The sequence below is a fragment of the Nannobrachium achirus genome (genome assembly GCF_963921795.1).
Source record: "Nannobrachium achirus genome assembly, chromosome: 4".
NCBI lineage: Eukaryota > Metazoa > Chordata > Actinopteri > Myctophiformes > Myctophidae > Nannobrachium > Nannobrachium achirus.
This window is the reverse complement of record NC_137813.1, coordinates 4,107,397-4,170,540: the sequence shown is the minus strand read 5'-3', so window position 1 is coordinate 4,170,540 and position 63,144 is coordinate 4,107,397. Positions and strand designations below refer to the sequence as shown.

General features: G+C 43.0%; 1 protein-coding gene across 1 annotated transcript; it reads right to left on the bottom strand.

Moving 5' to 3' along the window:
• Positions 1-3,222: 3,222 nt before the first annotated feature.
• Positions 3,223-40,581, bottom strand: abat (4-aminobutyrate aminotransferase). The gene is made up of 15 exons (XM_080724933.1): positions 40,315-40,581; positions 35,473-35,576; positions 35,179-35,208; positions 25,896-26,013; positions 17,243-17,292; positions 16,849-16,929; positions 14,758-14,850; positions 14,275-14,337; positions 13,689-13,752; positions 12,315-12,463; positions 11,426-11,563; positions 9,289-9,456; positions 8,354-8,500; positions 5,067-5,178; positions 3,223-3,397 (listed from the first exon to the last, which is right to left on the bottom strand). The coding sequence occupies exons 1-15, from the start codon at positions 40,382-40,384 to the stop codon at positions 3,276-3,278; spliced, it is 1,509 nt and encodes a 502-aa protein (XP_080581059.1). The 5' UTR covers positions 40,385-40,581; the 3' UTR covers positions 3,223-3,275.
• Between the last annotated feature and the right edge of the window lie 22,563 nt (positions 40,582-63,144).

Below are 63,144 nucleotides of genomic sequence, written 5' to 3'. Positions count from 1 at the left end.
ATGTTCAAAATACACCTTGTGCTGTAGGTCATTATTACATCAACCATATGGGAACTTTCTCAGAACAATAAACGCACGAGGACGCTCAACATCGTGGGCCAGTTATTGCAAACATGCACCGAAGCCTCGACATTAACCGCGTATAAGCCATCGTACGACAAACAGCGAAACTAGACAATCTACAAGCGCGCAATGCCATCGCAACGTGGCAAATCATGAGTTTGAAGATTGGCTATTTTCGACCAATACATTTTTATCTTTTCACTGCGTTGACGCGGTTGAACGCGGTTAAAGTGGAGGCCTGGGTTTTTAAATCATGTGTGAGAAATTGGCCCACGTGTGTCGCTGCTACACGACTCAACAAATACTGTACTTTTTACATTAAGATTCAACGGGAGTCGATTTATTCGACATGGATGCAAACAAAAGTTTACTGGTTGTTTGTTTGTACGCAACTTATGTTAGCAAGAAGAATTAGATTAGGTTGATGACGATGCTAACCTAACTGGGTGATACTTCATATGATAATTGAAGGTTTAGAATGTGTTCCTAAAGCCTGAACAACAAGGTTTCTAAGGCGTGATATCCACCACTGTCACCACAGTTTTAACATCACAGTCGTGTGAAATTCTGTGAACTAAGATTTCACGAGTCCTGGCAATTTATTGAGTAAAAAAGAAAAGTAAACGCCTTGGGCAAATGCACGGGTTGACAGTAGTTCCATGGCTACTATATATCAATACAGGCTTCAAATGACATGTACAGCAGTCAGACTAAATCAGTTCATCAACAAGCTCATACGTGTACATGTATGTATGGCCGATTTCAAACTGTTGTTGTTCAGACATCGTTGAACGTGTTAAAAACCCCAGAAGTCACGTTAAAGAGTGGCTAGAAATGGCGGTGGTCATCACTGGAGCAATGAGACAAGAGAACCTAAATAAAAAGGGTGCATTTTTTTTAAGAAACATGCAGGCACTAGTTAATCATCTAGAACATTTTCATGGTCCTTTTACAAAATAATCACATTGTTTCAGGGCATAAAACATTTCAGGCTGAAAAGTCAAGTTCTTAAAAAAAGAGAGAGAGCAAGAAAGAAAGAAAGAAAGAATAGGGAGCAAAGAACATGAAAACACAGAAGCATAACAAGTATAATTGTTAATAGTTGGGACTTTGAGGACGCATACGTACATACTAGGCTGTGAAATCAGCCTACACATATACAGATTTGGATTTCTATAGATAATAACCCTGTTTCTAACGTCGGGTCTCGTCTCCCCCAAGAGACAAAACGAGCTTGATCAACGATTTAAACGATGTTATCAGAGCTAACTGTAATGCTCTGGTCCAGAGTATCTTTAGACTCTAGAAAGCAATATGTCAAGGCTGACAAACACGACCCCACAAGTATTTTTCTTGCTTTTATCAATGCAGTCACAATACTGCCAACATGTCCTCTGACTTGGAGCGATGCTATTCTATATCCACAGAACAGTCTGGTCAGTACCAGCTCCTGACCACTAGTCCTACCATCCACTTCCTGTGAGCCAGACAGCATGGCTGTGGACAGGTAACAGTTGTGCGTAAAAAGGTGTTTAACGCTGGGGAACCCCACCCACTCCCACCCACCCCCCCCAAAAGATAAAGAAAAGTCACTCAGTGCTTTATTGTGCGCGTAGGTTTGCACACGCGACTATTATCGCCAAACCTGGCCATAGCGGGACCTCAGGTCGATGCATTTCAATAAGAATGCGCACAGCCTGAGCAAGGGAAAAAAAACATCTCCATGTGCGCGCCTGGAGCAACCGTGCGCGGCTGCCTTCATTCACATGCAGCGGATGAGAATCAGCGACGTTCGGGGTTTCAAGCGGAACGGTGTGTGTGCTCTGTTCACACTATGAGCGATATGTTGTGTGAGTCCAGGGTGGGACGATTAATTCTTCTCTCCACGCCGGAGGCAAAAAAACGTTGCTTTTTGTTTTGACCACCTAAACGCTAAAATACTTGGTGGACCCCAAAGCCTCTACAGACACCACAAGGTCCTGTTTTCCTCTACACTAAAACATCTTTACCGGAAATATCCGCGCGAGAAGCTCGCGGATCGTCAAGGAAAAGGACGGTTAGGGTTCGCGTGGTTAATATTCACACTTATGCCTCGCTGTGCGACTTCAGCGTCTACTTTTTACTGCAGCGTCATCTCGCCTAAACATCAGTCGAAAATGAGTTATTTTCTGTGACACGTATAAAAATAAGGTTTAACCTGGCGGTACGGCGTAAGTAAGAGACATACGGACGGACGGACGGACGGACGGAGGGAGAGGCTGATCTACTGGTATGTGTTATTGCTAAGTCCTCTACTATAAGTCTACCAGCTCAGTGTGAGTGAGTACATTATGCTGCTATGGCCTCCCACATGCTAGTGAGCGTTAGTGAACGTCAGACACGGCCGAGCACAATTCCTCATATGTGAGTAATGGTCGATATCAGTGGAATAAAAGAGCTACGATATTTCACAGCGACATTATCGGTTCTGCAAACAGCAACGACAACAACAGCAAAAAAATAAAATAAAAAAAACATTCAAACTAAAAAATAATAAATCTAATAATTGTGGCGAGATTCCTAGTGAGGTCTGGGGATTATTGTTATGGTCACGTTTTCCAAAACATTTGCTGCCTTGATTTATCGGAGGAGATAAAGATCATTTTATGGCATCGTCACATGTACAGTATGAGAGGACGGAACGCAAGGTTAACGAGGTTCATTAATCTCTGTGTGTTGATCATGTTGTCATTATTCTGGCTATAGTGGAGAGAGAGAGAGAGAGAGAGAGAGAGAGAGAGAGAGAGAGAGATAGAGACAGAGAGAGAGAGAGAGAGAGAGAGAGAGAGAGAGAGAGCAGTGCATCTTTTCCTGATAAAAGGTGTTTGTGGTTCTTAATATTTATACAAATACTGCTATATATACTGTGTGTGTGTGTGTGTGTGTGTGTGTGTGTGTGTGTGTGTGTGCGTGTGCGTGCGTGCGTGCGTGCGTGCGTGCGTGCGTGTGTGCTTGTGCGTGTGCGTGTGCGTGTGTGTGTGTGTGTGTGTGTAGTGTGTTATTGTGCAGATTGTGCTCATTGGTTGTGTACTAGACTGGTGGTTCTGGAGCAGGCGTAGGTTGGTTTCCGCGGGGGTTGCGGTTCGGGGGTTCGGGGGTTCGGGGGGTTCGGGGGGTCAGGGGGTCCGGGGGGTTCGGGGGGTCAAGGACCAGGGGTCAGAGGTCAGACAGAACTACTTCATGCGGGCCAGCACGTCGCTGAAGATGTTGAGGAACATGTGGACGTGATGCTCCTTGAAGACCAGCGAGGGGCGGAAGCGGATGGACGTGTCTCCACAGCCTCCCAGCAGAGCTCCTGTATGAAGAGACAACAACGTTGTTCTGTTATCGCCTGAAACTGTGCCTGTGTCTGTTAGCTTCATCATCAGGGACGTGCAGAGAATGTTAGAGAGGCAGGGGCTGACATTTCTAAAAGGGCCATTTGGTGAAAGTATCAAAAATAGCAGACCTTCAAGCTCACAACGTGTCGCTACGTGTTGTGAGCTTCCCAGCAAGTCATGATGACGTTATGATGACGTCCTCCAGTGACTCCGGTGACGTTCAGAACTAGACCAGATCACAGCCCATATGGGGATGATCTGGACGTCATTACCAGGACGTCATATGGACATGTGAATTATTGTTATTGTTTGTAATGTTAGTTGAAATATGAGCATGTAAGGTTATATTCTGGGACCTGGGATCTGACTAGTTATGATATTTATCTGGTCTTGATCGGACCCTCTGATTAATCCAGGACGTCCGTTTTCGTGAGCAGGATTTATGTTGGTTGAGATCAGGTGATATTCTAGGCCAGATCTGACTAGTCATGGTTTGACTTGATCTGGCCCCAATCGAGACGTCACTGATTGGTCCAGGTCCTGACCGTGCTTGCTGGGTTGGAGGTCGGCTATTTTTGGTGCTTGATACCACACTGAACTAAGCATAATGAAGCCAATACCGGAGTATAACGGCATGGATTTCTACACAGAGAGGGCAATTCTTTCAACATAAGATGCTGCATTAAAGTTCAGGAGAGTTTGGACAAGGCAATTCTCTTGAATGCTGCCTTCAGTTATGGCATGGAAAGAGGGGGCATTTGCATTTCTTTCACCATAGTAAAAAAAAACTGCATTTGTGGTCTGGAGAGGGCACTTTTTTAACAGACGGATAAAAGGGCAGGGGCTCAAGCCCCCTTTGATGTCTATGTCTGTCCATCATGTTAATAAACTGTGTCTCTTAGCTCTAAGGCGGAAACCTCCAAACTCCATATACGGTGTGCATGTATTGTGTAAATAAACTGGGTTAACACATTTTAGTGTAGTACAGTACATGTACAGTACAGTATGTAACAACATATTTGTTTTTGTAATTTTTGAATAATATTTGACTTTTTTCAGACAGGTCAGGCCTAAATGGGTTAAAGTTGTATTGCTTGTATGTCTTGTACCAAAATAAAACAACATTAAATAGAGCAGTGAAGTGTGACGTAATTTACACATCCTACTTGGTTCGCGGTTTTCTTCCCCCATTCTGAATTCCCATAGACCTTTTTCATATTGCGTCATATAAGAACTGTGTTCCAATTATAAACAATTATCTGAGTGGTTTGACTCATATGGATATGAAGAATCAACTGATGGTGAAAAAAACGCTAATGTTACTGTCGCCCAATTAGTTACATTTTCGCTAGAAACAGGCTTTATCACTTATGAGTGACTGACTATCATAAACCATACAGAGCCAACTCGCCGAAAATATCACAAAGGCCGTTTGTTTATTTTTGGACCACAATGCTTGTATGAGACGATTTAAGATGACCCAATGTTATTCTCCATAGAGAATTATTTCTGTGGAACTGGGGGATGAGCGAGTCACTTGACTTCACTGTTCTATAAAATCATTAACTGTAGTTTGTGGGGCCAAACAACACACCACCACACCTACAGTACAGTATGTGAATGGTGCAGAATGAAGAGACTCACCCTTGTTCCTACACATCTGGATCAGTTTGTTCCTGGTGCCTTCGTTACACACCGTGATGGCACAGAACGTCCCCTGTCCCCTGGCTCTGCTCAGGATCATGGGGTACTGGTTCTGGAGGATAGAAAAAACACCCAGAGCTCTCACTCAGACTGTGTATAACAGGGGTCCTCTAGGGGGTCCTCAGAGTTACTACTGGGGGGCCGCCAAATCTTTGTGTGATAGGATGATTCTTTTAGATTAACAACTTGAACCCTTGCATCCCTATTCTCAGGAGACCTTTGGCCTAAAATAGCAGATCTACAAGCGCTCAACGCCTCGCAGCGCGAGGCGTTGAGCGCTTGTAGATCGGATATTTTCTGCAAATAGGTTTGGTGTGGAGGTAAAAAAAAAGAGCAGACCAAGTACCGAGAGATAGGTCAAGTTTACAAAGTATCGACAATTTAATGATTAAATGTCTGATAAAACACATTAACACAAATCTAACATACACATCAAACAAGTCTATGAATCTATCTATGAAATCGATGAACACAATTTTAGACATGTAGTGGGGGTCCCTCCCTGCTTCATCTCTCTCTCAGCTAAGGGGTCCTTGGCCTGAAAACGTTGAAGACCCCTGGTATATAATGAACTGGCTCTGAAGGACACAACAAACCCAGAGCTCTCACTCAGACTGTATACAATGCAGTTTGCCGGGTGCACAACACATGCTCACGAGGTTTCGGCAACAAGCTGGCTTGGCGTCGAAATGCATCCGTGTACGCTGTGACTGTGCGTCTATGAATCAAAAGTAGCAGAAGCACTTGGGAGAGCTGGCTATTGCTTCATTACTGTTTCTGTAGACCCACGTTGCACACAGGCGGACTGATGAGCACATTTCTATTCATCCTCACTCACACATTGACACAGACACACTCCCGGGGCACCAACCTGCAGCTCAGTCAGTCCGTTCAGTAAGGATAATAAAGGTATGTATCTACCAACCTGTTCAGTAAGGATAATAAAGGTATCTATCTACCAACCTGTTCAGTAAGGATAATAAAGGTATCTATCTACCAACCTGTTCAGTAAGGATAATAAAGGTATCTATCTACCAACCTGTTCAGTAAGGATAATAAAGGTATCTATCTACCAACCTGTTCAGTAAGGATAATAAAGGTATCTATCTACCAACCTGTTCAGTAAGGATAATAAAGGTATCTATCTACCAACCTGTTCAGTAAGGATAATAAAGGTATCTATCTACCAACCTGTTCAGTAAGGATAATAAAGGTATCTATCTACCAACCTGTTCAGTAAGGATAATAAAGGTATCTATCTACCAACCTGTTCAGTAAGGATAATAAAGGTATCACTATCTACCTACCAACCTGTTCAGTAAGGATAATAAAGGTATCTATCTACCAACCTGTTCAGTAAGGATAATAAAGGTATCACTATCTACCTACCAACCTGTTCAGTAAGGATAATAAAGGTATCACTATCTACCTACCAACCTGTTCAGTAAGGATAATAAAGGTATCACTATCTACCTACCAACCTGTTCAGTAAGGATAATAAAGGTATCTATCAACCAACCTGTTCAGTAAGGATAATAAAGGTATCTACCTACCAACCTGTTCAGTAATGATAATAAAGGTATCTATCTACCAACCTGTTCAGTAAGGATAATAAAGGTATCTATCTACCAACCTGTTCAGTAAGGATAATAAAGGTATCTATCTACCTACCAACCTGTTCAGTAAGGATAATAAAGGTATCTATCTATCTACCAACCTGTTCAGTAAGGATAATAAAGGTATCTATCTACCTACCAACCTGTTCAGTAAGGATAATAAAGGTATCTATCTACCAACCTGTTCAGTAAGGATAATAAAGGTATCTATCTATCTACCAACCTGTTCAGTAATGATAATAAAGGTATCTATCTACCTACCAACCTGTTCAGTAAGGATAATAAAGGTATCTATCTACCAACCTGTTCAGTAAGGATAATAAAGGTATCACTATCTACCTACCAACCTGTTCAGTAAGGATAATAAAGGTATCTATCTACCAACCTGTTCAGTAAGGATAATAAAGGTATCTATCTACCAACCTGTTCAGTAAGGATAATAAAGGTATCTATCTACCAGTCTGTTCAGTAAGGATAATAAAGGTATCTATCTACCAACCTGTTCAGTAAGGATAATAAAGGTATATATCTACCAGTCTGTTCAGTAAGGATAATAAAGGTATCTATCTACCAACCTGTTCAGTAAGGATAATAAAGGTATCTATCTACCAGTCTGTTCAGTAAGGATAATAAAGGTATCTATCTACCAACCTGTTCAGTAAGGATAATAAAGGTATCTATCTACCAACCTGTTCAGTAAGGATAATAAAGGTATCTATCTACCAGTCTGTTCAGTAAGGATAATAAAGGTATCTATCTACCAACCTGTTCAGTAAGGATAATAAAGGTATCTATCTACCAACCTGTTCAGTAAGGATAATAAAGGTATCTATCTACCAACCTGTTCTGTAAGGATAATAAAGGTATCTATCTACCAACCTGTTCAGTAAGGATAATAAAGGTATCTATCTACCAACCTGTTCTGTAAGGATAATAAAGGTATCTATCTACCAACCTGTTCAGTAAGGATAATAAAGGTATCTATCTACCAACCTGTTCAGTAAGGATAATAAAGGTATCACTATCTACCTACCAACCTGTTCAGTAAGGATAATAAAGGAATCTATCTACCAACCTGTTCAGTAAGGATAATAAAGGTATCTATCTACCAACCTTCAGTAAGGATAATAAAGGTATCTATCTACCAACCTGTTCAGTAAGGATAATAAAGGTATCTATCTACCAACCTGTTCAGTAAGATAATAAAGGTATCTATCTACCAGTCTGTTCAGTAAGGATAATAAAGGTATCTATCTACCAACCTGTTCAGTAAGGATAATAAAGGTATCTATCTACCAACCTGTTCAGTAAGGATAATAAAGGTATCTATCTACCAACCTGTTCAGTAAGGATAATAAAGGTATCTATCTACCAACCTGTTCAGTAAGGATAATAAAGGTATCTATCTACCAACCTGTTCAGTAAGGATAATAAAGGTATCTATCTACCAACCTGTTCAGTAAGGATAATAAAGGTATCTATCTACCAACCTGTTCAGTAAGGATAATAAAGGTATCTATCTACCAACCTGTTCAGTAAGGATAATAAAGGTATCTATCTACCAACCTGCAGCTCAGTTAGTAAGGATAATAAAGGTATCTATCTACCAACCTGCAGCTCGGTCAGTCCGGTCAGTAAGGCGTGTCCAGAGCGCGTCACCTCGTCCAGGAGGTTCTCTCTACGGATGACGTTCAGGACCTCACACAGGTACAGGTTCTTGGACGGGTCGCCCATCCACGTGTTGAAGATACGATAGGCCTGCACGGGAACAGCATCACACACAGTGTCAGGTCAGTAGGAGAAGACTAGCTTCACTAGGTTATTAGAGGGGAAGACTAGCTTCACTAGGATATTATAGAGGGAACAGCATCACACACAGCTTCAGGCTAGAGGGGGAAGACTAGCTTCACTAGGATATTAGAGGGGGAAGACTAGCTTCACTAGGATATTAGAGGGAACACACACAGCTTCAGGTCGGTGGGAAGACTAGCTTTACTAGGATATTAGAGGGGGAGACTAGCTTCACTAGGATATTAGAGGGAACAGCATCACACACAGCTTCACACACAGTGTTAGGTCAGTGGGAAGACTAGCTTCACTAGGATATTAGAGAGAACAGCATCACACACAGCGTCAGGTCAGTGGGAAGACTAGCTTCACTAGGATATTAAAGTGATCATTGGTCACATGAGTGTGACACATGGCCAAAAGTCAATCAATTAAACAAATAAACTGTGTGTGGTGGAATAGTTTTGCAGTATGAACCTTCTCTAACTGCACTTCAATCTTCATGTAGAACTATATAATACAGGGGTGTCCAAAGTGTGACCTGGGGGCCAAATGCGGCACACACACACACACACACACACACACACACACACACACACACACACACACACACACACAGCGTTGCCAAAAAGCAACGCTGGGCCTTGCAGGGTTAAAGAATCGGCCTCATGGTGGCGCTAGAAGAGGGCCATGTGAGAAATGAGGGGTGGAGGTTGTGGTTTGGCAGCCAAGGAGTGTAACGTATTAAATATATGAACCTTCTCTGACTGCAGCTCGTTCTTCATGTAGAATCCTCCGGTCAGCAGCTTCTTACTGAAGGACACGATGTCAGCGGGGTCGTCCAATCCCCAGTGCTCGTGAGCCCAGAACTTCCCTGTGGCTCCGCCTCCCGTCTGGACCTCGTCCACGAGGAACGCACAGCCGTGCTGAGAAGAGACGGAGAGATAACGTTATGCTGGGATGAAGAGACAGAGAGAGAACGTTATGCTGTGATGAAGAGACAGAGAGAACGTTATGCTGTGATGAACATAGAGGTAGGACCATAGACTGTAAAAACATATGGACGGCGTTAAGCCATTGGTTTCTATGCTGCGAAAATTATGCTTTTTTTGTCCCTTGTACGGATGCCGCCATCGTTGTAGAAATCAACGTTCATTGGTAGAAATGGTACCATCTCGAATGCTATTGGCTGCCAAAGGTCACGTGCAACCGCAGGGATTCTTGGGAGAATGTGGTGTTGAGCTTCCCAAATAAAGCACACAAAGAAGAACCATCACAAGCCTATGATCACAAAGCCCCTCCTACAGCATACCCTGCTTTAACATCAAATATAACATGAATTGGACCATAGTTTCACAAAACGCATATCATGGTGATTGAAACGAGGCTTTAAACTAGCGACAGGAACCATGAAGTACTTATGAAAATGTTTATTAAGGTAAGAAAATCAAATGTAAAAGTTCAGGGGAATAGATCCTTCTGTTGCTTCTGGTACCAGAACAGCGCAACTAGCGGCCAATCATAGGAACTTTTAGTTCTGTGTTGCTTGATGATAAATCCTGACGCCTGCCCCACTGGGCAGAACGCTAGCTTTTTATATCTGTGTTTGTAAGCTCCTCTAACGCGAGGGTTCTCAATGCGGGGTCCGTGGACCTGCAGAGGTTCTTGAGGGGGTCCCGGGGGTTCCCCAGAAAAAATAAGGAGCAGTTTAACTACTTTAACCCTTTGGCTATTCAAAAAATAGCAGATCTACGTGCTCACAACGCGAGGCGCTGTGAGCACGTAGATCTGCTATGTTCACAATAGAACCATGTTATGGTGAGGGTTACTTTTGTTTCTACATCCATGTTTCTCAATCTTTTTTGGCTTGAGTACCCCCTTTCCCAGATGTTTTAATCCAAGTACCCTCTTTACCTGACAACGTTTTCCTAACTAGTGTTACCATGATAACCCCCCATTTCAAGAATATAATGTCGCAAATAAGAAAGGGAGTGAGAATTTCAAACAATGCCTCCTGAACACTGTGGCCATAACATTTCAGTCCAGTTTTCTGGTCAATAACTTACATTCAAACATCATTCAAACACATCCCAGTTTCCTGGTACCATGTAATTTGGGTTAGCAACAGGTCAGGCTCACAACATGTTTCTCCAAGTGTCATCATTAAACATAACATAATGTATAGGCCTACTTCTATTTTTTTTCTTTTTTGGGGGCATTTTCGGAGTACCCCCTGCAGTACCACCGTGCACCCCTACCCACGTACCCTCATTTGAGAAACACTGTTCTACTAGCCCGGCAGCTTAAGTCAATTCTTTTGGAAGAATCGTTCACTTTGTGATACAAGCACCACATTTTTTTTCCTCTGGACCTACTTTTTCCGAAAAGCAAGTTCAAGCCACTCAAATGCAATATGGGCATGTTGGGCATTTACTATACAGGAAAAATATACAAAAAATAAATCTGCTTTAAGTAGCATGTGAGGGGTCAAAATAGGATTTTTTTATGATTCTGAATCCAATGCAAGCATTTGTTTTGCACAAAAAAACATTCCTTGGGCTAGAAAGGCCCCCACAAAGCTATGGTTTAGTGATGAGTCATCACTTTTCATGGTGGTTTTCACGGTTTTGTGGGGGCCTTTCTAGCCCAAAGAATGTGTTTCATGCTAAACAAAATGCTTGCATTGGATTCAAAATCATATATTTTTTTCCTGTATAGTAAATTCAATTGGACCCCAACCTTTTTTTTTTTGACTTGACTTTTTTAACTTGCTTTTTGGAAAAAGTAGGTCCAGAGGAAACATTATGCAAAATGTGGTGCTTGTATCACAAAGTGAACGATTGTCTTACTAAGGTGCCGGGCTATACATGGCTGTGGTCATATGGTTGTTGTTACCTTGGCAGCGATGTCTCGGAGGCCGCTGAAGAAGTTGGGGCTGGCGTGGTTGTCTCCGCCCTCCGCCTGGATGGGTTCGATGATGATGCCCGCCACGGGCTTCCCCTTCTGCCTCCACTTCACGATCAGGTCCTCTGTCTGGCTCACACACGCACACACACCCAAAAGTATTTAATTTCATTACATAACATTTATATAGCTCTTTTTTCATCCACAAACAGGGGTGGCAGTGGCTCAGGGGTAGAGAAACCGTCATTAGAACATGGAGGGTTCCCAGTTCAATCCCAGGCTCTCCCAGAGTTAGTGTCTGGGGGAGCACGCACACACTGACAGTGGAAGCAACCACGCACGGTACTAACATACTTATCGGAACCAGTTAGGGGTTCCGTGTCTTGCTCAAGGACACTTAGTGCTTCCACACAAAGCCAGGAGGACGAGCCTGGACTCGTACCGGGGACCTTACGGTTCCCAGATGACCATCACTCGTCACCTGAGCTACTGCTTTCAGACCGAATCCGTGGACACGCAGCCTAAACGTATAGAACGCAATTCTGTTCGCCACGGCTCCAACACGTAAGTGTTGTATTTCCCTGTCATTTCCCACAGCCACACCTATACGCAGAGCAGCACTGCTTTTATTGGTTTCACAGAGCTCACGGACGGATAAGATTTGCATGAAGATGGTTGAGATGGACTTTATTCAAATTAGATCTGTCCTTGTCAGTCCGTCACATACGGGACATCAGCGAGAATCGCACATTGCCGTATCGCACATTGGAAATGAATGGGATGCGTGCGTTCACACGGATTTCACTGAGTTTATGTGAAAGAAGCTTCACCTCATCACACGCACACACACACACACACACACACACACACACACACTCACCTCCTCCAGGCAGCGCGCCTCCTCCTGTGCGTTCTCACGTGCGTTCTCCTCCAGAGGGTATTTGAGCTGGGGGAAGGGCGCCATGGGCCAGTCGAAGGATGGGATGTCCACCTTATGGATGGCTTTGGAGTGGGTGGTGGCCAGACAACCTGTGGATGGGCCAATCAGAATGAGCCATGTTACTGTGTTAATAGCTCTACATTCTGGTGGCCAGACAACCTGCATGTGGATGGACCAGTAGACTATGAACCATGTTACTGTGTTAAAAGAAGTGCTGAATAGCTCTACATTCTGACAACCTGCATGTGGATGGACCAGTAGACTATGAACCATGTTACTGTGTTAATAGCTCTACATTCTGACAACCTGCATGTGGATGGACCAGTAGACTATGAACCATGTTACTGTGTTAATAGCTCTACATTCTGACAACCTGCATGTGGATGGACCAGTAGACTATGAACCATGTTACTGTGTTAATAGCTCTACATTCTGACAACCTGCATGTGGATGGACCAGTAGACTATGAACCATGTTACTGTGTTAATAGCTCTACATTCTGACAACCTGCATGTGGATGGACCAGTAGACTATGAACCATGTTACTGTGTTAATAGCTCTACATTCTGGTGGCCAGACAACCTGCATGTGGACCAATCACTGGCTTAGAGGTAGAGTATGAGCCCAGTGGCGTCAGTTCAGCAAAAGCTAGGGTATGGCAAAGATGGGAGTCCTCATGGAAAATATGCAATACATTTTGGATAACACGGTTCTATTGTGAAAATAGCAGATCTACATGCTCACAACACCTCGCGCTGCCAGGCGTTGTGAACAATGAGCATGTAGATTGGCTATTTTCACAATGACTGAAAAAAATATATACTTTTTTCAGTTTTTTACACAGGTTTCTACGGTTTCTTGGGCTGGATATGGCAGCCTGGAACGTTTTTTTCAAGTGCAGCTAAACTTGGCATGTTAGTAAATGTGCCACAATTAACAATAATGCATTGCACCTGTGCAGCTGACCTGCGGAACCTGGTAATATACCATTTTGTCAAGATGGGGAGAATACAAGTGTGGAGAATATCATTATGATACCTTGTTAAAGTGACCATTATGTTAAATTTTGCATTTGTAGTTATTTTACTGTAATTTAACAACATAATAACCAGCGCAGATAGACAAAGAGACATTCATGGATTTATATTTAAAAGTAACTTATATTTTCCCCCCTGGACCCAGGGTATGGCAGCTGCATACAGTGGTTGTTTGGCACTCGGCTTCGCCTCGTGCCACAACCCTGAAACAGCGGTAAATCAGCCAACAACCCACTGGCTTACTTTTACCAGACAGGACCCAGTGAACAGAACTCACCCAGTGTTCTGCCATGGAAGCCCCCACTGAAGGACATAATACTGAGGTCAGGACAACCTGGAAGCTGGAGTAGAAAGACAAGACAATGATATACAGTAGATATACAGTAGATATACAGTAGATATACAGTAGATATACAGTAGATCAGGGGTTCCCAAACTTATTTATCTCAGGGCACCCCATACATTTTTTTTTTAATCTGAGGCACACCTACATTATCATTTTCACTCCCAGCACCTTATATTTATAGCATATTGTCGTTGTCGGGTGGAAACCTTTTATGTCCAAAACCGTTAGTTTTGTATTTAACATCTATAAAATGTACTGAACGAGTGAAAACAGCAGATCTACAAGCACACAACATCGCGAGGCGTTGTGTGCTTGTAGATTGGCTGTTTTCACTAGTCTTGTGCGACAGTCTTGTATGATGAAGCAGGGCTTTGCTTTACCAAAACACATTTGAAACTTGGAGATACGAGGTTTCTGCCCGACAGTGACGATATTTAAGTGATTATGCTGCGAGGAAAACGTTGAGATAACAGCCATAGAACTGACTGTTGATCTGTCAGTGCAGCATGGAACTCACCTGGTTGATCATGCAGGAGTCCAGTTCTAACTCACTGGGTTCACCGTGCCCTCGCTCCTTGTTCTATAACACACACACACACACACACGCACGCATGCACATTGCACACACAAAGGTAAACATTCAGCTTTAATGTACTTACGTCATGACATTTAATTGAATTAAACAGATGTTTTGTGAGTAAGCTTGCCAGCCAGGTTAGCAACTCAGGAAATGAATACAATGTAAGTGACACATTGCTGTTTACATGTAAATACAGTTACTGTATCGTTAAACATCTACCCCAGATATATGAAATATGGCACTCACTCTATACCAGATGAATATGACTGTGTATTCTATCAACACTCACTCTATACCAGATGAGTATGACTGTATTCTATCATCATACTCACTCTATACCAGATGAATATGACTGTATTCTGTCAACATACTCACTCTATACCAGATGAATATGACTGTGTATTCTATCATCATACTCACTCTATACCAGATGAATATGGCTTTGAAGGCGTTCTCGTTAGAACAGGAACCACAGGCCATGGTCTGGACCCGACTCATCCCTCTGGGAGCAACCTGGGAGAGGAGGAGGACAGAGATGAGAGGAGAGAAGGAGGGAGGGAGACCATAGTGACTTAAAACCGCCAGAGCTTAAAGTCCCTGTTTTGTGTCTGTGAGAGAAAGATTATGTTTGCCTTAAAACCCATCATGCAGTGAGTATGCAGTGAACACTCTACCAGTAAACAGCTATGATAACAAGTCTCTTTAATGACTCCTATATAAATAATAACCATACTGCATATAAAGGATTACATGATACAGTACATACAATTGTAGTGGTTCTCAAAGAGACGTTACTCTGGATTACTCGAGAGAGTTCCAAATGGACCTTTATACGGGTCTGTAACTCTGACAGTGTCCAAGTGGAACCAAAACGACCCTTTACGGTAGACTGGCACGACCAGGCCAATCAGTGACTGCGTTTCAACTGAACAGTGAAATACAGTCACTGATTGGTCCGGTCATTTTCTGATTTCTCATCCTCGCTCCCTATGGGTTGAAGTCCAGACTGATAGCGTGGAGGAACGCCTGAGTGAATCCACGTTATCAGTCTGGCTTATGCCAGGATACCATAAGGGTCCATTTGGTTCCACTTGTAAACTCTCAGAGTGTACAATGTAATGTATTGTAACTGTACAGCAGACGCGAAGTCCACAAAACCAGCTCTGACAGGGTGATAGAAGCCGGTTCCAGAAACCGTTCCACTCACTGTTTGGATCCGGATCCTCTGGTTCTGGATCCAGTGGCGTCAGTTCAGAAAAAGCTAAGGTATGGCAACATGACTGGTGTCTTGCACGCGTGCCTTTGCGCGCGTGCAATACACCAGTCATGTTGCCATACCTTACATACATTTATTTTAAGAATTTAATTTTTCTATGGTTTCTTGGGCTGGATATGGCAGCCTGGAACGGTTGTTCAAGTGCAGCTAAACTTGGCATGTCAGTAAACTTGGCCACAATCTATACTATAATTTTGCGAATGTCTGAGTGAGTGAGTGTCTGTCTGTCTGTCTGTCTGTCTGTCTGAAACAGCGTTTCTCCTCGGTGGCTGGAGCAATTGATCTGAAATCGCATCACCATTAGCATATGAACACACCTGACATAACTGTGAAGCCCGTTTGTCACTTTCACGAATCGTATGCTGTATATTAGCATTTTTATGGTGTATCTACTATCTATTCTGCATCTAGCTTGAGGCTCATCTATTCTGCATCTAGCATGAGGCAACATGTTTAACCAGCTCTCTCTCTCTCTGTGTGTGTGTGTGTGTGTGTGTGTGTGTGTGTGTGTGTGTGTGTGTGTGTGTGTGTGTGTGTGTGTGTGCGTGTGTGTGTGTGTGTGTGTGTGCGTGTGTGTGTGTGTGTGTGTGTGTGTGTGCGGGCGGGTGGGCGGGCGGGGGTTAGCCATTAAACGAAACGGGTATTTCTTACATTGATGCTCCTACATATTATCATGCAAGCACCAGTTAAAGTTACTTTCCATCCCTCATATACTGTATGCACAGTGCACATCCCATAACCCACACACTGCACATCATTTTGGAGCTCATATCTTTGAACGGGTAAGGGCTAGTTAACAATAATGCATTGCACCTGTGCAGCTGACCTGCGGAACCTGGGAATATACCATTTTGTCAAGATGGGGAGAATACAAGTGTGGAGAATATAATTAAAATACCTTTTTAAAGAGACCATTTTGTAAAATTTTGCATTTGTAGTTATTTTAATGTAATTTAGAAACATAATAACCAGCACAGATAGACAAAGAGACATTCATGGATTTATATTTAAAAGTAACTTTTATTCTCCCCCCTGGACCCAGGGTATGGCAGCTGCATACCCCTGCCATACCCAAATGACGTCCCTGTCTGGATCCCAAGGTTTAAGTGGTTAAGAATCGGTGGCTATAACAAAGGTTGTGTGTGTGTGTGTGTGTGTGTGTGTGTGTGTGTGTGTGTGTGTGTGTGTGTGTGTGTGTGTGTGTGTGTGTGTGTGCGTGCGTGCGTTTTACTGACCGACATAAGACTTTCTGAGAGTTTGTCTGGGAAGCTTTCTGGTGGGAGGATACCGAGAGCTGGTCTGTTGACGAACGCACTCTGAGAGAAAAGACACAGGCAGATAATTAATACATGGAACATAATTATAGTTATGAAATACATTCTATCTGCACCACTGACTGTCATACTGACACACACACACACACACACACACACACACACACACACACACACACACACACACACACACACACACACACACACACACACACACACACACACACACACACACACACACCTTTGAGTACAAGAGGAATTGGACAAGCTTTTCTCTCGCTATAAATAATGACTTTGATGTTTTGTCTCATCTCTGATGGAGATGATGATGATGATGATGATGATGATGACATACCAGGTTGCTGGGATTGGCCATTACTTGCAGGAGGCTGGGATGATTGTAACCTGAGAGAGAGAGAGAGAGAGAGAGAGAGAGAGAGAGAGAGAGAGAGAGAGAGAGAGACAGACAGACAGACATGAGAAATGCAAATCTACGCAAATCTATCCTCTCGTTCTCGCATTTTGTTGCGAAAGACCTGGAATGTAAGATAGAATGTGAGATAAGTCACTTTCTTATTTCATTGAAATTATCATTATTAATATTATTATTGTGCAATATCATTGTGCATTAGTTTGTGTTTGCTTTTTTTAAATGTTTTAATGCATTGTTATTGTGTGTATTCATTGTGTATTTCATTTTGTCTTTCTCTTTTAATGTTCCAAATAAACATTCATTCATTCATTCATTCATTCATTCATTCATTCATTCATTCATACACATATTATGTAAATGTCCAGACTTCAAAAGGAGGATCTCTAGTATCTACAGTATGTGTGAACGCAACATTCCTGATCAGTAGGATCAGACACACAACAGTCTTTATGCAGGAGGAGCAGCTTAATGTCCCATTTGGCTCAAACAGCTCAGTGTGTGAACGGTCGAACGCAGTGATTGTCCAGTGAATTTAGATTCAGCGAGTGAACGCTTGTTGGCGACACTTCTATTGTGGAGGAGAGAAGAGAGGAGTCCCCCTCCTCCTCCCGAGAGGAATCATGGCCTGGTTACATACAGTACATTGTTTTGTAACCCAACCATGTAATCTAGCTGTATATATTTTGTTGTAAGACAAATAGCAAACAAAAAAAATATATATATAACGTTCTGAAATGTGTTTAAAGTTTCAGCCCATGTTGTTTGGAGCATGAGTCAATGGCCACTTTGAACACACATAACATTCTTTAACTTCATTACCCAAGAGTCTCTGCAAGCATCTCAGGTGAGGATTTGCTAGTCTTCGCTTTCACTGTCAGTTCTGCCTTGGTGGCTTGGCAAATGCCAGAATGAAACTCATTGCTTGATTGATGAATACTTAATTAGCAGTTCACATAGGAAAAGCAAAAGACAGAACCATTCAGATACAAGGTCTATTAAAGGACCTACACCATGAATTTTCACTTTTTCTATTTTAAAACCTTTTTTTGGGGTCCCACTGGCACCTTCTATCCTCACAAAGTCCTATTTCTGTACATTGTGTCTTTCTCTGGTTTTGGGAAGACAGAGATGAAAAGCTTTCCACAGGTTCTCAGAACAGTGCTGTTCTGAGAGTTGACGCATGTGACGTCACACGCGTTTCCCGTTTTTTTTTCAGAGTAAAAAAAAAAAAATATTCAAAAAAATTTTTTTTCAAAGTTTTTTTTTCAAGTTTTTTTTTCAAATAAAAATTTTTTTTTTTGTTTCAAAAACTGTCAAAAAGTCAAAAAAAAAAATCAAAAAAAATTTTTTTTCAAACTTTTTTTTCAAAACTTTTTTCAAAAAATGTTTTCAAAAAACTTTTTTTTTCAAAAACTTTTTTTTTCAAAAACTTTTTTTTTTCAAAACACTTTCAAAAAACTTTTTTTTTCAAAAACTTTTTTTTTTTCAAAAAACTTTTTTTTTTTTCAAAAAACTTTTTTTTTTTCTGGAAAAACCCCACTAGATGCGCCCCTGAGCAAACAGAGGCCGTTTTGGTATTGCAGCTGGAGAGCCTCATTATAGTAGAGCTAGAACAAACAAAAAGAATGGTCAGAGTGTTTGTTGAGGGTTAAAACCTGTCTAAGACTCAATTTTGAGCATATATTTATACAAAAAATATAGTTTTAAAAGCATGGTGTAGGCCCTTTAAAGGATTTAAACTCAAGAAAGCACCATGGCTTGTTTACATTGGGGTCATTTTGTACTCAAGTCATTGTCTCCCCATACTTAGTAATACAGTCAGTCAAGCCCCTAGCAGGGACCCCCTTGAGGCTATACATGAGTGGAAGGATGATTGTTATTGCTTAAACATGTAACTTTATAATTGTGTGGGACATAACGTGTTACTAGTTGTTAACAAGCATAGTGCTGCTTTAATTATCGAGTCCTGACCACCTCTGGTTTGAGTCTAATTATGGTTGCATAATGTGTGGTTATGTTTCATGTGTCTGATCATTCATAGTTCCTAACATTTAATTCCTTCAAACTTGCAACATAAAGTTGACCATTGTTGCTCTTTGAGGCGATTATAAGATGCATTATGTAAAGCTTACATACCAGCTTACATAAAAATCTGCAGTGCCATACCCTACTTCCATCAGTAGAGGGCACCAGCCTCAATGAAAATGCACAGCACAAAGCATGTCTCCAAGTTCATGTACAAGTGAATTTTACTGCTTTGGGAACTATAGCAACGTCAACACTGTTGAAGCTGCAATCCATAACTTAAAGAATAAAAAGTTAATGTAAGCACGCCCTATGGTAGAGCATGTTAATACAATATAACTAAATAGTGCATCTGCAGTCTTTGGAGATGGACTCTGTACTCATTGAGAAATGTAGACCCTGGTGTCGGAGAGGACACATAATGGCTGACGAGTAGCTCTGCCTAAAGCTCATAATAACAATATTTCCCTTGGTAAAGCGGGGTTTCCCTCTTGTGTGTGCGGTAGCGTGTTTGGTGGTCTCTCACATGGGAGAGCAGGGTTTGAAACCCGGGTTGGACATAAAACGTACAGATTTCAGCTTGGCATCATTACATCCTATCACTACTACCTATGTCTGTAAATCTAGAAATAAAATGGAAAAAATAAAAATAAAATAATTAAATAACACAACTATGAAATTTAAATAGATAGTTCACCAACAAAATTACTTTTTTTTCTCCATCAATTACTCAGCCCATGGAGACTTGAACTAATTGGTATTGTGTTTAGTTTTTGTTGCATTCCTAAGCCAATAATCTGAGGAGACTCTTTGTGTCTCCATAGGGAACTACTGCTGGTCATAGGAATGACAACAACAACAAACCAATATCCATGAATCAGGTGAAGTCTCCGTGCCATGTTTATTTTGTATTTTCTTTGTGAACTAATCAATTTACGGAACAGAACAACAATATAATTCATTTCCATGCATTTCACTTCAATTACCGAACTTGGAAATTACCCAAAAAATGTATAAACGTTTCTCCAACTGAGGATGTGTCATTTGGTCTTTCTTGGCTTTAGGGGAGAACGATGCAAATTCAACTCCCAACAACCAGGTGGATGAAAGAAAGCCGTTGAGTTCGCATGGAGAGAATGCAAAACAACATACTACATTTCCCTGTGTGCTACTTTACCACATGACCCACATACCACAGTCTATACACAACCTCAGGCTTATCACAGTCAAAGTAGTGCCGATGCTCTTGTTCCCATCCATGTTTACATGGATGGGACGTCGATAAGCATTATTTAGAGTTTTATTAAGATCTCTGTCCTCTAATGAGAGATAAGATAAGACTTCATTCATTGTCTGTAACAGCTGGAGGTCCCTTATAACAGTGGTTCTCAATCTGTGGGTTAGGGACCCCCAGGGGCGTCCCCCCAATTATGTTGAGGGGTCCCCAGATGATCAGCTTAATGAGCAATATTGTTTTCTCACTCAACAGTAAACAAACCAACATAACGTTTAAGTGAATAGAGGGTATCTGCACATTTCTTAAGTGACAATTTAAGGACCTTTGAAAGCCTCTAAAATGACAATGAAATATTGGCCAAATTGTCAACTATTAGAGGAAGAAATTGTGAAAATAGCCGATCTACATGTTCACAGCATGTAGATCTGCTATTTCCACAATAGAGTCGTGTTATACAAAATGTAATGCCTCTATTGTTCATCAGGGTGGGGGGGGGGGGGGGGGGGGGGTCCCCAGTTAATATATGTGACTGAGCATGTCACTGGGGCAGTCATTTCGGAAGCCACTACTTTAGACCACAGCTGAAATTACTTTTTTTTTTTTTCACTAAAATGTGATAAAGCCACAAAAGCATTTCATAAATATCAGGCTACATTTCACTTAAACGCCAGAGCTTAACTCTGCATGTAAATAAGACTTTTTTTTAATTAATGTGAGAGATCATGCAGTCATTGCAGGTTAGACATTTATTTAGAACTTGAATATCTCAAAAGTAGTATTTCAGCATGGCATCATTCTATAAGCCATATGTTCAAAAACTGTTGGGTCAATCTCCACAACCAATATATAATTTTGTAGCTATGATTCCCAGCTTTCAAATGAAATGAAAAAATGAAAATGAAAAAAAAAAAAAAAAAAAAAAAAAAAAACAATGACTGTCCGTCAGCCGTGCTGGGACACATATGGTTATTTTGGGGGTCACGGCCTGAAAAAGAATGTTGAGAACCACTGCTTTAACACCCTGAAGGACCCCAACACTATTTACAAGTTACCACCATCTTAATCCAGAGTGATTTACAGCACAGGGCAAGATGCCAGGGCAATGACCTGGCATCTTTATCCACACTGTAACATGTTATCTAAATGACATTCTCATCTTTGCATAAGCATGACTAGAGAGAGAGAGAGAGAGAGAGAGAGAGAGAGAGAGAGAGAGAGAGAGAGAGTATAACAATGTGCAAACACAGCAGCAGGATATGTGAGCTGCTGTGACAGCAGAAGGATATCAAATGGAACACAACTAACCACCTTAAAGACTGCTGATCATCCTTGCACATTGATTGATTGTATGGTACAATTCTGTGTACAATTCTGCTTTGGCAATCTAAACATATGTTTTCTCATGCCAATAAAGCCATTTGAATTGAACTGAATTGAGAGAGAGAAAGAACACTATTTGTGTGAGTCAGGTAATCATGGAGTTCTGCTGATTTGATACAACTAGGTCCTCCAACCTGGCTGTAAACAACAGCTTCAGCCTAGAGAGAGTGTGGGGGCAAAGTGCAAAGGTCAGGGGTGATAGTAGCAGGTGCAACAGTAAGTTACTCAAGCAGAGAATGGCAGCTTTCTAGGAACCAGGTCAACTTTAACAGCATAGTCTTGACCTTCATTATGAAGATATCGCTTTAACAACATAAGAATGAGTTTACAGGCTGTAGGGGAGAGAGAGAGAGAGAGAGAGAGAGAGAGAGAGAGAGAGAGAGAGAGAGAGGAAATACGCCTAGAGCTTTGGATTCCGATGGATTGGAGACCATGCTGTATGCTAGAGGGGCAAATCTGTCTGACACGCACAGACACACGCACGCACGCACGCAAGCATGCACGCACGCACGCACGCACGCAACAGTGTGTGCGTGCATATACTCATTACAGTATGGCTTTATCTCAGAGTTCCAGGTTCTCTCACTGCAGAGTGATACAGAGAGAGAGAGAGAGAGAGAGAAAGAGAGAGAGAGAGAGAGAGAGAGAGGGGGAGAGAGAGAGAGAGAGAGAGTGAGAGAGAGAGAGAGAGAGAGAGAGAGAGAGAGAGAGAGAGGGAGAGAGAGAGAAAGAGAGAGAGAGGGGGGAGCTGAAAGGAGTGTAAGACGGTGTGAAAATGTCAGATAAACAAACCCAGAGAGAACAGCTCAAAGAGGACACCAGACACAGACACAGGTAGTGAACAGTACTGTTATTAAACTGCCTACTGTAACATCATTACATTCCCTGTACATGTATTCAACATTTCCACTGTGGTAGAACCACTGGTTCTAATTAGTTTGGAAAATACTTGACTAATATCAGGGTAAAAGCTACACCAAAGTTACCAGTAAGACTCCCTAATAGGGAGATAAGCGACCGTCAGGTCGCAGCGTGATTTTAGGGTGAAATGTGTAGGAGCAGTGTCCAAAAATGTGTTTTAAAAAATGGGCCTGAAGGTGGTGCTATATGGGACATATCCATGTTGATGACATGAGTGTAGACATATACCGATTTGCGTGATTTTAGGGCAAAATCTGTAGGAGCAGCGTCCAAAAATGTGTTTTGCAAGAATCGGCCTCATGGTGGCGTTAGAAGAGGGTCATGTGTGAATTGAGGGGCAACGGTTGCGGAGATATGAGCAGGGCAAAAGTGTGACGTGTGACAGACAGACGGACGGAATGACTGACGGACTGACTGACGGACAGCTGGTGGAGGTTTTGATAGTGAGTGCGACCTGACGGTCACAATAAAAGGTAATTCATTGGTTGGTGAATGGTTGGTGACATAATTGTCATATTTTCCGTATTCACAACAAGCTAAGAATTATCAGCTGTGTGACCTGTAGGATAGCCAAGTAGGGCTGGCATCAATGTAGAAGAAAAACTGTTGCTGATAAACCATAAAACACATGATGAGTCTAGTATAGTCTATCCCACACTTTCACCTGTCCCCCTATACCAGTGGTTCTCAACCTGTGGGTCGGGACCCCCAGGGAGGTCCCCAAATTATTTAGGTTATGATTAACCTACTGTAATGTGCAATGTTTTCTCTCTCAGCAAACAAACCAACATAAAGTTTAAGTGTATAGACTAGAGGGTATCTGCACATTTCTAAAGTGACAATTTGAGGACTTTTTAATACCTCTAAAATGACAAATTAAACATTGGACACATTGTCAAATGTTAGAGGCAGAAATTGTGAAAATAGCAGATCTACATGCTCATAACTCCTTGCATATCGCACTCACACTGCACTGCGCTGACCATCGCCCATAGACTGAATACTATTATGGACTATACAAGGTACACACACACACACACACACACACACACACACACACACACACACACACACACACACACACACACACACACACACACACACACACACACACACACACACACACACACACACACACACACACACACACACTCAACCTCTGTCCTGTGGGGTAATTAACTGAGCAGATATGAACCTGGAAGATTATCTAATCTCACTGGACCAGACTGGCACTGTGTGTGTGTGTGTGTGTGTGTGTGTGTGTGTGTGTGTGTGTGTGTGTGTGTGTGTGTGTGTGTGTGTGTGTGTGTGTGTGTGTGTGTGTGTGATAAAGTGACCTATCACACTGTCTTGACATCGTCGGTTAATCAGAGTCTGATTTGGTGTTTATAACAATGTGTGAGCGTCCAATTATGTCAGCATCCATTGCCATCTGGCCCTGTGTGTGTGTGTGTGTGTGTGTGTGTGTGTGTGTGTGTGTGTGTGTGCGTGTGTGTGTGTGCGTGCGTGCGTGCGTGCGTGCGTGCGTGCGCGTGCGTGCGTGCGTGTGTGCGCGTGCGTGCGTGCGTGTGTGCGTGCACGTGCGTGCGTGCGTGCGTGTGCGTGCGTGCGTGCCTTCGTGACCGTCACACCAGATCTCAATCTGGTCGCCGGGGCAACAGTTGTGTTTCTATAGCAGTGCACAGAGAGTCTGCCGTTGCCATGCCGACAGCCAATCAGAACCACTACATCAATCTGTAAATGCACATCAATCAATATGAACATTTTTATACCACAATCTAGTAACTCATTTTTTCACCCAGTGCCAGTTGCCTAAACTTTAATCCTGGGCTCTGCTCTCCCTCTGCCAACCTGGGCAGAGTCCCGAACCGAGCTCATGCTTCCTTCAGTGCATGAGGAGTGAGCAGGCCGCTTCTTATCACCTGACAGGAGGGAGCTTCCCCGGTTGGACGTAGCGCGTGGAAGGAACACGTTATTCCAACCAGATCCTTTCCCCTCCATCAGAAGCTCTAGCTGGCCAGGGGGAGGCAGTGTTATTATATATTTTTTTTTAAAAGGCAACAATAAAGAAATATTGCTTTGTGCCTGCAGCACATGAACTGCAGGAAGTAGAGACCTTCATGTGACCTGCTGTACATGCATAACTCACAGGATGTTTACTGTAAGAGCAGCAATACAAGAACACACGCACGCACGCACACACGCACGCACACACACACGCACGCAGGCACACACACAATGACTTGGCTGACAAGCTCTTGATCCAGGAAGATCTATCAGTCGATTGGGTCCAGAATAAAGCTGGCTCTGCAAAAAAAAAAGAAGCTTCTATCGTAGTGTTGTGCCAACAACCACCACACCCCCGTAACACTTTGGTCTGGTGCCTGGACAGTTTGTTGACTTTGCACATCCTGGCATTTATTAAGACGTTTCTAGGTTTTTACAGGGGAATGTACGTATATTTTTATGGTTGCTTTGCCTGGAGTGTCACCCGAGGTCCATTTACCCCAGTATATGTTAGCTATGTGGTTAAACCCAGGTAGGAAAGACAGTAAATTAAAACCTATTTTGCCGCTTAAATATATCCAACTCTGCCACCTATGTCCAGGGATGTGCAGAAAATAGCAGACCTCCAAGCTCACAACGCGTCACTTGGAGGTCGGCTAATTTCAATGCTTGATACCACATAATCTAGCTAATACTGGAGATGTGGCGTAACGGCATGGATTTCTACACAGAAAGGACAATTCTTTCAACATAAGACGCTGCATTCAAGTTCAGGAGAGTTTGGACGAGGCAATTCTCTTGAACGCTGCCTTCAGGTATGGCATGGAAAGAGGGGCATTTTGCATTTCTTTCACCATAGTAAAAACTGCATTCATGGTCTGGAGAGGGCACTTTTTTACAGACGGGTAAAAGGGCAGGGGCTCATGCCCACTTTGATGTCTATGTGTGCACGTGCCTGCCTACTGTATGTCTGTAATCGTGAATAAAACAGATTAAAGCACTGACCGATTGGAATGGAGGAGATCTGGGTGTAAACGTCCAGCATGCGGTTTCCATCCACGTCCACCAGGTAGTTCCCTCTGCTCTCCTCATAGTTGCAGAAGAAGTTGATGGCTGCCACGTTCTGAGGAGAAAACACAAGTTGTTCTGAGCAGGAGAGAACAGAAGTTCTGAGGACAGACACGTTATGGAACCGTAGAGCAGAGGTTCTCAGACAGTTCTCGGGTCAACCCTGTAAATAACCTTTTCATCCACATCACCCCTGAAAGGGCTCTGCTCACAGGACCGTTGCGTTTCTTTCCGTTTGCTGCATGATTAAAACGCATTGGATTTGGTGTGCAAGGCTGTGCGGAATCCCCACTGCGGATCTGAAGAGTCATAAAAGGAGTCAATGAGCGCATGCGACAAGACGCACAAATCGAACTGGGTTCGATCGGGGGAAAAAAAACGCACAGCCGCAGCCACCTGCCACATGGCAAATTCGGAGCCGGTGTGCATGAGGTCATAGAGAATCATTGTTTTCTTTCAAAAAATGGAAATGTCCGTTTTTTTCAAAAAGAGAAAAACGCGTCTATGTGCAAAGGGCTTTACACTGTTACTTTACAGCACCTTACATTTCTGTCAAATTATGTAAATCTTTCCCCCTAAGATCATGATGAGTAAAACTTGAGAGAATATCTGTTTAGTTAGTTTGAACCGAGGGGGTCTGGTCAAGTGGTTCTGGGCTCTGGGGGATGTGCAGTTCCAGACTCCATTCAGCATCCAGAGATTGTGGAATAGTTGTCTGACTACATGATGCTAGCGGATGAGCAGACTTTCATGGCATTACATCACAGCTTCTGGAGCTTTAATAAGGAATGCCTAAGTGATACTCATAATGTATTCATGGGAAGGGTTAAATTCCCTCTTTATCTTTCAGTGGAGACTTTTCTTGAGAGTGAAAAGGACTATTTCATGAATATAATGCACTGCTGAATAGTAAATGGAGCCTGCGATAGTTATTTTATTTGTGGAAGGAAGGATGTGTTGTTGCTATCTCCCTGGACCCAGTCTTCATTAAGCAATTCATTCACACCCCCACAGAGCAGTCCGTCCCCTCATGTTCATTCTCATTGGCTACAAGCTTAATTCTCATACGCCCTCTTACCCACAATGCATCACAAACAGTCTATTTAAGTAACTTCCTGTTCTATGTTCATTCTAGATGTTTAGCTGTTACTACTGGTTGTGTAGCTGTATGTGTTAAAAAATCCCTCCACCTCCCTGTCCTCCTCCTTGGAAATGTAGTTACTCATGTTATATTGTTTACAGATTCTTCTGTGTTCTATGAATTATGATGTGATCTCTTAAATCATGCAACTGAAGGTATAATTATTCTCTGTTCCCAGGGACAGAGTAAAGCACTTTGCACAAAAACGTGTTTTTCTCGCACGGAAAAAACAGACGATTCCATTCTTTTTAAGAAAACAATGATTCTCTATGACCTCATGCACACCGGCTCCGAATTTGCCATGTGGCAGGTGGCTGCGGCTGTGCGTTTTCTTCCCGATCGAACCTGCGTCTTGTCGCACGCGGTAAAAACTCATCGACTCCTTTTATGACTCCTCTTGGGATCCGCAGTGTGGATTCCGCACAGCCTTGCACACCAAATCCAATGCGTTTTAATCATGCAGCAAACGTAAAGAAACGCAACGGTCCTGTGTGCAAAACCTTTACTCTGGAATCATGGAACCTTTTGCCATTATTTATGACTCTGCCCTCTGTGTCCAGTCACTTTTTGAAGCGGTGAAAGCCGCTTCCAAGGAGTGGCTTTGTGTTTCCCGTACATGTCCATATATGGTCATTCCAGTCCAGAATGAACAGGCTTTGTCTGTCCCGTGCCTGTCCCGTGCATGCAGAATTGAGGATTGGTCAAGCTTTACATGACAATTTGGCCCTCCAAACAAAATCATTCATTCATTCAGAATTCATAAAAATATAGAACTAAAGCACATAGAAGTAGTATAGATCTAGAACACATAATGTATAGATCTAGAACACAGATTTCACACATAGAATAAAAATCCACCGCTTCACTTCGAAACGAGGTTTGATTTTAATTTTTCTAAACAAAGCAAAGCATCCGTACTATAGATGCCCCAACCATCTAAGCTGACTCCTTTCCATCCAAGTGTAGGAGCAGCGGTTCTACTCCAAGTCTCTCTCGGGTGATTGAACTTCTCACCCTGGTATCTCTAAGGGAGATACCAGCCACGCGTCTGAGGAAACCCATTTCGGCCGATTGCACCCACGACCTTATACTTTTGGTCATGACCCACACTTCATGACCGTATAGGTGAGAGGAACGAAGATTGCTTGGTAGACACTAGACAGAGAGCTTTGCCTTCCGGCTCAACTCTTTTATTATGTCAGATATATATATGGGTAGATATGGGTGTGATAACTGTAACAGGGGGGCCCGGGGGCTCCCCTGAAAGCAGTGTAGTAATACATTTCGGACAGGAGGTCCCCGACCACAGAAAAAAACAGCCTTAACCCTCACGATGTACACTTTTTATGTCACAGACAAGACAGTTAAGGTCCTCAAAAGATTCTTACGAGACTACCTGTCCTACTCTGTCCAGAGAAACGTACTGATGCTCACCACTAAAGACTAAAAATATGAAGTGTGAGCTTTTATCAGTAATGTAACAGCCGTGTGGAATTCAGATACTCACAGATGGGTATTGCTTCTAAAGAAGACAAAGTCAATTTACCCTTACAGCACTTTATTTATCCTTACAGAAAATGAGGCTTTTTGGAAGTTTAAAGCTTCCTTTTATTCACTCAGTGGTATTACACATGTGCATTTAAAAATACAAATGCAAATACAAAAATAATTGAAAAGAAATCAATCAGGATTTACCAATGCCTTAAATTAGGCTTGTTCTAAAATAATTCCAAATTTAGATTTAAAAGCAGGAGGTTCCATTCGATTTAGATAATTCCAAAAAAGTATAATATTTAACACCAAATAGGTTTAATCTCCAAATAGAGAAATGAACCTCTTTTAATGTAAGTCAATTTTACCTTCATCCATGTGGAACCAACTGCTTGACATCTGAGCAAGGTGCAAGATAAGAATCCCCAAAAAAGAGCGCAAAGGGGCAGAGGACCAACGGCAGGGCCTGAGCCCTCCGTGTCCTCCAAAAATCCCCCAAAAAGCCTAAAAGATGCTCTGGTGTGAGCCGTTATATACGATGGTTCGATCTCAGGGAAATTCCCCAGACATATGTATGTGTGCGTGTGTGCACGTAGGTGTGCACACTCACACAGGAACTTATCTTGCATCTTTTTCAGACATGGACATATGCTGAGGTATGCAGAATGCGCTGATCAGTGATGAAAATAGACATGCATGTCTCAAAAATATCTGCTATAAACTACACCAGAGCACTGGCATGAGACGTTACACTCCTGTAACAACAGCCAACGAGTAGGGCTGTCACCACCATGACCTTTTACATGACAGTTAACTGTTAGGGTAAGTGTAAGTAAGTAAGTTATTGTAAAAAGGTTAAAGCTCTATATTCTGATAGTAGTCCTACTCATAGAGTGTTTGTTTAGAGCAATTATGACACTTATTTTATCCATTTAGGCCTAGAATTATTGAATGCTTTAAATATTGAAAAATAGAGGATCTACAAGCTCGCAGCGCGGCACTCGGATTTTTTTTTAGCAAGTCTTTGAATATATCTATTCAAAAGTGAACATTTGTAACTCAAATATTTGCTTCTGGGGGGGGGTCCCTGGAACAACATATTTTGAGATGGGGTCCGCGGCCAAAGACCTGTAATTTTGGAGGTCCTTGACCTGAAAACGTTTGAGAACCACTGATTTAGAAGAAGGATTTAGAAGTCGGGTCAAAGATATCCAAAGACACATTTTCACGATTTTTCAAAAATAGCAGATCTACAAGCTCGCAGCGCGGCACTCGGTGCCGCACTGTGAGCTTGTATATCTGCTATTTTTCAATAGTTAAAGCACAAAATAATGGTTAAAGTGGTTAAAATCTAACGCGACTCAGGCTCGTTCCAGGTATTTGAGGGTTAACCAAAGAAAATCACAATAATCACACAAATAATTGTGATTGTGGGGGTGTGGGGGATATGGGGGCTTTTTTTCTAGTCTGTCAATTTGAAACAGATAATGGTATTTGCAGCAGAGAACGTGCCTTCCTGTTGCGCATACAGATGAAGATGTGCAGATAATGGGTTGGAGAGAGAGAGACGCAGAGTTTTATGCTGCTTCACCAGACATGTACTGTATACAGTATGTATTATTATTATTGTTGGGACATGATGCCTCCTGGCGAAGGTTTGCGCTCCACTGAGCACACCTTCCTATCTGGAACCGCTTCACTGGCTGGAGATAATAGAAGAGTATGTATATGCAGGGTTCTGTCGACGTGCTCGCACGCACACACAAACCTCTTATCTCCAGAAAATAACCTTTTGTGTTTTTATCGTAGATTTACGCCCCCACCAGATCGCTCTACAGCGTCACACAAAGGTATAAAAAGTAGCAGCTCCACAAGCTCGAAATGCGACGCAAAAAGACACCTTTTGAGCTTGTAGATCTGCTACTATTTATACTTTTGAATCTGAATCCTAAGTACGTTTTGGACGTATGAGTTTTTCCACCCGAAAGAGACGACCTATACAGTGTGTGTGTTACTAATGTATGTGTGTGTGTATGTGTGTGTGTGTGTGTGTGTGTGTGTGTGTGTGTGTGTGTGTGTGTGTGTGTGTGTGTTACTAATGTATGTGTGTGTGTGTGTGTGTGTGTGTGTGTGTGTGTGTGTGTGTGTGTGTGTGTGTGTGTGTGTGTGTGTGTGTGTGTGTGTGTGTGGGTACACAGCACTGTGTGAGTGTGTTCCCTCTAACGCTACAGACAATGACCATAATGCTTTGCAACGCTCGAGCAATATGCACTTTATACTGCACATCCCCCTCTCCAAATGTATGCAGGCGCACACACACACACACACACACACACACACACACACACACACACACACACACACACACACACACACACACACACACACACACACACACACACATTGAACTGTTACATAACGGTGCACCCTGCAAAGGCAAAACTAGTAAAATGGACAGATCAAGGAAAAGGTGCAAGCACGCGTGCACAGACGCCTGCACACACGCACACAAGCACTCACTCATGCACACATACTGTACACGCAAACACTCACACACATGCATGCGCGCAAGCAGTCACTCAGTCACGCCCGCACGCACACACGCAAGCTCTCACACGCACACACACAAACACACGCAAGCTCTTGCGCGCACACACACGCGCCGTTGTAGATGCCTGTCCCCTCTCAAAGACTCACTGAAAAGAAAGTACACTGTCTACACTATACTATCACTTACTAAATATCTGTAATATTTATGAAAAGGGAGTACAATGTCTCCACTACTATCACTGACTGTATAAATGTGTAATATATACAGTAATACACACTATTAATGTATAGCATGTGTCATACATTAATTTTATTACATGTTGTGACATGCCACACTTCTTTACTTGTTGGCCTGCTCCTTTTTCCGCTCTATCTTTTCTGATAATAGCCAATCTACAGGCTGCTATTCACTTTATAATTCTTTTACAATACCTTATCTGAAGGAATTCTCGACTTTCAACCAGACTATTGTATCATTGTAGTCCATAACAGCAACATCATATTCTGCAAGCATACAACACTTCACACTGTGACACACTGTGAGCTTGTACCTTTTTTCTTATCTATTTCAGGGCTTACGTGGTTAAGGAAAGTCTAGTTGAAAAGCAGCTGTGAGGCTGCAGCTGCAGAACCAACACACAAAACTCTGCAACTTGTTGGAAAGGAACAGCCGTCCTGGTTTAACCCTGATCTGCTGGCAGACAGGCTGTATCTTCACTGCAACACTACGCTGTGTGAGAGCTGCAAACAGCACTCTATGCTTCTTTATCTTTAAGTAAAGGTAGTGATACCACAATGTAGCACCACAAATACTCTGTTATGAGAAAATAGCACGTCTGCAAGCCTGTTAGAACAGCTAACTTCTAATAGACCAAGTATATAATTTCCAAAACTGGTTAAATAATGTACAGTATATTTTTGTATTTATGTTCTTTGCCTAGTAGAAGTACTGTATAAAATAAATTTCCCAAATATTTTTCAGAAACGTAAGTTCTGACAATTATTTCTCCCTGTTAATAATACCAACCTTTATTGTATTTTGTATCATATTCATCACTGATTAGTCACGTTTACAACGAGGTACAGCTTGTATGGATGGAGCATTCGTGGAACGAGCAACACAGCATCGTGTGTGGGTACAGTAGCAGCCCCGCAAGATCTGTCCTGTTGTCATTCACCCTCGTTGGGAGCTTCAAGTGCTGGCATGGTGTGTGGGTACAGTAGCAGCCCTGCAAGATCTGTTCTGTTGTCATTCACCCTCGTTATGAGCTTCAAGTGCTGGCATGGTGTGTGCCATGGTGTGTGCCATGGTGTGTGCCAGGCACAGGCTGGCACCTGAGCAACTCTGTTGAGTTGGTGTTTAGGCTCCATGCAGCAGCACTGCTCCCATGGAGAGATGCCATGTTTGTTCCGTCAGGATAAGGCCTGTGCAACAGGGTAAGACCAAGGCTACACTAATCTGGATCTTTTTTCTAAACTCAGATTTTCTTATATCCGCATAGAAGATGATCTAGGTCCACACGACAACAATATCTGGGTCTAAAAGAAATCCATGCCTACACAGATCCACTGAGAAGCGGATATTTTTGTAAATCTTCACTTGTTTATCCGGTTACAAAAAGATCCGGTTTAGCGGCCGAAATCTCCAGCTTTGTGTGGCTGCAAGCCCCGATCGCACAAAGAAAGGTCCAGATTCAGAAAGATCCAGATTTATGTAGCCTAGGCCTTAGTGGAAGCTGGTCTCATACAGTAGCTTCTATTGAGACATTTAGACCCTGTGTCTATAGGTGAGTACTCCAACTGCCAAGAGAGAGAGAGAGAGAGAGAGAGAGAGAGAGACCGGCACGTGTGGCAAGGGACTGGATGGCAGAGGATGGGAAGAGGAAGAGAGGGAGGCCAAAGAAGACGAGGAGACAGACAGCCTAGGAAGACCTTTAAGTGAGATGGGAGTCAGCTGGCATGGAGAGAGAAGGGTTGCCAGGGACCGGAGCAGATGGAGGGGACTCGACGCCCAGAGTTCCAAAAGGAACCGGAGGAATTAAGTCTAAGTCTAGTTGAGACATAGTCTCGCGTAGCCAGACAACTATTCCACAATCTCTGAATGCTATATAGAGTCTGGAACGACAGCTCTCGAACGGCGAGTATCGGAAGTAGTCACTGCTGCCCTGGACTGTAGTCCCATTGGAAACATAACAAAAACACACTCGCAAAGACAGAGTCAGTCGAGCTGCATATTCTTGTTATGGGTGTATAGTTTAAGAAAACATTTGAAAACATCATGGAAGTAACACCAACACCCCCAAAAATATTGAAAGGAGACATAACACTTCCAGTAGGACTTGTTATCACTACTGCAGCGGGTGCGTCACATTCGCTCTATCTCGCACTCATCATTATCATTTCCGTCTCCCAGACTGTTGACGGGAGCATTTACAAATCGTGTTAGGCAACAGTCTGGCCACGCAGGACTAGGTGAGACATGACCTTTGACACCATCCTGTTTCTGGTTTGACACAATCTTTTACCTGAAGGTCAACATCCAATGTATCCCCTGATCAAGCAAGAAGGCTCTATTAGCTCAATGGTTAAAAAGAAAAGTAAAATCAGCACAGGTTCAAATAGGATTGTTGCATAGTGCAGCTTAAAGTAGGCTAACAGTACTCGAGTAACAGTGTTTTCCACTAGTCATTAAAACTAGGGTTTTCCGATTAATCGATTTTTTTTTTTTTTTCGGAATCGGGATTTTTTCCTTTGGGCGATTTAAAAAATAAGAAATCGTAAAATCGATTTTCACTTTAATTAGGGTAATTCTTACTCATTGGAGCCTTGCACGGGGCAAAAAGTGCACAGCCCGGTCCTCCTAAAGCAGGACGACAAGGTCCAACACCAAATTAATACTACTTTATCTCTGATGTGTAATTTCTTTGATGCATGTGCAGCGCACGTCAGACTGGGCAGGGCTCACCACATTAGATTTTGCTATTTGGCTATATAACATTTTTTTTAAATAAAACAATAATAAAAAAAATCATGTCCTTGCATTTTTTAAATGAAAACAACATAGTTGAAACAATGCATTATTCTTTTACCAAAAAATCGAAATCGGAATCGAAAATCGACTTTTCTGAGAAATAAATCGAGATTTTATTTTTAGGCCACATCGAACAACTCTAATTAAAACTACTGCTGCTGCTGCTGCTGCTGCTGCATGCTGATGCAGCACAGTGAGTCTGGCTGGGGTTCAAATCCTGATGAAACCATCACATCCTGGACAGCAGTGATGCAGCAGCATGACAACACTACAGCTTTCTGCTTCAGCTCTGACTAACCCCAGGGCTCCACTGGCGGCGTGGCGTTGCTCTGCGTCTTGACGGCGACTTTGACGTCCGACCGGCTCCACCGCAGCGCAGCGGCTGTGACTGTGAGGTATTCATTCTATGGCCAATATAGCCCATTTCCAAAACAACATGAAAATCACTTTCAAACAGGAATAAAACTATTTGTGACCTGAATGTGAACGTATAGAGCACACTATGTTCACAGCAGAGAGGAAGCAATGCACCACTGACCACTTTGTTTTGTCATGATTATAGCCTGTTGTATTTATACATAATTTACATAAAAAATATGCTAGGATTTTTGGGACATCTAGTCACCCTTGTGAATGGATAGCCAACAGCAGAAACGCACGTATATAGCCTACATTTAAATATACAAAGCATTTATTCATATTTTATACATGACTGGACGTTGTGGACGCCGTCAAAAAATTTAACCGGGGCGATTTTCGAGTTTGGACGCCGTCACCGGAGCGTCCAACGTTGACGTTACCGTCGGCAGTGGAGCACCCTTCATTGATTAAAACGGGAGCGTTCCCAGCGTTGACGTTGACGCGACGCTCGACGCGCCCGGTGGAGCCGGGGGGTTACTGTCACTCCTAGAGCTCAGCATGGAGAACTAACACCAATATGAACATGTTATCATGCATGCTCAGTGCACATCCACACATTACACTTTTTACACATCTTCTCCTCTTACCTGGATTTCTCCAAGCTGTTTAGTCAGCGCCTGAGTGAGGACAATGCAGAAAGAGACACAGAGAGAGACACAGATAGACATAGGAGAGAGAGAGAGAGAGAGAGAGAGATAGTGAGAGAGAGAGAGAGACAGATAAACAGACAGTCAGTTTTGAGTTTCTGCTAATTAAAGATCAACCTTGAAAGGCAAATGTACAGTATTGAGTGTCCGTGTCCGTGTCCGTGTGTGTGTGTGTGTGTGTGTGTGTGTGTGTGTGTGTGTGTGTGTGTGCATGCGTGCGTGTGTGTGTGCTACCTGTGAGCGTGGTCCAGGGACCTGTGTCTTCATGGAGGGACCATCGTACTCAGCAGAGTAGTCCATCTGTGGCTTGGGGGCCGCCTTACTGACATACCTGGAGGCTGGAGAGAGCAGAGTAGGGGTTTTAACAACGATCTCAGCATACATGGTTGACGATACAATACATGGACGATTTTGGTTCATTCATGGCGATACGATACGATTCAATGATTTAAAATCGATAAAGTAATTATTTAGCAAAGAAATGTAATGTGTGTGAAGCGTGTCGATATTGCAGTTTTTTTAAAGGGAAATATGTATTATTGTGGATATAAATATAAAAACACTGTGATTCTTTCGAGCTTGTAGATCTGCTCCTTTTGCTAGTTTTGGCTTTGAATCCTGACAGTGTTGGACTTGTGAGGTTTTCCATCTGACAGTCAGAGTGGATCTGTGAGCACACAGCAATCAGCCTGATTCAGTACAGAACACCTGGAAGCTGAGAGAAATGATCTGAAAACTCATCCTGTGTGATTGAGACGACCACCAGACATTACAGTTTCCTTCAGAGAGGCCTGCTGTTCCCTCCAGATATGTTCATCTGAGACCCATTCACTGTCTGCTATAATATTAATAACCCAACAATCTGCTATAACCAGTAAGACTCCCTAATCAGGAGATAAGCGACCGTTGGTCGCTTATCTCCTGTCACACTGCTGACATCAGTATGACATCACACCGTACACAAATGACCCTTATATAAGACCGGCATTATCTACCGACAGATTAGTAACAAGATGTCAAAATCGTTGAAGGTTGAATCTCCAGATATGGAGATAACCAACACATCACTCCATATATGGAGATAACCGACGAATCTCACTAAGTCTGACCTCACAAGCCCCATATTTGGACACGAACAACATATAACTCCATATATAGAGACATAGCTGCTGACATCAGTATACATCACACTGCTGACATCAGTATGACATCACACCGTACACAAATGACCCTGACGGCACACACCAAGCAGTGTGATGTCATACTGATGCGGAGATATGAGCAGGGCAAAGGTGTGACGTGTGACGTGTGACCGACGGACGGACGGACGGACGGACGGCCGGTGGAGGTTTTGATACTAAACTGCGACCTGACGGTCGCAATAACCCAACAATCTGCAATAACCCAACAATCTGCAATAATAACCCAACATTCCAATTAACAGCAACACGCCTGAGGCACACAGGAACCTATTCTAACCGCTCAAGCCTCATTTCAAAGGCCTCAAGTCACAATCACAGCCGTTTCAACAAGCTCAAAGTTCTGCAAATCCCCTGAAAATCTACTGTCTTGTCAATGGCAGGATGTGTGGAGTTTTGAAATGACACGTCTGTACAAGCTCACAACGGGTCACATCATGGCACACTGTGAGCTTGTAAATCAGCTATTTCCAGTAGTCCATAACATGTTTGCCCACAGTGACCAAACAGGGACGAACGCAGGGCAGCCATGGCTTAGTGAGAGCCGTCTAGCCATGAGAGGGTTGCTGCTGAGCAAGACACTTTAACCCCTAACTGAACTGGCCCTACGGGACAAACAATGTATAATAACAGTACTACACCATGTGATGGTGTCTTCTCCTCCTGTTATTTAGTTTCCATCTTACCACCACGCCTCTCTGTACAGACAGACACACTGACCAATCAGAAGCAGTCTTAGTGGTGGTGTGTGTGTCTGGATGGAACAGTGTGTAGATCATTGACCAATCAGAGTGTAGATCATTGACCACAGAGGAAGTCACGTTCCTATGGATGGCTGTACACTGTTGGCCACCAGCCAAAACACACACACACACACACACACACACACACACACACACACACACACACACACACACACACACACCCACACACACACACAGGTCAACTAAGATTCCCCAGTTAAAATATGATTATTTGGGGGGTCGCGGCCTGAAAAGGTTGAAGACCACTGCTCTAAACAACATGCTATCTAAACAGCAGTATGTACATATAAACTATACTGTAGCATACCAGCAGCTAAACTATGAACCTGCCTAAATAATCTGCTGTCTAAATTACTTTCACTTGTCAACCGACAACCTCCCCCCCCCCCCCCCCTCTCTCTGCCATTGATTAACAAGGCCTTGACATGTCCTTTAAAAACACATAATGGTGTTTTTACACATTTCAGCACATTTGCTAGGAATCACCATTTACAGTATTGCTTCATTCATTTTTTTTCTCTTCTTTTTGTGTGTGTGCGTGTGTGTGTGTGTGTGTGTGTGTGTGTGTGTGTGTGTGTGTGTGTGTGTGTGTGTGTGTGTGTGTGTGTGTGTGTGTGTGTGTGTGTGTGTGTGTGTGTGTGCGCGTGCGTGCGTGTGTGTGTGTGTGTCCTGAACTGTTCAGTTTTTATTATTTTTAGAACATGTTTTAAACTAGTGAAAATAGCAGATCTACAAGCGTGTAGATCTGCTATTCATAAAGATTTTAGATATAGAGATTATAGAGGTTTCTAACTGACTGCAACGATATGTTACATCAAAAGCCTTTGCGTTAATAAAGTTCTCTGCACTGCAGAACCAAGTAATGACAATGTAAGGTTGCTTAACTTTTTAATGAACAAGGTTGATGATTTTATTTTCTTATTTATTTATTTTATTGGCTTTGGAGATGTTTTATTTTAGTTCACTTAGATCTGAGGCCTATAAAATAAAATAGATAAAGTATAAATAAATAAGAAAACAAAATCTATTTTGTATAAAAAAATCTAATAAAATAAAATATATCTTATATCGGTGTCTATATCAAAACATCTAAAATGGCACATATGCTTTAAATCAGTGTTTCTTAGCTTTTTGGGGAATGTTTTTATTTTTTTATTTTTTTTTGCAAATGTTTGAAATAAATAATAATTAAAAACAAAATGTAGGAAACGAACAATTAAGGGGCCCATAAAACGACCCAGTGTTTGGGGACCAGTGCTTTATACTGTATTAAACGGTACGGTACAACAGCATAATATAGGATTTATAGGCTTTCTAGATGGGTTTCATATCTGTCTGTAACCCATCAGCCAGCACCTGGTCCTTTTAATTGTATATCTATTTCGGACATGGATGCTTTATTCACCGTCAGGGCCGTCACACCAAATTCTGGGCCCTGGGTACAAGGATTCACAGTGGGCCCCCCATGAATGTTAACTATTGAAAAATAGCAGATATACAAGCTCACAGCGCGGCACCGAGTGCCGCGCTGCAAGCTTGTAGATCTGCTATTTTTGAAAAATTGTGAAAATGTGTGCAAGAAACCCATGTTTTCATGTCAGTGATGCTCAAACTTTTTCATGTCAAGGACCCCCAAAATGGTATGTATTTGGCCACGGACCGCATCTCAAAATATTTAGTTCCAGGGACCACCCCGGAAGCAAAATTTGAGTTACAAATGTTCGCTTAAAAAAGACATATTCAAAGATTTGCACACATTTTCACGACTTTTCACGAAAAATAGCAGATCTACAAGCTCGCAGCGCGGCACTCGGTGCCGCGCTGTGAGCTTGTATATATGCTATTTTTCAATAGCTAAAGTTACTAGGGCCCCTCCACCTTGGGCCCTGGTAACTCAGTCCCACTTTCCTACCCCTTGTGACGCCCCTGTTCACCGTTTGCATGCTTAGTAAAAAGGTGGACTAACAGCACAGTACAGTATGTGAAGTGTAGTCAATGGGCTGAAACATGCAAAACATAAAAAATTAACAACCAAAGGGGTGTAATCATCAGCCTCCCACAGTGAGCCTCGCCTTGGGGAGAGTGGAGCTACAATACTGCAGGGACGTGCAGAGGATGTCAGGGAGGCAGGGGCTGACATTTCTAAAGGGGCATTTTGGTGAAAATATCAAAAATAGCAGACCTCCAAGCTCACAACGCGTCACGCTGCAACGTCGGCTATTTACGGTAGCTGATACCATACTAAACTAAGTATAATCAAGTGAATACTGGAGATGTGGCCTGACAGCATGGATTTCTACACAGAGAGGGCAATTCTTTCAACATTCAAGTTCAAGTTCAGGAGAGTTTACTTTGGACAAGGCAATTCTCTAGAATGCTGCCTTCAGGTATGGCATGGAAAGAGGGGCATTTGCATTTCTTTCAACATAGTAAAAACTGCATTCATTGTCTGGAGAGGGCACTTCTTAGACGGGTAAAAGGGGCAGGGGCTCAAGCCCCTTTTGATGTCTATAGCCCCTTTTCGACTGCAGCTTTAGCACCACATTGTACAACACCACACCGCATCACATAAAACTATCTACATTTTCCATTACACAAAAGTACCCCCATCAATAAGAAACAAATTGACCCTTTTAACTGTGATTATCATACAATATAAATGTGTATTATAACTATCCTAATTATAATACACTATAATGGATTATAACTATGATTATAATAAAATATAAAGTATTAATATATTACTATGATAATTATAATACCCTATAATAGATTATAATAGTGGTTATAACACAATAGAATCTATTATAATGTATTACAACTATATCTTGGTGGTCTAAATGAAAAGTCAGTGAGTGATCAGTCATTATGAAGTGTTTGGCCCTGTTTGGCCAATAGCTCAGACCTACTCTGGATTGGATACTTTTTAGTACCACGTTTAGTACCGTTTTCACACCACTCTACCCAGGTCCTTGTAGTGGAAAACCTGGCACAAGTGGGCGGTGTGGAGTGGAGTGGTGTTGGGCCATGTCAGTGGAAACAGGGCTTTTGTGTGCACTGAATTGCGGTGACGGAGGCTGGGTGGGGGTCGGGTGGAGGTCGGGTGGAGTTACCTGGAGCGGAGAGACGGAGGTTGTTCTGCAGACTGGAGGCCAGCTGTCGACTGAGGAGAGAGGACGCCATGGCTCCGGGGCGAGAGACACCAACCCGCAGTGAGAGAGAGAGGGAGAGCGAGAGGGAGAGAGACACCGACCACCACACCAAGGGAGAGAGAGAGAGAGAGAGAGAGAGGACAGTCCTCTATATAGTTCCACTGTCTTCTTCACCACGTCAACCTAGAGACACACACAGAGAGAGAGAGACCTCCACCTTACATTATATAGTAGAGAGAGAGAGAGAGAGAGAGAGAGAGAGAGAGAGAGAGAGAGAGAGAGAGACAGACATAGACTTTAGACTGTAGACTGGTCTCTCATCAACACACGTGACCTGAGATAACCCCACCCGGGCTGTTGAACTGGTAGCGTGGGAGCTTCAGTGTGTCGTTACCAGAGTCCCTCTTTTCCCAGGTGTTTCACCAGGGTGGGCGTGGTTTTGAGGTTAGGGTTAGGGCAGGGGGCGGCAACCCAACATGTTGAAAGAGACATATTGGACCAAAGAAACTAAAAACAAATCTGTCTGGCCTTATATATCGTCGTTGTCGGGTGGAAACCTTGTATGTCCAAAACTTCGTTTTGTATTTATCTTTTACAAAATGTACTAAACTAGTGAAAACGCCTCGCACCGCGAGGCGTTGTGTGCTTGTAGATCTGCTGTTTTCACTAGTTTTGTGTGTCAGTCTTGTACGATGAAGCAGGGCTTTACTTTGCGAAAAAAAAACATACAAATTTGAAACTTGGAGCTACAAGGTTTCTGCCCGACAGTGACGATATATTAAAAGTCTATACCAGTAAGACTCCCTAATCGGGAGATATCTCCACAAATATCACAGCCTCCACCTCTCACGTCATACGGGCAGCCATAGTTACACCTGGAATGTTGAATCTCCATATATGGAGATAACCTACCCATCACACAAAGTCTGACCTCACCAGCCCATACCTGGGCATGGACGACTTATATCTCCATATACGGAGATGGCCATATATGGAGATACGATGACATCACAGAGTCCACAGCTGATGATGTGGCGTGATGTCATACAATACACAAACAAGCCCTATATAAAGGGGCAATTCTCACCAGGGAAGAGAGCATTCCCCACTAGCTGAGTATCTTAAGATGGTTGGATGTAATGATAAGCCACAAATAGGCCAAAAGTTTGTTTTACCAATTATCAAGACATACGGGCAGTTGACAGTTTGCCATTGTTACTCATTGAAGTTGAATCTCCATCTGAATCCCTTTTATGCCCATATATGGAGATCCCTGCTCTGAGTATCTGACATCACTGCGATCTCACCTGTGATGTCACAGTGACACATCACCTCAGTATCTGTGATGTCACAGTGACACATCACCTCAGTATCAGGCGTTACACGTATACATTGAGCAGGGCAAAGGTGTGACGTGTGTGACGGACGGACGGACGGACGGACGGACGGACGGACGGCCGGTGGAGGTTTTCATACTAAACTGCGACCTTACGGTCGCAATTAGCTATATTAGCCTACTGCCAAAATGACTAAGTAGGCTACAAATACATAATGAGCATTACATTTAATATTTATTCTACACATTTTTACAGCATTGGAAAGCTGTTAAGAATGTTTGTGTCATGTTTGTCCTCCTACAGAAACCATATTAAAAGAAAAAATATATATTGTTCCCCCTATCTTTTCCCCTTAATACATTTTTGAAAAAGCTCCAGGGAGCCACTAGGGCGGTGCTAAAGAGCTAGAGCCGCAGGTTGCTGACCCCCGGGTTAGGGCATATAGCCACGCCCACCTGGGTGAAACACCTGGGAAAGAGGGAGTCCTGTGCTGTTACAGTCAGAGCCTTGTATACAGAGAGAGTCGCGCCACTCCTGTTCACTACATGGGGCAAGGTCTTCCACATACACAAAATAGTGACAAAGCACAAACAGGACGTTTACAGAACGCATTGGAGTCTATGAGGGAAAAGTGACATTCAGAGTTACATGAACCACGTGACCGGTGCTGTTCCCAGATTGGCAGAACTCTCTATACAAGGCTCTGGATACAGTCTACTCTGCTGTTGTTATCTCCACACACCATGTTTTCACCTTCCGGGAGCATTTCGTTGTTACTACGTGTCACCTGTTTGATCGACACCCAACTCTAACCCTTACCCTAACCCTAACCTCCGTGGGGTGGGTCGCTAACCCTCCTGACGCTGCTTTGTCGAAATGACGGTGGTTCGAAAGAGCGAGATTTCCCTGTTTTCACCTTGCTGGGTGTGTCTGTGTGTGTGTCTTACTGCTAATCCCGCAAGCCAGCTCTAGGTCAAAGCTTTATGCAGGGACCTCCAATTCTTTAATATTCTTTAAAATCAGTCAACAAACTACAGTATGTCAAATTTGTTTACACATTTAATTGCAGCGCAATCGTCCTTCCGGGCTATGGGAGAAAGCGGCCTGCACTGCAATACCAACAGCGCATATCTTACTGCATTCTGCATTTGGCAAGACCCAAATTCAGGGTGAACGCAAATGTTTGCTTCTGGGGGTCCCTGGAACAAAATATCCTGTGATCCTCTGGCTTATGGGATGTAGCAGAACTATGGCCAATTGTTGACGTCACAGTTTGCAGATGACAATGGGCGGACTTGGCTTCTACGTATCAAATCATCTCATCTCTGCACGCCACTGAAGGCTGTGAGGCACAGATAACTATGGAGCTTATTATTGCATTTCTGGTCCACGTCAAACTGATAAGAAGCTAGATGCGCGCGCAGGTCGGCACCAAATAGTAGCGATTCAAAACAGTTGTCCTTCAAACCCCACCTCCATTCAGCGTCATCAGAACAGATAGTTAGGTAAAATTAGCCGAAAGTTAAACCAATCTGGGAACTAAATCAAAATCAATATCTTTCTTCACAAATGTGTTCATAAAGGTGTTTACTATCACCTCTGAACTTTCTCAATCACAACTCCCTCTGGAAACTTTGTGGGAACCAATCAAAGTTGGGGGTATCGGGATACCTGGGCCTGGGATTAAAGGGGATAAAATGAAAAAAATGCCAATATGAGCATATGGGGTGTGTAATTAGGGTATTTTCGGGCTGCTGAATCCATTCCAACCATTAGTTTTCAGTTTAAATGACTCCTTGGCCATAAAATAGGCCTAATTGGCTAAGGCTTAGCCAATCATGTCATTCGAGTTCACCTGTGTCCTGTTAGTCCCTGTGCTTAAACCCTTTTGAGTGTTCCTTGTCAGATTGTATCATGTTATCATGTGTGTCATGATGTGCGCTTACCCGCCTGATCTTGAATAGTTTTCATGAATTCAAACCCTACTCCAACCATTTTTTTTATTGCCAATATTATGTCTCATGGACACAAAAAGGTAGTTTGTTGTGGCCTATTTTATGGCCAAGGAGTCGTTTTTACTGATAACTAATGGTTGGAATGGATTCAGCAGCCCCAAAATACCCTAATTACACACCTCATACGCTCATATTGGCCATTTTTAATTTTTTCCCCCTTTAATCCCAGGCCCACAGGATACCCCTAACTTTGATTGGCTCCCACAAAGTTCCCCAAGGGAGTTGTGATTGAGAAAGTTCAGAGGTGATAGTAGACACCTTTATGAACACATTTGTGAAGAAAGATATTGATTTTGATTTAGTTCCCAGATTGGTTTAACTTTTGGCTAATTTGACCTAACTAAGAGGGAGCTCCTCATGATCACCAGAGCGTCTACTGCTCGCCCAGCTGTTATGCTCCATCCTGCGACGGTGTCCCTCACAGACCTCCAAGCTCAGAACAGTTGCATTGGTGACGCCATGTGAGCTTGTATATCAGCTACTCTCGACGTGCAATACCGTTGCACAATGAAGTATATGTCTCGATAAGGGCGCACCCATGAACTGAAATGAACTGAAACCAGAGCTCCCCAAAACAACAGGTTTGGGGATCTGTTGGGAATTGATTACATGAAACAGCCACCTGTGCATTTAGTCTCAATGTTTGTAAAGGAGAAACTGGTCTATTGCAGGAGATGTACCACCAACTAAAAGACACAGTGAAGTATTGGAATGTAAGCACCCACATGACTCATGGAGCTAAAGGGCCATTTATAGTTACGGATGGATGATTTTGTGTACGTTTGGGGTTGAGGAGGAACTTACGGTAATTGCGTCTACATGCATAGTTCCGTCCGTTCTCTGTGTTATATACGGTTCAATTACATACTGTATCCAATAGATGGCACCCAAATGCATCTTCCCAATGAGCAAACATGTTGATAGGCATCGGCGATTACATGCATTAAGTAAATAGCCTACAGCCGTGCTGTGCGTTCTTTCAATGGCATCGTACTCTATTTTCACTCCATAGTTGATGTCCCTGCACGCCGTCGCCGTCGGAAAATGCTGTTATTAAGCCTATTATTAATATTATTATTTGGATAAAGTAGAACAACTTTTAAAACCAATCATAATCATTTAAAATGGTATCATGATCTGACACTGGCACTTTGCTGCTTCTGCGTTCTGCCTCCGCTGCTGCTGTGTGCACTGCAGTTGTACAAGTGGCAACAGGTCTGCGTCCTGAACGGCTTGTTCACTGTTCAGCATTACTTTGTGATTTATTTATTTTTTACTTCCTCCTACTACGAAATGGATACCAGAAAAAAAAGACGAAACATTTCTCCCTCTACTGCCCCCACGGTTGACAAAAGTTTGCCACGGGTACTTCATGTGTACGTACGTTTTTATCGGTTTTAATCCGTTAGGTTGAGTGTTGTCCGTAACGTTACGGACAGAGACAATTACGTCCGGAGCTACGGAGAGACCGGATCAAAGTACTCTCCGTCTCCGTTCGTTATGTATCCCCGCGTTGTTTATGTACTACTATGCATGGTACTTAACCTGGGGACATTTATTTGTGTGTTGATGCAACGTTGAGTAGTTTGTGCAGCTGGTGTGGAGGCTTTATAGTTTAGTTTAGTTTAGGTTATTTCTGTAATTTATATGATTACATAACATTAAAAGGTCATAGGATAAAAATTAAATAAACCACATGTCTGACCAAAAAGGTACAGGCTGGAGAAGCCATAGCTTATTGCACCTTCGTTAAGAGTTAAGACCATGTGTTACCAGAGTTTCAAGGTGTGATATGGAGATTATTATTACCCCGGGGCGCCTGATGGAGGGGAAAGGAACTGGTTGGAATAACGTGTTCCTTCCACGCGCTGCGTCCATACCGGGGTGAAAAGAAACAACGTGGACTACTCATGCATTGAAGGAAGCATGAGGTCAGACCGTTGTCTCCCCAGGTGCGGCAGAGGGAGAGCAGAGCCCAGGATTACATAGCTTAGGCATTGGCACTGGGTGAAAAAAATGGGTTACAAAATCGTGGGATAAAAAAAAAGAGATTATTAATTATTACCCTAGCCTAAACTTAATAAACTGGTCCTGAGTTGACGTCTGACTGTGAGCTTGTAGGATGGGCATGTTTGTGTTTCCCCAGAAAACATGTACATATGCTGGGGTTCAAGTGGTTAAAAGAAGACTGCAGTTCATTGGAGCGACGGGTAAAAAAAAAAAGAAAAGGTTAGGCGGAAATCTGGAAGGCATGCTGCCATGCACTCAAAGTGACTACTGACCAATCACAGTGTGTCTTTTCTGGGACTTAAATTCTATCCAAAGGAGCTTTATTAGCATGAGGAGACAAACGTTTAATTGGCAAAAAGAGGGAGAACTGGAAAAGAGGGAAAGAGGGAGAACTGCCTCTGATTGGTCTACCGAACTTCCGTTTCTGTGGCGCACGCAGAAGAACTCCGTAAAAATCGCCTATCTATTTTTTTTACCAAGGCCCCAGTCTATGGTTCCACAGCCCAATAGCTATAACCTAGTTGGCACTGATGGTTTGCGAGATTAGCCCTGGACAATCGCCGACAGAAAGACACCAAGACCCTCTTACAGAACTCTAACCTTAGCTCCTCATTCATTTCCTCATCTGAAAGTGTTCTTTGTCACGACTGTGTATACAGTAGACGTTATAGGTGCTTACCAGGGGCGGAGCGTCCGGTTAAGCTGGGTAAGCGGCCGCATATCGGCCCGCGAACCGCGGGGGCCCGGCCGTCAGCCTCCGACTGACTGTCAGTCTCAGTCCAAATGACCGTCAATCTGCCTGACCGTCCCCCTCCCTCGCAATCGGGTCCCCTTTCTGTATCACGCTGCCTCTGTTACACCTATTTCCTGTTTATATTAACCTGGGTAAAATGTCGCACATTGGGAAGTAAAGGGGGACACACACTTTATTGTGAAGGACAACAGGAAGAGCAGACAGATGTCATGGCTTGATTGGCTTCTATTCACAGACAGACAATATGTTGTTTACGTTTAGTGAGAAGTGTAGTGGCTGCAGTGGAACCGCACTGCAGTGGCACTTTTGTAATTTGTATCAATTAAAATATACCACAGACACTTTCAAACGAGACAGGCAGCAATGCACAACACAAGCAAGCAAGGCATTAATCATGACGGTGGATATTGAACAATTATGCCAGCGAGGAAACTATACAATGATATTATCACGGATACTTTCTGATTCTGGAACTGGAACATGGGAGGGGGGGGGGGGGGGGGGGGAGACGGGTAACGGGGCACGAGCATTGTGGCTCGCATACCGGCCCGGTTCTGAATTGTTCCGCCACTGGTGCTTACAGTATGCTGTTGGGGTGCTATAATACAGCAAAACTACAGTGACAGAGCTCTACTAACAGAGCTGTAAACATGCCAGACAATAATTTACAAGCTGCACAGCAGTACAGTAGGTTAAATGGATGATGACCCTGCTGGACTGAAGCAGTTCACTGGGTCCGTTGTAAAAACAAATGCCTGTTGGTAGTAAATTAAATATTACAATATCGTCTCTGTGCACTAGTGTGAGGATTATTTATGATTATGGCTCCTGGCAGCTGCTCATTAAACAGCCCGAGTTGGCAGAGAAACAGCTTAGCTGGGCATTTATTATTATTATATCTGCAACGATGACTCAGTAGGAGAGCTTGGTCAGTTCTCCTCAAGGTCAAGGACCATAGTTAGCAGTGTCATTGCATCATGTTCAGCCCACTGACCTCCAGTCAGGTACACCTCACACAGATGTTCCTTGGTTACATGATTGATATCCAGATAAAGGACTTGTCACTTCAAAGGCACCGGTATAGAGGTTATGAATGTGCATAAAGTGAGTGGCAAATCGAGTGGCAAAGTGAGTTTAATGTCATGTAATGTGGTTTAAGGCAATCAGATAGGACTTTTCTGTTTGGATGTGTAGAAAGTATTTGTTTTGCCACTCAGTAGGCGTTCCCACATAACCTCCGGGTATGATGATGATGTCATGTGCATACCCTCTATTCAGGTACAATTAAGGATGGGACGATACGCGATATTATCGTTTATCGTGATAAAAAACACTCACGATAATCGTATTGTGGAGGTTTAATGTATTGTGATATCGTCCTCCGTCATGCACTGGGATCAATTCACCTTTTATTTGCAGAGCTGCATATCTGGTACCACTTAAACCCTCTATTTGTAAAAGGTACTTATAATATACGTACTTGATAGTCTTTTTTTTCACTCTCTGTCAAATATCTTTGCCAAAAAATAGCAGATCTACAAGCTTACAAAACGCGACGCGTTGTAAGCTTGTAGATCTGCTATTTTTTGGCATACGTTCCGCCCCAGGATAATGGATTTTGATTATCGCGATAATATCGTAAATCGTGATTTATTTTGTCACAAAAATCCCTAGGTACAATATCATCATTTTAATCTAACTCCAATGGGAAAACCCTTGGGAGTGACGTCATCAATAGGATGATGACGTCCTCATCACCAAAAAAGCCAATGACTGACGTTGTTGATGGTGACGTCACCATCAATAAGTGCGACCCGATATAAACTGACTATAAGTGGTCAAATGTCCATGATTGGTCAGTTTCCACTTACTATAAAACGGGAAAAAGCGGGCGCAAACCTCTAGTCCTATAAATGCAGATACAAACCTCTAGTCCAATAAATGCAGATACAAACCTCTAGTCCTATAAATGCAGATACAGACCTCTAGTCCTATAAATGCAGATACAAACCTCTAGTCCTATAAATGCAGATACAGACCTCTAGTCCTATAAATGCAGATACAGACCTCTAGTCCTATAAATGCAGATACAGACCTCTAGTCCTATAAATGCAGATACAGACCTCTAGTCCTATAAATGCAGATACAGACCTCTAGTCCTATAAATGCAGATACAGACCTCTAGTCCTATAAATGCAGATAAAAACCTCTAGTCCTATAAATGCAGATACAGACCTCTAGTCCTATAAATGCAGATACAAACCTCTAGTCCTATAAATGCAGATACAGACCTCTAGTCCTATAAATGCAGATACAAACCTCTAGTCCTATAAATGCAGATACAGACCTCTAGTCCTATAAATGCAGATACAGACCTCTAGTCCTATAAATGCAGATACAGACCTCTAGTCCTATAAATGCAGATACAGACCTCTAGTCCTATAAATGCAGATACAGACCTCTAGTCCTATAAATGCAGATACAGACCTCTAGTCCTATAAATGCAGATACAGACTTCTAGTCCTATAAATGCAGATACAAACCTCTAGTCCTATAAATGCAGATACAGACCTCTAGTCCTATAAATGCAGATACAGACCTCTAGTCCTATAAATGCAGATACAGACCTCTAGTCCTATAAATGCAGATACAAACCTCTAGTCCTATAAATGCAGATACAGACCTCTAGTCCTATAAATGCAGATACAGACCTCTAGTCCTATAAATGCAGATACAAACCTCTAGTCCTATAAATGCAGATACAGACCTCTAGTCCTATAAATGCAGATACAGACCTCTAGTCCTATAAATGCAGATACAGACCTCTAGTCCTATAAATGCAGATACAAACCTCTAGTCCTATAAATGCAGATACAAACCTCTAGTCCTATAAGTGCAGATACAGACCTCTAGTCCTATGAATGCAGATACAGTCCTCTAGTCCTATAAATGCAGATACAGACCTCTAGTCCTATAAATGCAGATACAGACCTCTAGTCCTATAAATGCAGATACAGTCCTCTAGTCCTATAAATGCAGATACAGACCTCTAGTCCTATAAATGCAGATACAGACCTCTAGTCCTATAAATGCAGATACAGTCCTCTAGTCCTATAAATGCAGATACAGACCTCTAGTCCTATAAATGCAGATACAAACCTCTAGTCCTATAAATGCAGATACAAACCTCTAGTCCTATAAATGCAGATACAAACCTCTAGTCCTATAAATGCAGATACAAACCTCTAGTCCTATAAATGCAGATACAGACCTCTAGTCCTATAAATGCAGATACAAACCTCTAGTCCTATGAATGCAGATACAGTCCTCTAGTCCTATAAATGCAGATACAGACCTCTAGTCCTATAAATGCAGATACAGTCCTCTAGTCATATAAATGCAGATACAGACCTCTAGTCCTATAAATGCAGATACAAACCTCTAGTCCTATAAATGCAGATACAGACCTCTAGTCCTATAAATGCAGATACAAACCTCTAGTCCTATAAATGCAGATACAGACCTCTAGTCCTATAAATGCAGATACAAACCTCTAGTCCTATAAATGCACATACAGACCTCTAGTCCTATAAATGCACATACAGACCTCTAGTCCTATAAATGCAGATACAAACCTCTAGTCCTATAAATGCACATACAGACCTCTAGTCCTATAAATGCAGATACAGACATACAGACTTGCCAAAGGACCTCCTACTACACTAAAAGCTCAAAGGGGGATGAGAACAACCGAGTGTTCCTCGGGTGACCTCTAGTGTGAGGAGGGTGGTATGACGGGGTATTGCATAGAGTCAGACCAGGGTCAAGGCCCAGTCATTACTGCTGATACAGTTATTGGTGTTGGACAATCATTTGATATCTTTCCGATAGCAGCCGTATCGCTCAATCTCCTGCACAACCTCAGTTTATAGCCTAGTGTACCTCTTTTATCAACAGGGCTGCCAATCTATTCCCATTTGAGCCCCATTGACTTCCATTATAACATTCAAGTTAAAGGACGACCCATTTTCAACCTATCTTCATTTGTATCGTCAAAGACCAAAAGGGACGCCCACACCCTCGGTGGGGTTGGCGAAAGGGCCTTTCTGTGTGGAGTTTGCATGTTCTCCCCGTGTCCCCTAGTGTAGATACCCTCACAAATACATGCAGTAATCCTGGTCTCTATACTGCCTCCCCCTGGCCAGCTGGGGCGCCTGATGGAGGGGAAAGGATCTGGTTGGAATAACGTGTTCCTTCCACGTGCTGCGTCCAACCGGGGAAGATCCCCCCCCCCCATCAGGTGATAAGAAGCGGCCTGCTCACTCCTCAAGCACTGAAGGAAGCATGAGCTCAGTTCAGGGCCCTCCCCAGGTTGGCAGAGGGAGAGCAGAGTGTGACAAGCATGTACTCTAGGGAAGGGGTTCCCAAACTTTTTTTGTCTCAGGGCACCCCATAAATATATTTTTGATCCGAGGCAGCCCTACATTATAATTTTCATTCCCTACTGAGTGGTAAAAAACTACATTCTGGCCTTGACAGCCCATACATCCAAACAGAAAAGTCCTGTCTGATTGCTTTAAGCAACGTTAAACTTACTTTGCCACTCACTTTGCCACTCGATTTGCCGTTCACTTTATGAATGTGCATACCCTCTATAGTACCTAGTATTTGAGTATTTGATCATACTTGCATTAAACTGGGTTGTACTGTAACAAGCCAGACAACAGAGTTGTGTACCACCACATAAGATCACCGTCAAATAAACACGACAGGATTCTCTAACGAGAGACGATAAACGATAACAGCAAAGTGTCAGGCACCTTAGTACGAATAAACTATTCATTCTTGATTCGGACACACATTAGCCAATCTCTGATAGAGCATCGTCAATCATTACCTCAGTAAGAAACCCAGGACAGCAACCTGTCAACGAACAACAACTGCAGAGCAAGTCAACGTTTAATGTCTGCAGAACAACACATGAAAAATGAAGGATAGCAAACAGCTGGTCAGTGTTTGGTTTATCATCAACAGGCACCTGTTCCATCAACACAGCAACCTGTGGACCCTGTCTGTCATCATCCGGCATTATTATTCATTCATTCTTCATTCATTCATTCATTCATCCAAACTCTGATTCTGGGGACAGGGGGGGGACTTATTTTCTCTTTTGTGTGAAAACAGTCACACGAAACAGTCTAAAACAGTCACTTTTCAGGATTTACATTCAAAGGCATCAGAAGTAGCAGATCTACAAGCTCGGTACGTGTCGCTTGGCGCCGCGTTCCCAGCTTGCAGATCTGCTTCGTTCGATGCCTTTGTGTGGTGCGGGACGCCGCGGTACGTAATTAGGGCGCTAATTTACATACTTATTTAATTAATTTATTTAAAGTTATAAAATGGAGATATGAGCTTTCTGTCTGACATGGGCGTTATGCAATCCCGGCGGAGCAAACAGGAAAAATCCAGACAGCGAAGCGGCAAGCTCCTATTCACAACCACAAGCCCCCTCCACCAGCTCGCATGGCACTCACACACACACAGTCACACAGACACATTCACGTGCACATACACACGCACACATAACCCCCCCCCCCCCCCCCCCCCCCCCCCCCCCCCCCCCCCCTTCCCATGCAGCACCTCATTGACTGGATGAAACTGGTTCTGAGTGTGAGTGTTACACAAGGCTGCTTCACCATACTCTGACTGGGAGAGACAGAAAGGAACAGAGAAAGATGCATTGAGATGGAGTGATAGATTGGAGTGATACATTGAGATGGAGTGATAGATTGGAGTGATACATTGATGGGGTGATACATTGATGGAGTGATAGATTGGAGTGATACATTGATGGGGTAGGGCATTCACTAAATATTCGAATATCAAAGTCACTATTCGATGTTGTTCACCAAAGTTGAATATTCGCTTTCACTTTTTTTTTCTATCCAAAAAATATATAGAAACTTGGCAAGATAGGAAGTCATAAGAATGCCCCTGGTGGATGAATTTGTTAATGCTCTATACCAGGGGTTCTCAAACCTTTTTAGCCTGTGACCCCAAAATAAACATATTTGAACTGGGGGACCCCCACCCTGACAAGCACTTGGAATTGTAGGTATTACATTTAATGTGACTCGGTTCCACAGATAAATATTGTGAAACCAGCCGATCGAGGCGTTGCGAGCATGTAGATCTGCCATTTTCATAATGTTCGTCTCTTGCTTACTTAATATTTGACAGTTTGGCCAGTCCTGTAGAATATTCGACTATTCGAATGTCCTCTATAATTACAATGTAAAATTAAAAACACCTTAAATATTTTATTTCTTCTAGAAATAGCTAATCTTTCACTCAATAGGGGAAATGCCTGTCGCAAGTTGATGATGTCATAAATGTAATTTGTGATCTATCCCTATGGAATTTATGGAATGCATGTGCAAATAAAAACAAACATAATACTTCCTATGGTTAATATGAGCATCAAATCAATATTTCAAATGTGTTTGTGGTTTATTTTGCACATGCATGCCATAAATTAGACCACACATAACATTTATGACATCATCAACTTGCGACAGGCATTTCCCCTATTGACTGAAAGATTAGCTATTTCTAGAAGAAATACAATATTTAAGATGTTTTTAATTTTACATTGTAGTTGCGACCGTAGGTCGCAGTTACTTTTACACTCTCATACTATCCAAACCTCCACCAGCTGTCTGTCCTTCCTTCCTTCCTTCCTTCCGTCACGTCACTCGTCACACGTCACACTTTCCCCCCACACAAACTCCTTGCCTGCCAAACTACAACCTCCAAGGACCCCCAGAGCTCCAGGGACCCCCAGGTGTAAAAAATGACCAAATGTGCAAAAATGACCACCCCAACGGGGCTGCTCACAGGGAATTCCCGGGGACCACCGACTCCTGGTGCTCCAGAACGGATGCAAAAGTGGTGGCGCCCCCAGTGGAGGACCCCCTCCACTGCAGCTCACATAAAATGCCTTAACTCGGGCTAGGAGCGACCGGGAGAGCCGGGACCGGTACCTATTCGTCCGCCTCGGCGGGGCGGAGACCCCACCCCTCATTTCTCACATGGCCCTCCCGCCACCATGAGGCCGATTCTTGCAAAACCCTTTTTTTTTTTTTTTAACTTTGTTTTTATTTCAGTTTAGGCAACTTGTACAAATATAATAAACATATTTTCACAACTTTTTTCTTATACATTTTTCAGCTGTATACCACTTGTAGAAAAAAAAAGAAATAGAGATTATTTGGCAAAAAAGCAAACAAACAAACAAACAAACAAAAAGCACATTCGAAAAAAGCACATTAGGAATAGATAATACAGTAGAACAGTGTATTCTATGTGAATTCTATGTGAATATGGCAGAGGAGAGAGAGTCTAAGTGGGAAGGTATTGAGAGAGCTGGGGCAGAATGAGAAATCAAAACATTTATATTTGAGGGAACAGAAGAAGTTTGATCCATCAAAATTGGTGTAGCTGGAGTCCATCTTTTAAAGAACAAGTCCGATTGAAGTCTTAGGGCGTAAGTAATTTGTTCCACTTGATAGATTTCACGTACCTTAAACACCCACATGTTGTATGTTGGTGGGTCCGGTTTCAACCACTTAATTGTAATACATTTTATGGCCGCTGTGAGTAGTATATGGAGTAAATATATTTTGTCTCTGCCCTCTATTCCCTCAGGTACCATTCCCAACAACATTACCATGGGATCTACATCAAAAGCTTGACCAAAGACTTCCTTCAGTGCCTCAGAGATCTCCTTCCAAAATAGTCTTAATTTGGGACAGGTCCAGAATATATGAGTATATGAGTGTGGTTACCAATATGTGCCCGCAAAACACATTTTTGGACACTGCTCCTACAATTTTTGCCCTAAAATCACGCAAATCGGTACACAGTATGTCTACACTCATGTCATCAACTTGGATCTGTCCCATATAGCGCCACCTTCAGGCCGATTTTTTAAAACACATTTTTGGACACTGCTCCTACAATCTTTGCCCTAAAATCACACAAATCGCTACACAGTATGTCTACACTCATCTCATCAACATGGATCTGTCCCATATAGCGCCACCTTCAGGCCGATTTTTTGAAACACATTTTTGGACACTGCTCCTACAGATTTTGCCCTAAAATCACGCAAATCGCTACACAGTATGTCTACACTCATGTCATCAACATGGACCTGTCCCATATAGCGCCACCATCAGGCCAATTTTTTCCAACACATTTTTGGACACTGCTCCTACAGATTTTGCCCTAAAATCACGCAAATCGGTACACAGTATGTCTACACTCATGTCATCAACATGGACCTGTCCCATATAGCGCCACCATCAGGCCAATTTTTTCCAACACATTTTTGGACACTGCTCCTACAGATTTTGCCCTAAAATCACGCAAATCGGTACACAGTATGTCTACACTCATGTCATCAACATGGACCTGTCCCATATAGCGCCACCATCAGGCCAATTTTTTCCAACACATTTTTGGACACTGCTCCTACAGATTTTGCCCTAAAATCACACAAATCGGTACACAGTATGTCTACACTCATGTCATCAACATGGACCTGTCCCATATAGCGCCACCATCAGGCCAATTTCTTCCAACACATTTTTGGACACTGCTCCTACAGATTTTGCCCTAAAATCACACAAATCGGTACACAGTATGTCTACACTCATGTCATCAACATGGACCTGTCCCATATAGCGCCACCATCAGGCCAATTTTTTCCAACACATTTTTGGACACTGCTCCTACAGATTTTGCCCTAAAATCACACAAATCGGTACACAGTATGTCTACACTCATGTCATCAACATGGACCTGTCCCATATAGCGCCACCATCAGGCCAATTTTTTCCAACACATTTTTGGACACTGCTCCTACAGATTTTGCCCTAAAATCACACAAATCGGTACACAGTATGTCTACACTCATCTCATCAACATGGACCTGTCCCATTTATCCCCTCTTGTCACATCAGAGGTTTGGTTGAATTTTTTTTTTTTTTTGTGTAAGTGCCATCGAATTCCTCACCACAAACACGCGCACACACACGCGCACACACACACACACACACACACACACACACACACACACACACACACACACACACACGGGTGCGCACGTACACGCACGCACGCACGCACACACACACACACACACACACACACACACACACACACACACACACACACACACACACACACACACACACACACACACACACACACACACACACATCCCTGTGTGTAGGGCCTTCGTCCTACTCCTCCCTGCTGAGGATCAATAATCCTCCTCCCCTGAACACGGGAGGGAATTGGATTTGAACCAACAACCACTGCACCACCACCGAGACACCGCTCTGACCGGACTGCAGGGGGCGTCAGAGGAACAAGGAACACGTGAGCATCATCATCATCATCATCAGAGGAACAAGGTTCCATCAGGCTGACAGGCTGACTCCTGTTTAAGGGATGGACAGCAGGGCTGGAGAGAAGCATCATGTCAGTCTAACACCATCCACCCACTGGAGATGAATTACCTTAAAGTCAGAATCCATCACAGCCCAGTCAGTCAACCATGTTAGACACATTGTCTGTTTTCTCTCCTGCTCCTGCATCTGCATCTGTTTTCTCACCTTATATTGTCCAAAAAAACTGTTACTTACAAACAAACTGAATTCTAATAAAAGAAAAAATACACCAAAAGAATAGCCGATTTACAAGCTGAAAAACACGATGGGTCTTCAGCTTGTAGATCGGCTAGTATGTATGAGGCATTTGTTCATGAAATGACATAAAAAAGTAGAAATTCAACAGAGATACAAGGTTACTGCTCGACAAGAACCATATCTTATTTATGAATGACAGAATAGCTTACTTATCTCAGGGCATGAAAGGACAACTGTAATGGTAATCTTTATACTTGAGAAGAAAATGAATTCAAACTCTGCCAATTTTCACACAGCCTGTGAGAGCCAGACAGTACACACACACATACACACACACACACACACACACACACACACACACACACACACACACACACACACACACACACACACACACACACACACACACACACACATACACACACAGGACGTGTCAAGACGGATTTCCACATGATCCTCTTCCCTCTGCGCTACAGAAGGAGGATTATTAAATATCCCTTTAACGTGTCGTTACGATACGTCACATCGCATGATGACAGCTTTATGGCTTCATCAGCGTCTGAAGGCTGCAGAAGAACTTAATTCTGGCTGCAGACGATCTAAAGATGTGAATCCATGTGGTTGAGGACATAGACTGTAAAAAATATAGACGGTGGGAAGCCATTGGTTTCTAAGCTGGGGAAATGAAGCTTTTTTGGCCGTTGTATGGGTGACACCATCATGGTAGAAATGGTACCATCTCGAATGCTATTGGCTGAATCATCAGAAGAATCATCACAAGCCTATATGATCACAAGCTCCTCCTCCTACAGCATACCCTACTTTAACATCAATTATAACATAAATGGGACCATATTTTTACAAAACGCATATCATGGTGATTGAAACGAGGCTTTAAACTAGCGACAGGAACCATAAAGTATTTATGACAATGTTTATTAAGGTAAGAAAATCAAATGTAAACGTTTGGGGGAATAGAATGAAATCCTATGGAGAACATGTTGCTTCTGGTGCCAGAACAGCGCAACTAGCGGCCAATCATAGGAACTTTAGTTCCGCGTTTGCTTCATTTTAAACCCGGACAATTGGACCCCTGGGTTGAGAAGAGCATCGTGCTATTCTCCAGCACGACCCGGACTTCAACAGAAACAAGACCACAAGGGCTTGTTTGGGTGTTCCTTTAAGGCAGGGTGTCTGACTGTACTTTTTTGTTTTTGTTTTGACTGTTCTTGCACTGTTCTTCATTTGTGTCTAATAAAATATTCAATCAATCAATGGATGGATGGATGGATGGATGGATGGATGGATGGATGGATGGAGGTAGGGAGAGAGGGATTCAAAATCGAACCCATAAAACAGATCTAAAAGCTTCAAACGTGTTTCAAGCTTTTTCAAGCATGTTAACACCCACCCACCCAAACAGTAGCGTCGGAAACCCAGGCTTATTCTGGCGATCGGAAGAAAAAGAAGCCTGGGCGATCGCGTTAAAATCACTGTTGGAGGAAGTGTAGAATGTCCCTAACCAATCAGAATGCAGAGGTGCGTCACACCGAATTCGTTGACGTCATGACGCAGCAGCGTTCTCCGCGCTGAGCAGAGGAGCAGAGGGGGGTGGGGGGAGGAGAACACATGCTATTGGCCGGAGACTCCCTGAGAGATTCCCTGGGTCCGCCCATCTGCCAACAGAAACTGTCCGTGTTAGATCAGAGTGCCCAGACAGTATCTACCCACACACCCAGACAGTATCTACCACACAGACACCCAGACAGTCTCTCTCTCCACCCACTCATCTAAGGTCGGTCGCCCCCAGGAAGACCACAGTTGTGTCTGCTTTGACGTTAACACATGAGGACGTTTAACTGGGGCTGAGCGACACGCAGAGGGGAAGCATGCATGAATCAAAAAGAAGCAGTCTACAAGCTCACAATGCACCGCAACAGCGCAACTAGCGGCCAACCATAGGAAGTTTTAGTTCCGTATTGGAATCATTTTAAATCGGCGGAACTATGCCCCTGGTTTATACTTTGTTACGTGAAAATTATGTCACTTGTGAGATTGTACTGCAGTGCAGATCTGCTGTTTCTCATCTCTCAACACCAAACCTACAGTATATTAAATATAGCGGACGGGAGCACTTAGATATATAGATCTACAAGACAAAGAGGCCCAGAAGAACGACGCTGCATTCAACAGTTACAGCCCTAATCTGTGGAACACGTTACCTCAAGACACCAGGGAGGAGAGAAGCACAGCCATCTTTAAATCACAGAGGTGATAAGAATCAACATCTTTAAGAGTCAGCTGAAAACCCTGCCTCTCCAACCTAGCGTTTAATTAGTATATCATAGCAGATGTATTATACTTTTAATTAGTATCTTATATCAGATGAATTATACTTTTAATTAGTATCTCATAGCAGATGTATTATACTTTTAATTGTCTCCATCAGCCGAAGGCAGGGGGAGAGTATGTCTTCGCCCCTGTCCGTCCGTGCGTCCGTCCGTGCGTCCGTCCGTCTGTCCTCCGAGTTTGTGTACAGCTAATCTCCGGCACCGTTGGCCCGATCGCTACCAAACTGAGCACACACACTCCCTGGATGCCAATTCAGAACCTCTGCCCCGCATTTTTCAAATGGCCCTGTTCTAGCGCCACCATGAGGCCGATGTTTGCAAAACACATTTCTGTACACTACTCCTACAGATTTTGTCCAAGAATCCTACAAATCGGTAGACAGTATCTCTACAGTCATGTGATCATCGTGGATACGTCCGATTTTCCATATTCCATCCTGATTGGCTACAATTGGCTTCCAAAGTTTGCAGGATTGCTCCGTTTTGAACAAAATGCCTCAAATCATGAACACAGCGTGCAATCTTGGTGAAATCGGGCGTGCACGTTCCCACTAGGTAGAGGAAGAAATGCCACTTCAAATTTCTCAAATCAGCCTCATGGTGGCGGCGCTATAACAGGGCAATTTGTGTGGCCTGGTGGAGACCTGTGCTCGGAAGAGCACTGCTTCTAGTTAGTATCTTATACCAGATGAATTATACTTTTAATTAGTATCTTATAGCAGATGAATTATTATACTTTTAATTAGTATCTTATACCAGCTCTATTACCTTGATGTTGATGCTGGTTTTGTCTCTATTGTTTTTCATACGTGTATCTATTTATTTGTGCTATATTCTACCACACTTAGAGCTGCATTTCTATGTATGAAAAGTGACACATAAGTAGGCCTAATAAATAAAGCTCATTATCGTGTAAATCAAGCCTTAAGCTCCGGGTGTGTTTTTGGACCACCCAGCATGTGTGTTAATCCTTTAGTGAAATGTGTTCACGGTACATTTCTGTAAAGCATTCATTTCAGGTGGCGGCTTCACTGACTTGGATTACACAGTGTGTGCACATGTGTTTGTATGTGTGTGTGTGCGTGCGACCGTGCGTGCATGCTTTCCTGTTTGAACCAGATGAGAGGGTTGAAGTGACCATGTATTAAACATGCACATCTTCTTGTATTAAAACCGTATCATAATTAATCATTGATCTTGGCACGGTGGAAATGCCAACTGAACTCTGACACCTCCATGAGGAGACGTTCAAGGTGAGTCCAGGTCATTTGAGGACAGAATACCACAGCCCAGGCACCTGCACACATAGACATCAAAGGGGGCTTGAGCCCCTATCCTTTACCCGTCTGTAAAAAGTGTCCTCTCCAGACCATGAATGCAGTTTTTACTGTGGTGAAAGAAATGCAAATGCCCCCTCTTTCAACGCCATACCTGAAGGCAGCATTCTTGCCTTGTCCAAACTCTCCTGAACTTGAATGCAGCAATCAGCATTTTATGTTGAAATAATTGCCCTCTCTGTGTAGAAATCCATGCCGTTACATATTTAAAATACTCCAAATACCTCGGTATTGTGCAGGACTTGCATAAATGTACTCAGTGCTTTACACTGCTAACCCTATAGTCATCAACACATGTTCTCCAGTTGATCAGCAGTCTCAGCCTCCAGTTCCCTGTATCTCTAATCTAGCCTGGAATCCAGACAGAAAACCCCTAACGTAGCAACCAGTCTGGACTCCAGGTTACCTCTTAAACTGTCCTGTCTAAAATAAATGGAAAACAATATACAGTTTTAAAAGAATCAAAAAACATTTTTAATGTCTTTTCTTTTCAGCGTAAAAAGCTTTTGATTCTGCAGGAGAACTGAGTCCCTGTACAAATGGGGGGAAAAAGCTGCCATTGATTTAGTTCTGTGTCTTTCTTCTGTTTTAAACTGCTCCTGCCAAACTCTAGATGGAGCTGATTGTTATGCAGCGTGCACACACACACACACACACACACACACACACACACAACACACACACACACACACACACACACACACACACACACACACACACACACACACACACACACACACACACACACACACACACACACACACACACAAAATAGTTCTCCCTTTGGTCATCATCATCAAATGTCACAACCAAACGATTTCATATTCCTTACTAGCAAACACGGCCACATGCACGCACACACACACACACACACACACGCGGCTGCATGCACGCACGCATGCACGCACGCACGCACGCACGCACGCACGCACGCACACACACACACACACACACACACACACACACACACACACACACACACACACACACACACACACACACACACACACACACACACACACACACACACACACACACACACACAGTTTATTCTCTATGTCCACTCACAGTGCGGAAATTCATTAAAATGCTAATGACATTGGCAGCAGCACACTATAAACAGGGCTGGCTCTGTCTGTCATAGAGTCTCCGTTAAGGAGAATGGACTGGCTGAGATACAGACAGTATTAAGAGGACAGTAGTACTGGTCTCATGGACTGGCTGAGAGACAGACAGTGTTAAGAGGACAGTAGTCCTGGTCTCATGGACTGGCTGAGATACAGACAGTGTTAAGAGGACAGTAGTACTGGTCTCATGGACTGGCTGAGAGACAGACAGTGTTAAGAGGACAGTAGTCCTGGTCTCATGGACTGGCTGAGATACAGACAGTGTTAAGAGGACAGTAGTCCTGGTCTCATGGACTGGCTGAGATACAGACAGTGTTAAGAGGACAGTAGTCCTGGTCTCATGGACTGGCTGAGATACAGACAGTGTTAAGAGGACAGTAGTCCTGGTCTCATGGACTGGCTGAGAGACAGACAGAGTGAGAGGACAATACTAGTGTAGTGTAGTGGTCCCCAAACTGGAAGTGCTTGTCAGGGTGGGTGGGGTTCAAATGAGTCATCATTATTTATTTATGATGGCCATTGTTATAATATACAGTAGTGTCTGTTGCTCTGTGGAAGAAATAGGGTTGGGATCCTTGTTATGGTATAAAGGTCCCCTTATACAGGTCTGTAACTCTGAGAGTTATGATGGTCCTTGGAATAAATAAATACAACAGTTATAGAACCACAGGTACTGTAATCATATATCAGAAGGTGAGTCCACATAACAGCTCTGACAGAGTGATAGAACCTGGTTCAGGAAACTGTTCCTTGGTTCCTCACTGTTGGATCTGGTAGGAAACGGGTTCATCACACCTACTGTAATGTAATGTGTGTAGCATTTGTCAAGGTCTCAACAACACAGAGGAGAAACAACCATAGCAACACTATGGTCATTACAGCGTTCTGGAGGCCATGATGGCACATTGTTGTTGACAACAGCAGTTATCATCATCATCTGATCCCAGACAGAGTCTTGAGACATCAAATCATCATCACACACGTGGAACACATGGTGTAGAGATCTGATCTGACCACAAGGCACCAGACTGACTCATCACAGGCTGACTGGCAGAGAGAGACATCATTTAAACCAGGGGTTTTCAAAGTGGGTGACGGGGCACCCTGGGGTGACAGGGCACCCTGGGGTGCCGTGACGGCAGTCCAGGGGTGCTGTGAGATCATTTGATAATATTTGGAATTTATTTGGACACTTGAAAAAATATTTAGTATCATTTTAAACTTGAAGTACAACGTTATCTTCAGACAGTTCTAACCAAAATGGCTATTATCTCAACGCTTTCCTCGCAACATAATCACTCAAATATCGTCACTGTCGGGCAGAAACCTTGTATATCACAAACCTTGTAAGCGAGGCGTTGTGAGCTTGTAGATCTGCTATTTTTGGTTAAAGTTCTCAGAATATGGACGATAGGTTTCAAGTGGTTAATATAAAAAAAGGAGAAAAAAACGTTCTATCACTCAAAGATTTGGAGGACCCCCTGTAGTAACTCTGAGGACCCCCGGATCCCCTGTTGAAGACCCCTGCTGTAGTATGATCAAGTAGAGTGTCAATTTATCAAAAAAATGCACACAATTAGTTATAATCAGTAGCGCTTTCGAGGCCGGATGCGACCGGACGCTGTGTGGTCAATATATTCCCACATGAACGGACGCACGGACGGCACCGAACGGTGCACGAGCGTGTAAACGTGTGCATACCCCCCCGCGAGAGCCGCGACAACCCCCACCCCGCGAATCCGTGATAACTACAAGCTATACTTTAATCAGTGGCTACTACTTTGCATAACAGGTTTCTAGTGGTGAATGTGTGAGCGTCCTCAAGCCCCCTCTCTTCATATGGATATAGCCTACTTTAACACCGAGGTTTCCAGCTGTGACTGCATGTGCATGTGTCGATGTGTGTGTGTGTGTGTGTGTGTGTGTGTGTGTGTGTGTGTGTGTGTGTGTCCTCATACATGGCTCCATTACTGTGGTATTCAGGGGCGCTGGAAGTGGGGTGCTGAGGGAGCTGCAGCTCCCCTGGTGGTGGGGAGGAAAAAAAAGAAAAAACGTTTTTTTTTTTTTTTTTTTAGTTTTTTTTTTTTTTAATAAGCCTATATACACACACACAGAGCTATATTAAAACAATAATGTATTTGACT

Bases quoted from the DNA above. Each gene is read 5' to 3' on its own strand.
- abat (XM_080724933.1), bottom strand. From the start codon at position 40,384: ATGGCGTCCTCTCTCCTCAGTCGACAGCTGGCCTCCAGTCTGCAGAAC. The intron at 14,851-16,848 runs GTCAGTAAAACG...CTCCTCTCCCAG, and splicing joins TCTCAGAAAGTCTTATGTCG to GTTGCTCCCAGAGGGATGAG. The intron at 14,338-14,757 runs GTGAGTATGATG...TGTGTGTTATAG, and splicing joins CCATATTCATCTGGTATAGA to AACAAGGAGCGAGGGCACGG.